Source organism: Vigna umbellata, chromosome 1, assembly GCF_029865625.1.
Source record: "Vigna umbellata cultivar VRB3 chromosome 1, Vumbellata_1.0, whole genome shotgun sequence".
In the NCBI taxonomy this organism is placed as follows: domain Eukaryota; kingdom Viridiplantae; phylum Streptophyta; class Magnoliopsida; order Fabales; family Fabaceae; genus Vigna; species Vigna umbellata.
Window position 1 is genome coordinate 63,873,650 of NC_142165.1, and position 72,089 is coordinate 63,945,738.

Genomic DNA, 72,089 nt, shown 5'->3' on the forward strand with positions numbered 1-72,089 from the left:
TACAGTGATGTTTCTGCTAGCATATTCCCTGGCAGCACTTTTTGTGAGGCCAATTACCCCTGCCTTTGCAGCACTATAGTTAGCTTGTCCAACATTGCCAACCTGACCAATAACGGATGTAATGTTGACTATCCTTCCCTGCAAAAGTAACAGAAACTATGATATCATATTATCTAGTATTTACATAGACATTGTTGTTAGCATATAAACATAATAAAACACAAACTGATGAATCGAGAAAAAAGAACCACTTAATGGCCAAAGGGTTCTATTACGGTAGCAGTCACCTTCTTTTTCATCGTCATAATCTTTGCTGCTGCCTGTAAAAAAGCAAACCATTGGCTCCAGTAATGAAAGATTGGCTCCAGTAATGAAAGAAAAGAAAACTAGCTATACTTGATTTAACAACATGAACTTAAAATTTTGAACATAATCACCTGAATGCAGAGAAAAACACCAGTAAGATTCAGATCAATAACGTCCTGCCACTGAGATTTCTTCATTCTCATCAACAACCCATCTCGTGTAATTCCTGAATCCATGATATTTTAAGAATGAAGTCTGAAATTGAAGTAAATAAATAAATAAGTGGCAGCATAATTTATCCAAGTTACCTGCATTATTCACTAATACATCAACAGTTCCCCATGCATCAACTGCCTGCAATTGCACGTACGAATTAATTACTTAACCAGGTGGAATAATTTCATCAATCTAATGAATAAAAGATAATTTTCTCACAGTTTTAATCATAGACTCCACATCAGCCTCATTTGAAACATCTCCCTCGAAGGTAAGAGCTTGTCCACCAAACGCCTCAATCTGAAAGTAATTATCAAATAAATTAATGCAGTTTAGTCAAAAAGCATAACTGATCGAGCTAGCTTGAACACATAAATAGCACCAAACTCATGATCAGGAAGTACATAAAAATCTAGCTTAGACAGTTGAACAGTGTGACTGAGCTGCTATAAACTACCTAATACCTATATTCAACTCCTATTAACAAGAAAATATATAATAATTTGCAAATCCAAAACCGTGGATCTATCAATATGACAGACATATAAGTACAACAATATGGCCTCTTAATGCAAGATCAGCAATATGGTTAGAATTATTCCAAATTCCAACTACTGAAAACATAATTAAGCCAAGACTATAAATCAATATAATCTACCTCTTTCACATTGGAATCACGCACCATTTACACCAATGTGTTTTCCATAGTCTTCTTTAATATGTTTAAGTCATAATATCTGATTTTCTATCATATTTGCCTCACTCGACGTTACTCAAATATTTCTTCACACACAGTCATTTTGCATCTCATAAATATGCATGCACTTGGTAACAAAGCATAAGAATTAAAAGCACCAAAAACATAGAAAGAGGAAAGAAGTTTTGAGATTGTACTTACCAAGTTGGAAACCTCCTTAGCTTGCGTGGATGACTTGGTATAGTTGACCAAAACCTGCAATAGAGTAGAAAACATGCGGCCCTATTAAGTAAAATGCAAGAGAGTGAGTAATATGTATCAAATATGCATAATGCACTAAATCTTCAAATTTGGATTCGTACTTAAATCTTACTTTGATTATATACACTAATTTTTTTTGGCTTTATACTATTCAAAAGAAGACTTTAAACCCAATGCAACATTATAAAACTAACTTTTAAGGTAAAATTTGTAGACATTATGCAAATTCATCTTATTTCTAAATTTTCTGAATTGGTAACAAGGAACTTTCCTTGCAAGCGGCTTTGCCCAAGGAAAGTGCAATTGCACGGCCAATGCCTCTGGAGGCTCCAGTGACTACAACAACAGGTGCTTCTTTGTTGTTGTTCTGTCTTGCTTCAACTTCGAGCTGCCCAGAGGGAAATGAACCATTCCATGTCAACTTCTGAAAAGACACAATCTTGTTGCTCCCTACTTTATGGGTAAGTCCTCTTCCACTGGTTCGGAAAAAGAGGGAGTTTGGTCGAGCCAGAGAACCCATAATCATCATCATCATCAAGTTCCCTATGCTTTCTCAGACACACACAAGTTCAATGAGATTGTAATCTCAAAACAACAAACACTCATTTCTGTCATGTGAGGCTACCATTTGGAGTTCACAAAGAGGCAATTGAAGAGGTGATGTTATTATTGGTATAATAGTTGTTTTGAACCAATTCTGATTCCAAATTCTAAAAAGGGTAAATATAAGATTATAACAACATTACAATAATCACACATTACATCAACAACTCTTTATTGATCAAACTTAACTTGATGAAATCTATAATACACAAGAAATGAATGCCACCTATCATTATAATAAAATACTATTACCATGAAAGATTTTGATAACAAAATTATGTTGGTACATTTAAGAAAAATCAAAATAGTGGAGATAAAATGAAAAAATCTATCGCGCTAGAAGGAATTTTTTTATATTAAACTGTTATTATTCTTTAGAATGTTATAATGGGGAAGCGGCATGTTTAGATTAATCCTTCATGGATTGGAAATATTTTGTAAAATAAAATATAGAAATTGTTAAATTTCTACACAAAATAAAAAGCTAAAATTACATAAAGAATAACACATAAAATTCGTAATAAAAATACTTATATAGAGACTTAAAATTAAATTAGAATTCCTAAATTTATTTGAAATTTGAATTAATTAACTAAAAGAAATCATAAAAAATAAAACTTATAAAATAATAAAATTATTTTCTAAAATTTATTTAAAATTCGAAGTATGACAAAATATCATAAATATAACCTTGCTTATTGAAATTGTTCCTCGAAATGGCAATCTTATTAGGTTTCACAAGAACGGATATAGAAAGTGTTTGCTCCAAATTTTAGCAATGTTTTCTTTTGGCTTAATCGTTATCATTTGTATATATTTAACTTAACTGTTCTTATCTTTGAAAACCATGGCTAAGATTTGTCATCTCAAATTCATTTTTGTATGAACTTAATGACTTTAAGTTAATGTTTATAACTTCCATATATTTTTTTTGGAAAGGAAAAATACACACTATATATTATCATATAAAAAAAGCAAAAACACAAGATGTACCAATCACTGTCAAGATACATAGATAGAAAACTATGATTTAAAATCCTATTGTTTCAAATTTTGACTTTTCTATTAACCTCACACCTATTTTACTCTTATGGGATTACCATGTTACTATGTTGTCTTTGGCTCATTGTTGCACTAAATAATTGTTAAGCTATTAATTTGATTTATTCCACATTATTATTCCATACATATTCCAACTACTTTTATCTTATTTTCTAGTTTCTTCTGTTCATAAATAAAATCTCATAAAACATACATATGACTCAAATTCAAATTCATCCATGACATCGAACTATTGAAAATCTATGTCAGTCTAAGTCTTTTACATTATATAAAATGAGAAAATTGAGTAACAAGACCCATAAATTCATTGTTAAGAATTTAGGTTTAAAGTGATGTTAATTATTTATGTGAATTAGACTCATATATCAATATTATTGTATCTCCTTAGTGATTTTCATGAAAATTCCATAGTGCATACTTATCCACTCTTTCCCCCATGTATTGGCATTCATCAATTATCAATTGTAGTAGTAGAATCATGATCCTTGTCTAAGTTCATGAAAAAAATTAAAGTTATTTTATAAGCATTTCAATTATTATAGTTTTAGTTTCACCTTCATGAATGAATAGTAAAGCAATAACTGATTTTAAAAGAAATTTCAAATCTATAAACACTATTCAAATCTACAAACACTACAAAGATTTTTATCCAATTCAAGAATGTAAAATAATTTTGTAAAGATTATCATAGGCTGATGTAATGAATTTTCCTTTTCTTTTAGCATACATAATTTTACATCATTTTCCAAATTAACTTTTTATTGAAATGATAAACTAATAAAGAAATAAATTAAACAACAGAGTGAATGAATGAAGTGTTAATTGATGTGTTATTAGTTGTTTTAATATTATGATAAATATTTATTATGAATATTACTTTCAAATAACTTTACTTAATGTTCAAAATACTTTTTCTTCAAACTCAAATATTTTTCATTTTGACCAAGTTCATTGTAAATAAATAATGCTAAATTTTTTATCTTTACATAATGTTTTGAACACGATTTTATATGTAATTTATTTCTCGAAAGCAACATAAATTAGAGGTGGCAATGCAAGCTAATCCAGCAAGTTTAGGCTTGGTTCACATTTGGCCTGCAATATGTAGGCTGAAAATACTGGTTCACCCGTTTGGAATTATAGTCCGTGAGTCAACCCGCATACTTGACTTGATATTTTTTTTCTTAAGTATAATGGAAAATTTCATACTTGATTTTTAACAGTTTTAGTAAAATAAAGTGGTTAAAACTCTATACTGTTACATTCTCATCAAACTTAATAGTCATGCATGAAGTGACTGAGACCCAGCTTTGTTTTTTTTTAACAATATATTTAGGGTTTTCATGTTTTGTACTTGAAAAACAACCCAGCTTAAGGTTTTTCATTTTTTCTGCACTCAATTCATGTTTTGGAGTTGGTCTTCTCTTTTGGTTCACGTTTGTCCCTTCTTTCTCTACACTTTATTTTGCATTTTCATTTTCCATTGTATTGTAAGTCCGTTTCTATGGCCATCTAAACTCTCTATATTGATTTCTTAGGGAGAATGATACGAAACTTTGAGGTTTTGTTCGGTTCATGTTTTGTTGTTGTTGCTCTTCATCTTTCAATCTCTTTGTTCTATGAATGAATACAAATTTGATGTATGCTTAATCTCAGTTTTGTGTTTTTGCATTCATGCTTAATGGGTGTGGGTTGTTCACACTATGCTTAAAATATGTAGGTGTGAAGTTGAATAATGTTTGCATTGCTTACTTGCATGATGAAATTTGTGTTAATCTTCACTTAATTGCTTAATCATGGGTGGATTAAGAGTAAAACAAGGTTCTAATTTCGTAACCTATGATAGTGGAATCGCATTTGAAATTAGGGAGTCAATACATTTTTATCATTATTTTATTCTTCATTGTTAGCTTGTTTTTTGAATTTTCCAAAACAAAACCCTGTGACTTGTGTTGGATTGGAACCTTTGATTAGAAATGATAGTAACTCAGAGACGATATAGGATCACTTCCTAGTACTACAATTAATTGTTTAATTTAGTTGAGTATGACATCGACTAATGATAAAAGCTACTCGTAAAAATTATTTGCTTCCTAAACCTTCTAAAAAATTAATAGCATATAAAAAAATGTAAAAGCTAAGAAAACACCACCTAGGGCATGTTCACAAGAAACGAATTTTTTGTATAAACTCTTGAGTTGAATTTCTGAAGTCCTTGCATGTTTATGCTCTAATTAATTGGTAAACTTTATTCAACTTTGTTGTTGATTTTGATCAATATTGTTTTATTGTGTGTTTGCAATAAGAGTGGATAAAACATATATCCTCTTAGTATTCATGATTAAATAGAGATTTGATATCCTATTAATTGTGATATCTTCTTGAGTTGGTCAAAAGTTAATTTATGTGTGGTGTTTGTAACTACTATTTCTTTTATACAAACATTTTTATTGATACTGGGGCAGAAAAAATGAGGACTACATATAGGGTTAGTTGAATCTAAACTGATACAAATTCTTATGTAATTTTTTCATCTTTTTTTTATCTCTCCCTTTACATTTGTTTTTTTTTTTCAATTCTTGTATCAATGTATCAATAAGATTCTCAAATATTTCATTTGGTTTATACATAAAACGATTTTAAAAAATGTTTTTAAAGAAATAAAGTCTTTTCACAAAAAGTTTTTAAAATCAATTCACCCCTTCTTAATTTAACAAAGTCATCCATTCTTTTTTAACAAAAAGGTTTTGTAAAGTCTTATGTAAAATATGTTTATGATAAAGATGATTATAGTTATGTAATAAATGCAAAAAAAGAATTGAGTTGATATGATAACAATATTGTTATAACAATGTTGTGATAACTGTATTGTAAAATTATTGTGATAATAATATATGTGAATGTGTTACCTCAAGAACCTCTTTCATATTTTTGACATTTTGATGTATGGATACTTTATAGAACCTCCCAGGATGGACGTTTAAGGGATTGAAGACAATTAATTCTCTAACCACCCTGTCAGCCCCCTAAACGTCCGTTGGAGAGGGGGCGGACGTCTATAATATTATAGACGTCCGAGCCCTCCAAGGACGGACGTTTAAGGACTGACATGGGGAGTTGAAGCGTTCAGTTTTTCAGTCTCGTAGACGTCCGTCCCCCTCCCACAGACGTCTATAATATTATAGATGTCTGGCCCCACTCAGGACGAACGTTTAGAGTTTCACTTATTTACGAATATGCCACCGGTCAATTATTTACGTTGGGGCTTTTGTGGACGGACGTCTATGAGGGGACGTTAAAAGTCAATTCTGCACTAGTGGATGTTCTTTGTTCTTACATCATATTTAGCATTTCGTTTTCTTCTATAATTCAAATTGAGAAGTTCTTCAAAAGTATGCATATTTTCCTTAAGTTGAAAAGGAATGAAAGGATCATTTTCAAAACCATGACAAACTCATTTATCACTTGATTTAAGAAGTATTTTCAAGTGAATTTTCTTAGCATAATATTTTTTCCCAACAAACAAAGGGGTTTGTTAATAAATTTTTTAAAATTGTGATAACAAAATGAAACTTTCGGTATGTTATGTGTTACATAAGTATTTGGGATAAATATGTTAAAAAAGATGAGTTTTGTGAAGATATATATATATATATATATATATATATATATATATATATATATATATATATATATATATATTTGTGAAAGCTTCTTAGTTTTTGTGATTGTGTTCCACTTTAGTCAAGGAGGTTGTTCGAAAGAGCGTTGTGTTCCACCATAGTTGGGGAGACTGCTCAAAAGAGCATTGTGTTCCATTATAGCTGGGGAGGCTGCTCGGAAGAGCTTTATATTTGCCCATAATAGGGGAGGTTTCTCGAAAGAGACATGTGTTCCATATGGCCATGGAGGTACTCAAAAGAGTGGTAATTGTGTGCAATATTTGTTCTATGTATTTGATTTATTATCTTTAGTTTTTAAATTCTAAAAGTCTTAATTGTGTTAAAAATTGAGTTTTTTTTAAATGAATTTTATTTTCCTAGTTAGAAATAAGATGTTTAAGTCTATTCATTATGACTCACCACTCTTTCTTCATAGAGTTTATTTGGTAAACTCTCATATGTTTTATCTTTAACAAGAAGAATAATTCCTGAGAAAAGATAATTTTAAATGTTTTAAAATTTAATGAATTTATTTATTTTCAAAATTAAAATTTTACATTATTTTGTTAGCTTATTATTGTATTAGTAATTTCTATTTATAATAATCGTATTTTATACTAAAACATATGATCATACAAAAGTACACACAAAATAAAGATCAAAACTAGTAAATATTTGGGACAAAGAGTTTTATTCTATTATTATCTCTCATTCCGGAATGATCCATACATAAAAAAAATCCCATTTTCCATCTCACTGCGTAAAGTTGAATCACTTACAAGAAGGGAAACCTAACCTAGAGAGAGAAACACGTGCTTGATAATAAATTGAGTCTTACTAACAAATATTCTAAATATATTAAAAATACATGTTTAATAAAAACAATTAGTTAAACGGAAAAACATGATAGAAATATATTAATAATAATAACAATCTATAATTTATATTTTAATTTTTAATAAATATTTTAAGAACATGTTTATCTTCCTGGAATGATTTTTGGATGCAATATCTCTTGGTCTTAATGGATCGTCATGCTATAACAGTTGAGCTAACCTGTGGGGTTATTTATTAAAAGGACTGCTATGATAAATGGTACCAAGTCTAAATCATCAATGCACTCATCACCGGCGATAGAGGTTTATTTAAATAAGAAAACAATATTTTTTAAGAATAAAGATAATAAATAATAATATTTTAAAAGGTGAAAAGTAATAAACAAAAAAACGAAAATCCAAATTCCTATTTTTTAATTAGAAATAGTCTTAAATTTCTCTTTAAATTAAAAGCTGTGATTTTTGTGTTGACAGAAAAAGTAGGAAATGGCGACGACCGTTGGCTAAGTTAAACTCTGCTTGGGAAAATGTGTTTAGGAGCAAAATGAAACCAAAGCAAAGCAAAGAGAAGATAAAGGCATAATAAAGCAATGAAAATGATTAGCATAGTAGCCTTTTAAGTTTCCTTCATCACCTACCAATTAAAGTGACATGATTCGATAATCTTCACATTAGTGAACACACCTATCTATTGCCTAATCATAACTCAGTTGTTAAGTTGACTTTATCCCACCCAGTCCCCACACAACTTTCTTTTATCCCTTCTTACTTTCTTCTCAAGTTTTTTCCAATACACCTTTTTTTTTATTGGATTTTTAGTCTTATTTTCATCTTGGTTTTTTCCTTTAAAATACTATTCTCTTCCTTCATGGATAGAAACCTTAGGCCACAAAAAAACTAATTAGGACATATCAACTATTTCAAAGTGCAAAACCTCACCAAAACGAAGCCCCTGACCGTGATGCTTCAGTCCTCCTGAGATGGACTTTCTTATACACACATTTGGGTCTCTCGTACACTGTCCCAACATTGTTCTAAACAATGCTAATTTCGTTCATTCTTGGAACTTCAAATTTAGAACATGTTTGGCTAAAATGTTACTGCTACTAGTAAATAGCTCTTGTTTTTCCTTTTCCTTTTGGAACTTTCAACGAGTCAAAACTTTTTAGTTGCTGTACGGATCAATGTAAGGTAACTGTACATTTAATATTACTGAATGTGATGAGAAATTTAATAGCTTAGTCCCAAAAATTGACCCCAGCCATTAAATATTGTTATCACTTATTATTATGGCTCGTTTATGCGATGAAGGGTCCAAAAGTTCAAACTTGTCTTCAATGTGGCATGTAACACCCTAGGCATTTACCTACACATGTAACCTTCGACCAGCTCAATTATAATATTAATGTCTCATTCAATCCAATTGATGTTAGCAATTAAAATGGTAGAAAATGGTTCATGAGCCATAATATCAAGTGGAACAAAAATCATAGACATCAAGATCGACTAATTAATGTATTTTAGTTCTTCTACACAAATTGAGAAAAATAGAAGACATAAAGAATTCTTAACAATATTGGAGTGGCATTTAAGATGGAAAAAAAAGGTATGTAAAAAAAACGAGGGAATCTACGAGGCACTTGTAACGGCAGAAAAAAAGAACTGAAAAGGAAGCTGAAAAAAATAAAAGAGAGGAAAGAATGCTTGCTGTTTAGGACAAAACAGCAAATCAAAGGACAACAAAGGTTATGGTTGAGTATTAATATTATTATTCTCAAATTGCAGTTCAATATTCTGTTTTTTTTTTCAGAACTGAAAAAAAAAGAATTGTGTGAGGAGAGAGAAAAATGGATTTTTTTTAGAGTTTGTTGGAACCGTTGGATCACACTGGTTCTGATCTGTACTTTTGGGTGCTCACAAGAAGCCATGAATGCTGTAGATCCGGGTGTCTGAGACAACATTCGTCGCATTGTAATTGGCATTTAAGCTCTATTTTTTTGTTTTTGTTTTTATTATTTTTTGTTTTTTAATCTTCGAATTCGCACTTTGTTTGAAGCTATTTGACTTGGGAATTTGGTGAGCCATGTTTCGCTGTAAGGTCTGAACTTGGCTTAATGGGTGCTCCAGCTTGAATTTTGCCGTTTAAATTGACTACCCTTTTGGTCGGTGGTGAAACGGCGTAATTAGGATCTATTCCTGGCCAATGTTCTAGGGTTTCAGGTTGAGGGGATATCTTCAGTATTAGCTTTGGATGCTTATTGCATATGAATGTTGAGGGGTTAAGCATTGCGTTTGGAATGGTACAGTTGTTTTAATATGCCAAATATAGTTTTGCTTGTTTTGGGATATGTGGGTTGGTTGACTCAGTCACATTGGGTATGGTGCTAGTGTTTGTTGAGTCTTTAGAAGGAGTAACGAAGCCTGAGGAGATATACTTGGAGAATGAAAGTGGGTTTTTTTTTGCTGATATTGTTGTATGGAGTTGTGCTATGTGTTAACAGTAATCATTGTTTGTTGGTTAGGGTGTTGAAGGTTTTTGACTTTGGATTGTATGGAGAACTTGAGGTGACACTTTTTGGACATTGCATTGGGTAGGGGAGATGCCACCTTCCCCAGCATTTAGATACTCTCCTGGTAGAGAGCCAAGATCAGACAGTCACAAGCGAGGGCGCAGTCTTGAAAGTGGATTGCACTTAAGAGAGAAAGATGATGATCTTGCTTTGTTCAGTGAAATGCAGTCCAGAGAAAAAGAGAGTTTTTTGCTTCAGCCATCAGATGACCTGGAAGACTCATTTTGTAATCTTCTTTTCTCACTTCTTGAGGACAGAATGTATATATTTATCAGTTGCTTTATATGGGTGATACTCATGCATTTCTCCCCCATTTTTTATATTAATTTGCAGCTCAGAAGTTGAGACATTTTTCTGATATCAAGCTTGGGATATCCATTCCCGGTCGAGGAGAAACCAGTGAATTGCTTAATGTAGATGGTGACAAGAATGACTATGATTGGTTTGTAGTCTTTTATGTTTTTTGAATCTTACTATGTTAAATGATGTGGTATGATCAAATTTTATGATTTCAATTCCAACTTTTTGTAAGTGTGTTTCTTTCACACCAATAGTTTGATCAATAATGCAAAACCCCTTTTTTCCGAAGGTTTAGAATTAGATGTGCGCATTACTTTACTGATGCTGCATTTCTGTTTTATACGTTTAAAGGTTGTTGACACCACCGGACACTCCACTGTTTCCTTCACTAGAAGATGAACCAGCAGAAATAAATGTTGTGAGCAGAGGAAGGCCTCGGAGTAAACCCATTTCCATATCAAGATCATCTACGGTGTGTTTTCAAATCTGTTTTGTGCACAATTACCTCTTGAATAAAAATCCTAATATTTTCTTCTCTGTATGAAAAGTGTGTTATGTTACTCACTATCCACCTTTTGTTGGACTCTTTCAGATGGAGAGAAGTTACAAAAGCAGTAGGGGTAGTGCAAGTCCTAATCGCTTAAGCTCATCTCCTCGATCTGTGAATAACACATTGCAACCGAGGGGAAGGTCTTCATTGACGCCAAATTCTAGTCCAACTCAAGTTATCAGACAGGCTACTCCAACAAGAAGACCATCTCCACCTCCAACAAAGCCTGCAACAAATGTTTCTAGGTCCTCTACTCCTACTCCTCGGCGAATCAGCACTGGCTCCGGTAGTCCTGCTGTCTCATCAGGGATTAGGGGAACTTCCCCTGTTAAAACAAGCCGTGGAAACTCTGCTTCACCAAAGATAAGAGCATGGCAAACTAATATTCCTGGTTTCTCTTCTGAAGCTCCTCCTAATCTCCGGACATCTTTGGCTGATCGACCGGCATCATATGTGAGGGGTTCCTCCCCAGCATCCAGAAATAGTAGGGACTCTACTTCTAAATTGGGTAGGCAATCAATGTCTCCCACACCTTCCAGGAGCAGCAGTTATATTAATAGTCATGATCGAGATCAATTTAGTTCACGCAGCAAAGGTTCTGTCATATCTTCAGGTGATGATGATCTGGACTCTCTTCAGTCCATCCCTGTGGGTAGTCTAGACCGATTTGGTTCAAGAAGGGGTGGTTCATTTTCAAACAGCAAATCTCCCTCATTTTCCAAGAAGCCAGCCAGGATGGTGTCCCCAAGTTCTGCTCCTAAAAGATCTTTTGATTCTGCTCTCCGGCAAATGGTATTTTTTTCTTAATCTCTTGACTTACTTTCTCAATCATTTTATAGTTCGTTGAGTAATTTCAACTAAATAGGCTGTTTTTAATATGATATTCCTAAATTTTCTATATTAAAATTCTCGTTTGACAAAAAGATACGTTCAGTCAACTCTGCATATGCATGCACACAATTTCCCTCTTTCACTCACTTTCCTTTTCTCATATGCTAATAAGTTAGAACATTCTTAAAAGGAACTTGGGTATATGAGGTACTCAAGTCTCACATAGAGTAGTATAAGATGCTCAGTAGAATATTTAGGTGGTTCTCTCCTTTAATAATTAGCTTTTGAAGGTGGGTTCTCCAAGTGCTTGGATACTTGTCACTTGGTACCAAAGCTGGTTGCAATGTAAAGTGAATAGGTTGCTTAAGTCCCAGATCTAGTGGTATGAGTTGCTCGGTGGAATATTTAAGTATTTGGTTATCCCTTTATAATAGCTAGCTTTTGAGTGTGGGTTGCTTGGGTACTTGTCAAAATCATAACAATTTAAATGGAATTTGGAGGGAGCCAACCATCTTCGATCTTTCTAGGCTACTAGTGACCAAAACTTTGATATAATTTCTAGTATGTGTGTATTTCCCCCAATACTCAGGGACTGTTGGCTAGAATCCCCTGTTGCTACGCAATTCCCTGGGTCTTCCAGGGTTGTTACTGTGGAATCAATCGGGTGTGGTTAGGTAGGATTGGATTGAGGTGAGCCCTGTCACCTGGATAGTACAATCATATTTGATTTATTTATATCTATAATCTCGGGTACAATGCTTTATTTGGTTCTTCTGGTTCATGTTTTCTTTCCTCTCGGTTTGTTTTTAAGCTACACATGATAAGACTATTATTCAAGTAAATTACTTCAGCAAAGTCACTAACAAGCTTGTTTATTGTGCTGCATATAAAAAGTGGCATACGTGGATTATCATAACCAAGTTACACAGTTGCTGTTCTTAGTCACGAATGAGTTTTTGTTGTAGAGTTGTTCATTCATTCATGCTCCCCTCACCTTTTGCCCTTATCTTTTCCCTTGTGTCTTTAAGAGTTGGTTGGGGAACTTGGGACCAAACTGCTTACTTTGTTTGTTAACCAACCTTGCTGTGCCAGGATAAAAAAAGTCCTCAGAACATGTTCAGGCCTCTCTTGTCAAGTGTGCCAAGTACAACCTTTTATGTTGGAAAAGCAAATTCTGCCCAACGATCCCTGGTATCTAGGAACTCCTCTGTCACAACAAGCAGCAATGCAAGCTCTGATCATGGTACAAGTTTTGCACCAGATACTGAAGGGAGTGACCACAATCAAGAAGATGTGGCCAGTGAAAGTGAAAAGATAGTATATGCTGACATTCATGAAGAAGTATTTTCCTTTGATAAAATTGATGTATTAAATGTAAACATTGATCATGAGATCAATGATGAATCAGTTGATGTCCTTCACAATAATAGTATAGGTCCTATGATTGGTTTAGGTCCCACTGAATCTGAAACTTTTGTTTATCATGGTCTTGACAAAGAATTCAGTAAAAGTTTAGAAACTTCCCAGGCCATAGCTGACATTTCTGAAACTGGTGCTTTTGAGAATACAGAAATCTGTTCTAATTGTGGTTGTCCTCTGGAGGCCACTGATCAAACTGAGAAGAATCTTAGACTATGTCAAGAATGCAGCAGGAAAACCACATTGTTGAGACATATCATCCCGGAGGCAACTTTGGCAGTTTCCAATGACAATTCAGTGAATTCCATAAGCATTTCTACAGAAGAAAAGCCATCACATGATACAGACCAACTAGCTGTTGAGTCTAGACTGTCTCAAGAGAATAATAATGTGGGTAACGTGAGGTTTCCCCTTGGAGAACCGGATGCAGAGGAAAATCAAACTTTTCCCAGTGAATATATTTTGGACCACACGCAACAAAATCCTCTCTCAAGTTCAGTGGAGAGAAATGAGCAGATGTCTACTAACCAGCTAGAGGTGGACCAGTCAGGGGTTGATTACAAGAAGCCTGATAATCATTCCGGGGATCAGCAGTTGTCTCTTTCCAAAGACCGCTCAATTTTGAAAGTTGACCTCTTGGAAGGAACTGGCATCTCTGTACTACTGAAAAGGTCAAGCAGCAGCAAAGGACCCGTAATTCAGGGCAGGACTTTTACTGCCACAACTCTATCTTATGATGACCTGTCCTTTGCAAGAAACAGCATTAACAGTATTAGAAGTTCAACTGGGCGTAGCAGCTATTCTACCTCATCATCTGTTGATTTCAGCTCAACAAGACATTCTGATTTTCGTGTCCAAAGGCAGTCAAGTGGCAGGAAATTGGATGTAGACTATGGATATGACGTTAGGATCAGGCCTCCAAGCCCTGGTTCATCTTTTTCTGGAACATCAACCCATTCTTACCATGGATTAGGTTTTACTAGGCAAGAAACTTCATCTGGCAATACTGAATGCAGCAACCTAGAGGAGATACCCCAATATCTTCGAGAAATGCAAGCTTCAGAAAATACAGTGACAGATGTGATTGATTCTTCTTCTATGAGTTCCATTGTTGTCAAGGAAGGTAATCTTGAATACCACGATAGTAGTAGAACAGCTGATGCTTGTATCTCAGTAGTAGTAAGCCCGGCTACTGGTGTTCCGCCTGATCACAATTCAGTGGCATCATTTCCAAATCATGAAATCTGTATTTTAAGTGATAGAATTGAAGACCATCCGAATAATGTGGGCAGTGTGCCAAATACCGAAACATCAGTTCAGGATGCAGAGTCATTTTTTGATGAGAAAAAGGATATGGAGAACTCTAATGTTGATGGACTGGATGCTCTGGTAACTACCAGCACTTCTACAATTGAAGAATCAGAAATAGATGGGGAAAAGTGTTCTCAGAATGATACCGGGGTGGTGGATGATGATCCATCACTTGTATTAAAGTTCCCTGTTGATGATTTTCAGGAACATTCTGTTTCAGTTTCTTCCAGTGATTGTCTTGCAGCTTCTGTTTCTGAGCTCAATGCCTCCGAGTACTCCCCTGGCATAGGTATGACGCTGTTTGAGATGAACATGAAAACATTTTGTGACAACCTTAAATTATTCTCGTATCTCAAATGCAGTGTTGTATGTACATAGCTCATAGTTTGTCATATGTAAACTTTAAAGAGATAAATAAATTTCATGGTCTTGTTTTCTAACAGATAGAGTTAGTAAGTATACTTTGGAAGGTTGTTTCTTGACATTTTTTTACTAATGATAATAATCTGAATTGATGTGCCTGGTATGTTAGGAGTGCTAGTCAGCAGCAATTTAATTGCGCAGTTTCCAATTTGCCTGAAGATTTGTGTTTTGGATTGACTTTTGTGTTTTTGAATCAGAAGTGAATTTTTTTTTTATTACAAAGTATAACAAATGCACTCCCCAAAATTTCCAATGCAACCCCGAGGTAATTTTTTAATAAAAAGTTTCTATTTTTTGCTTTCATAACCGCTGCTCTTGAGGAACTTGTTAGCAGGAATGTTTCAGGCAACTTATAGCGTGGGTGTATTCTGTAATATTTTTCTACGAGTTTTCTGAAATCTGAACTAATACTTCATTACTAGTCGGGGAGTACAAGAAATCTGTTTCTCAATGTACATGGTTTCTTTGGCGCTTGTAATCTATTTTATCTGCTGAACCTTTATTTGGAGAAAATATTAGAACTAGGAAAATTTCTGACAGATTTTTAATGCTATTTCCCAGAAGGATCCACAGTTACGGTGGAGTGTCAAGATGGTGTTAACACCAGAAGCTTGACACTTGAAGAGGCAACAGATACTATACTTTTCTGCAGCTCAATCATCCATGATCTTGCATATAAAGCTGCAACGATTTCAATGGAAAAGGAACACTCAGAACCATTGGAAGGTTCTGAGCCGACAGTGACTATATTGGGGAAACCCAATTCCAATATAAAGGACACGCGCAGCCAGATTGGCCGCAAGCGTGCTATGAAACCTCAGAAGGCCAGGCCCAAGAAGGTAGAAACTGATGTAAAATCAGAATCCCCTTCGAAGACTGAGAATGATGAAAATAGTGATGAGTCTTTGATACGCAATGTTGGGCTTCCTAACAAGGTAGACAGCATGAAGCCCCCTAATAAGCTTGAATCAAAGTGTAATTGCATCATAATGTGAGAGTTCATAGTTCAGATTGGCTTCTGATTTGTGCCAGCATTTCTTCTCTTTCTGTTGGCCTATATATATACACCAGAGAAGAGCTTAGCCAAATGCTTCCCCGTTTGTGTTTAGGTTTATGGCTGTTTCGGATAGTAGCCAATTGCTATGTGGTGGTTCCAATATATTGTAAGATATGCCACTTTGTGTTTGACATAATTGTAAAGTTATTTTTTCTCCCCTTCCTTTTTTCTTGGTAGGCCATTATTTTGAGGTGATTTGAGGATTGTGTTCCTCCAGATGCTTCATTCTTGTTATTTGATTTCCATCTCAAGTGATCCATGAAAGGAAGTGTGAATTAGAACTCATTCATATTCGTTAAGTTTGTCAAAAGCATACTGACTTTTTTTCGTGAATATATTCCAATCACACAGGGAAACATGTATCAACACCACCACTTACCTATTACTGCTACTCACTAATCACAAGTTTAAAAAGAGAAAGAAAATCAATTACACAAATATAATGCACAAGTACAAATTTCTCCTTTTTCTTACATTTTATTGATAATTTTTTATTGAATAACGATGAAAATTAAAATATTTTTATTGAAAATATAAAATTAATATTCTCAATAGTTTCCTGAATTATAAAAAAATTGCCAAGTCAAAATATTTATAAAAATTATTTTTTAAAAAATAACAAACAAAAAATCATTAGAAAGAGAAAATTAAAAGCAACTCATTATTAAAAAGTTTTGCATTGAGTCACGGATACATTTTTTTTTTATCGAGAAGAGTTACACAGTCTTATAATCAATGATATAACATCTTCGAAGTTAAAATGATTTATATATTATTTAAAATTATAATAGAAATTATCAACTAATTTTTTTTCAAAAAAATTTATTTAAAAAAATTAATAATTTATACACCTTTCAATCTTTCTATACATTTCAAACATCTAATAAAATACTAATATTTTAACTTTTGTAATTAATTCATCACAGTTTATTTTGTTTTTTTAAAATAAAAATATTCTTCTATAAAAGTACACATACATTTTTCTTGCTCTGGATATAGAAGTCATTATCTTTATATATATTTATTTTAATTTAAAAAAATATATATTTAAAGGATAAAATTAAAAACTTAATGACAATAAAATAAATTCACTTTATATATTTATATATATATATATATATAAGTATATATTTATAATATATATCTAATTAAAATAATCTAACATTGAGATATTTTAAATTTGAATCTCTATAATTATTTATTTGTGAAAACACATTTATTACTGTTCAAATTTCTTTTTATGATAATTAAAAATAATAAAATTATTATTATTAATAATATCAAATTAAATATAAATAATTTCTATAATTTTATTGTAAATAGTTGTTATTTATTTTATAAATAGTTTTGTAAATAAAAATGTTTAAATTAAAGAATGGTTAAATTAAAATAAAAATATCAAATTGAAAATTTTAAATAAACGATAATTAAAAAAATGTAATTAATAAAATAATTATTTTATTTAAAAAAATAAAATTAGAAAACAAATAAAATTGGCCAACCGAAATTTGATACAAGGTTTATTTTTAACAATTTTCATTAAATTTAACTAACAAAAAAGAGAGATAAAATTATTTATAATAATAAAATTTAAAATAACGCATACGTATTTTATTTAAAATTAAAAAAAAACATAACAGATAACTCATAAATAATTAAATACTGTAGCAGTTCATTAAAAATTATAAGTATGCCTTAGCATGCAGTCCATTTATCACTTATTTATACTGTTTTTATTGCTATAAATTACTATTTGAAAATTCTCATAAAAGTTTATAGTTTTTTAAATGAATTTAAAGAGAAAAAAAAGTAAGTAATGAAAAGGTCAATGTGTTTGTTACTTTTAGACGCATTGTAGGAGGAGCACAAGAGAGACAAAAAAAAAAACAGACTTATTTGTCACATAACCAAATATTTAACTTCGTTTCTGCCAATTTAACGAAATAGACCTAGATTGGTAAAATTATACAAAGTAGAACGAAATTAACACTTTTTTAAAAAGGGGACGAAGTTGAGACTTAGCGGTGAATTTAGAGACTAAATAACTTATTAAACCTATTTTTAATTATATAAATGATTTATTTGCACCAAATAAGTATTAAAATTTAATTTAGATATAGACATAAAGAAGAATATATTAGAAGAGGCAAATGAAACAGAGGAAAGAGGAAGGTTTGAGTAGTGTTTTTAAATTTTTTCATAAATCAATGCTTAATAACTATTGTAGAGGGTAGACGGTTTGCAATGATGGATAAACTTTTGTGTTTTCAATAAAGTGTTTTAGGAAAACCTTTCAAATAAGGGTTATATTGGTTTGCTCAATTTGAGTTACGTTCAGTCTCTCAAGAACTCTTAAGGGATTCCACTAATCTTATCCAAGATTACAAACAAGTATAAACCATTTCTAGTATACACTGAGTATTATCAATCACTCCTAGTTTTGAAGTATTATAGCCACTTTTAGTTCTCCAAGTATTATAAACCATTATTCGTTCCTTTAGTCAATCATTACTAGTCCAAGTTTAACGGCTCTTGGTATCCAAGTATTCTGACCACTCATGGTATACAAGTATTATCAATTACTTCTGGTTCCTCTAGTCAATCCTGACTAGAACGTTTAGCTTAATACAAGTGTTTTAATTCTCTTCATAATATAAAAACGCAATCAGTGTTTGATTATAAGTACAAATTTAAGTAACTCTCAAAGAGAGGATCAATGCAATATAATACAATTTGTGAACTTGTGTAGTTCTTTCTCTTAGGTTGAAGAACTTCATACGATATAAGCTTTGAGGTAGAATAGAGCTAATATTCAATAATCTTTCTTGTATATGTTCTCTCTCCTCTTCTCTCTTCTATTATCACCTTCTTCAACTTCAAGAACAACATTTTCTCATTTGTGAAACTTTTTCATATAGTCTTCTTGCGAGATGACAATTGGATGCAGAGTTGACTTCTAGACTTCATAGCCTTTTTGAGGTAGCTGGTCAAACTCAAGTCTATGTTGTAGGGTGGTAGTGCTTTAGTAGTGCTTTCATTCATGAGTAACTTGTACGGTTTGCCAAATCTAAAGGCTTTGAGGAAACATTCTAGGAATGCCTTCTTATCTCTCAACGTCCTTTTGTCCTTTATGTAGTGCTTATGAATAAAGCTTATTGTCGACATTACTTTCACAGAAAACGAGAGCAGAGCATGCAAGCAAGGAAACACTTTTTCGTACAGTCATTAAATATTTTAAACATTGATGATCATATAGCACATTGCGTGTTTAAAACACTTTGGCAAATGTCAACACTGTTTGATAATAAGCTTATTTAAAGGCAAAGCATTTGATATGTTGTACCTAGATAATATGATCATTTAAGCTCTTGTTTCATAATAAGGTCGTCTAAGCTCATGTATATCGTTTAGTAATGCTTAGCAAAGCTTGATGTTCAAACATTTTATCATTTTGTTCAACCACTATGTTGATTAGACACTATGTTAGGAGTTATATATTGTTTGATGCTTTTTATGTCTTATGCCTTGGACATGTTTGAGATATCAGATAATTATATATCTTTTGACGGGGCTTAGCACATTATACTAATACCTTTCGTTCTGTCAAACACTTAGTGGCTTACTGATACACTGTCATTGAAACTATCAAATTAATACTACTTTACAAGTCAACTTTGTAGATATCAGTGTCTCGCGCAAATAATCGATTATTCCTCAGGATAATCGATTATCATGTTTTGAAAACCCCATAACGGACATGAATAATCGATTATCACTTGTGATAATCGATTATCACTAGTAGTTGGGAGTTGTCTTTTTAGTTTCTGACCTCTAGGCTATATATACTCTTTACCAAACCTCTTAGAGGGTTATCTAAGCCACTTGAGAATACAGATACGTTCTGAGGAAGTTGTCAAGTGTTAAAGTTGCTCAAATCAAGTCTTGTGAATAGGAGAAGCTTGCGCTTAATGTGTCTAAGGTCGAAGCGGTTCTCTTGAAATTGATTGAGCAGAGTCTTCCATTCGTTTGTCGAAGGAAGGTGTTTTCTGTTCTTACTCTTTATTCCATCCTATTGCAATCATTGAACAATATTTTAGTGAAAAGTTAATTACTGTTTATAGTGATTAACGACTGGATGCAGAATCTTTTGAATCGAACCAGGATAAAAAATTTTGTGTTGATTTTCTTTAACTCTATCTCTTTAGCATTCAAACTGTTTGATAACAGTCTTTAAAGAAAATCAAGATTTTAAAAAGAACCATTTTATCTTGGCTATTGACCGTAACATGCTTTCTGCCTCTTAAAACATTCCGCTGCGCGAGACACTAGTATCTACAAACTTTAGTATTGTCAAGTTAGTAGTAAAAAAAGTAGATAGGATTAAAGTAACCTTGAATCGTTTCCCAAAGAATACATAATTGTTTTTCAATACTTGACTCTTATGAAAACCCTCAAAAGGTTAGTAAATGTTGGGCAATGCTTTAAAAATAAAAATGAAAATCTATCATAATGAATTTAATGTTGAAGAATGTTGAGTTTAATTGGAGAACAAATGAGAATCTTTGAAACAATTATAATTAAATAAGCTAATTTCATTTTTTTTTCAAGATAGATTCATCATCAGTTATCCACAAATCATTGTTCAATTGATTATTATTCGGGTTACAAATTAATTAAGGTACATTCTTAATTAATTTGATAGAGATCATACAATTAAACAAAGTAGATTCTCAATCAAATGCAAAACTTTTCTAGATTATTCACAATGAATTCAACCAAAGTACATTCTCATTCAAATCCTATTGTGTTTAATAATGTCTATTCTTAAATCTCTTAACCAAATTAAAAGTTAATTAATCAAGGTAAATTCTCAGTTAATTATAGATGAAATTCTTACCACCAATCGAAGTACATTTTCAATTAGTATCAAAAACATGTTTAATGATATGAAAGTTCCTAAATTCAATCAAAGTAAATTATCAATCAAACCTAGAAACCCTTGAACTCATATGATTAATATGCATGTAGATTCAAACACTGTATGATGCAAAAATCAATACTTTTAATATGATTGAGAGATGACAAACATAGAAGAAGAATAACTCAAATCAGTAATCAAAAGAAACAAATACATTAATTCAACATAACCTTAGAATTCATAATAAAATTACAGTCGAATAGTCCTAGAGGCTTAGCCATCCATGAATGGAGTGAAATACATGGTAAAATAAAAGTGGGAGGAGTGGTAGATGATTGCTTCCAGTAAAGGAGTCTGAGTGAATGAGTGAGTTATAATTTTTGTCTCCCTTGAGTATCTTTATATAGGTTTGATTGGGCTTGGACTCTGAATATTATGTTGATAAAATCTTTTATCTTATATATTTCAAATATTCAACAAATTTAATCAGTTTTTAAGAATATTTGATAGATATTTCCTATTGATATTTTCAAACTAAATTAATTTTCTTTAAATATCAATTGAGTTGTCTCTGAAATTTCATTTATGTACTTCTTAATTTTCCAAAATTGTAGAAAAGCCCTTGAAACTTTCTCTAATTGCACTTTAAATGAATAAAATTCTAATTTTAGCTGTACAAATAAACATTAGAATATCCAACATAATTTATTCAACTAAAAATCACATTTTAAGCATATTTAATTCTAAAACGCGATAAATCTAATTTTCACTAATTCACTTTAAATCAATAATTTAAGCACAAAAATCTCATCAAAATTTTGAATTTTAAAGCATAAATGTGGGCATAAATATACACGCATCACTTACCACATTTGTATATTGAATCTTAAGCATCAACGTTCAACTTAGCATTTACGTGAATTATGTTTCCATTGTATCAGATGTTTCTTTCATTTAGACAAAATTTACTTCAAGCATTGTATCCCATATTAATGTTTATCTTGTTTCAGACATTGGATATATTTATATCTGACAGACACTTATTTTATTTAGAATTGTCCTTTAGTACATGTCAACGTTAGACGTTATATCTTATTATCAATATTTCGTTGAGTATTGTTTGTTAAAGTTCAAAACATGAGTTGCTGGATAGTCTAGTCTCTCTAAATGATCATATCTCAACAATAAATGATTAAAAATATCAAATATATAATAGAGATAAAATGAGTTAAAATAAAAGAGAAAGATGTGTAGGATGAATCTTTAATGTGTGTTGACTACATAAGTTATGCCTTTATAAATAGAAATAGATGAGTTTAAGTCCATTATATTTAAAAGTAATATATTGTAACTAACAATATATAATAATAACTTAATCATTTCTAACACTCTCCATCAAGTTAATAAATATAAATCATATCTACCAAGTTTGTTACAAATATAATTAATTTAAGGTCTTGGTAAAGACTTTGTCAAAATAAATGATAATAGGTGACTTAAATTAATAAACTTAGTATTGATGTCTCTATATATGGTCTTTTCTCGAATAAAATGATAATCAACCTTAATGTGTTTGGTGATTTCTTGAAAGACAATATTAAAGCCTATATGAAAAACAACCTGATTGTCACATATAAGTGTCATTTGAGTGACATTTCCAAACTGTAACTCTTTATGTAATTATTTAAGTCAACCAAGTTGACAAGTGGGTATGACCAACTTTATACTCTACTTCTACACTAGATCTTGTCACAACATTTTGTTTCTTTCTCTTCCAAGAGATTAAGTTATCTCCAATCGAGACACAATATTCGAAAGTGAACTTTTAATAGAATGAGATCTTACCCAATCAACATCTGAATAACAAAAAACTTTAGTATGGTTGTTGTGACCATAAAACAATCCTTTTAGAGGAGATCCTTTAATGTACTTAAATATACAAATGACTGAATTTCAATGATGTACACATTGAGAATTGAAAAATGGACTAAACACATTGATTGCAAATGAAATGTTAAAATGAGTAATAGTAAGGTAGTTTAATTTCCAACTAATCTTTTGTACTTCTTAGGATATGAGAAAGGCTCTCGTTGATTAGGTAAGAGTTCGGTATTGGGATTCATGAGAGTGTCAATAGATTTTTAGCTCATCAATTCAGATTCCTTCAAAATTTCCAATGCATACTTCCTTTGTTATATAACAATACCAAACATTGTTAGATTGTTCTACCTCAAGATCTGAGTTTGCAAGATATTTGGTTTAAAAGTGGTCATAAAGGTGTTGTTCTATTTGGGAGATGCCATGGTGGTCAATAGTTGTAAGAACAATGTCATCAACATATACTATTAAGTAGATACACTCAACAATTGAGTGATGGTAAAAGCCTGAATGATCTGTATCATTGCGAGTCATGCCAAACTGTTGAACAACACTACTAAATTTTCCAAACAAAGCCCAGGAGATTGTTTCAAGCCTTATAAAGATTTGTAGAGATGACATACCAATCTAGATGACTTTCCCTAAGCAACAAACCCGAAGGTTGCTCCTTATAAGTTTCTTCTTGCAAATCCCTATTAACAAATGAATTTTTAATATCCAATTAGTAGATATGTCATTGTTGAAGAGCAATCATGCTTATAAATAAGTGAACAAAAATCATCTTACCACTAGAGAAAAAGTATCACTATAATTTAAACCAAAAATTTGTGTACGATCTTTAGTCACAAGGCGAGCTTTGACATGGTCAATAGTACTATCAGGACCAATTTTGATAGCAAAAATTCACCTACAACCAACAATAGATTTCCCAATGGTAATGGAACGAGATCTCAAGTTCCATTATTCTAAAGAGCATTTATTATTGCCTGATGCCAACCAGGATGGGCTAAGGAATCACCTATAGATTTTGGAATTGACACAAAAGAAATAGACGAAAAACATGTATAAAAAAAGTAGAGATAATCTATAATAACTCAAACCAGTGTCATGAAGAGAGGGATTATTGGTATAATGTGTAGGGAAAATTGGAAGTTCAAACTCATTTGTTGATATCAGAGGAGTTGGAGATGACGACAACATAAGAAGAGGATCATAGATAACATGGATAAGGACTGTAGTAGAATTGGACACACATGGAGAGGAAGGACACTTAAAGTAAAGGGGAGACTCAGTGAAGGTGAGATATGCTAAAAGGAAATAACAATTAAAAAAGTAGATAAACATTTATATCCTTTCTATCTATTGAGAAATGTCTAATTTATTTGATTTCTATATGTTTTTTTACACTTGAAATGAATGAAATTGACATAAATTAAGTGAATCAACCTTCTTTAGCTTAGAATTGCATAATGAGGTATTGATAATTACATAAATTGGAGTTTAATTAGTTTTCGATGAAAATGCAACACTTTTGCAAGAACTGGAGTAGGATGCAATGAAGCATAAAAAATGATGTTGAGCATTGTAAGGCGAATAAGTAAAAATACTATTTTAACCCTCATAGTTTAGTAGCGAAGAAAGGTGTTGAGCCACAAAAGAAACCTTTAGTAAGAAACCTTGAGAACCAAATAGAGAAGCTCAACCATGAAAAAAAGCTTTCCAAGGAAGAAAACCTCAAGTGTTTATCACTAAAGAAGGAGTTGAGTTATGATTTTAATGTCTACAAAAATAGTGACATTCTATTTTAGGAAGCTTCTTTTCTAAATATCATTAGACATTTTTCTTTGCACGTTTTATAAGATCCTTGTAAGATACATAAGAGAGGGACACAGGCTCCATATTCTTGTAACCAGAGATATCATTATGAGTAGCTGAACTCTCTTGTATTAAGCATAAATGTAACTTCTCTAGTGTATTTTTACTTATTTCATATATAGAAATGTTTTTATTTAGTTTTAATGTTTGGTTTATTATTTATTGTTTGGTTGAAGTGATAACTCATCTTATTTCACTTATTTAGATTGAGTTGAGAAACTAATCTTAAATATATGGTCCAATCAAGTCATATTATGCGTTTGAATGCTTGGAATAGATTTAAATGTTTTAGCTAAGATTAAGTCATGCACTTAAAGTAAGGATTCATTCATTAAGAGTTTAGGAGTAGTAATGTGTTTGAAGTCTTAGGATTCTAAACTGAAGGAACTGATTTAAAATCAATACTCTTAGGAACATTGGATAATGATATTAGTATATAATGAATTAGTATTAGTTTAATAGAAGAAGATCAATAAAGTTCAATCTCAACATGCTTATCTTTATTAGTTAATTCCATTTCAATCAAATATTGTTTTACTTTTTCATTATAAAATACAAAAAACACTATTTTATTACAAATTAACATATTTGAGTTATTGGATAACAAATTCTTGTGGATACGAAACTTGTTGTATGATACAATTGATTCGAAACTTGTTGTATGCTACAATTGATTCAGTGTCCTTGATGAAAACAACAAAAATCAATTAATAATTAGTAGTTATTTCATGTTGGATTTTCTTGTAAATTTATGTATATATTTAACAAATTTTATTTTTATTGTTAGTTACTCTTTTATGCTCACTTGCTTTTGACTTGCTTCTTGTATGCAAAGAAGGATATAGGTTAAAGGCTTGCTATTTGATCTTAAAATAGAAAGACAACAATAAGAAATAATAGCAAGACAAGAAAACAAAAGCAACAAGAAAAGTTAAGAAAGTACACTTCCATCTCGACTCAACAACATCAAACATAGTTAATGGAAAAAAGAAATCCTGAAGTAAATCAACAGAGAAGACTCTTGGTAGACTATGCTTACCAACAAGGTCTAAAACACTTTGCTATCATAGCTAGGCCAACCATGGGAGTATAAATGAAGCCATTTCTATTGGTATGATGATGGAGGAAGGTAATTATGATGGTTAAACCATGGTGACGAGGGTGATGGATGGATGAGTTACTCTATAAAATTGATTATATTCTATGATTTTTTTTTCTCTTCTGTATGAGTTCTCTGGTTGTGTGAGTGAGGATGAAGATGAAGTGTGGTCACTAAAGATATAAAAGGATAATGAAACAAAAAATGATGGAAAATGTGAGTGGAAAATGATGTCAATAGGTGCATGCAAGAAACCTAAAAAATGTGTCAGCATATAATTATTTTGAGTTTCGAATGGTACAAACTAAAATGGATTTTTAATTGTGTTCAAAATGTATATTTTGGAATATATTTTCAAATCCAAAAAGTATCTTTGGAAAAGTATACAAAAATACATTTCAAAATAAGTATTTTGGAAGATATTTCTAGATTCAAAATGTTTTATGAAATAATCATTCAGAATTATAAAAGCAATTTCTAAAATGAATATTCTAAAATTAAGAAATGTCTTTCAAAATACTTTCTATTTTTTTTATATTCCGAAGTGTTATGAAGTTTCTTTTTGTACTCCATGTTCAGAAATTATCCCAAAAAATATCCAATCCAAAAAATATTAAAAATAAGAAAGTTTAGAGACTTTTATTATGTTTTTAATGAGGGATAGTTTGGAAAGGACAATTTTTATGGTGTGCAGAAACAGAAACAAGGAGGTGCTGGAAGAAATACTCAACACCTGAAACCAAACACTAAAAGAAATTACAAAATACAAAACTGGCGGGAACATTGGCGGGAACTAGTTTTTTTATACACTAATCATCATAACCCATTTTCTGTTCTTTAAGCCATTCTCATTCATCTTCTGCTCCCGCTCAACAAATTTCGAATGGAGTCGGATTCTGACTCCGACGGGTCTCACATCTCTGCAACTCCTCCGAGAAATTTAAGTTTGTCGCCACCGCGGCCGCTACCACCACCTCTCGTGGTGTCAAACAAATCCCGAATCAGAATTAAACCCTCAAAATCAAAACCAGCTCCTTCTGGATCCTCCAAAGCCCCGTCAAAACCTGACCCGGTCCTGGAAACCCCTCTCTCCCTTCCCACCGATCTCCCCTTCCAAATTCGGCGACCTTCCGACGCGCCGTCAGTTTCCTCCTCCATCGAAACCCTCCCTGCTGGTTTCTTCTCCTCCTCCCACTCTGCTTCGTTCGCGAAGATTCGAAGACCGCTCATTAACCTAGAACCTTCTGGAATCGAACCAGTTCTTACTCCCACCGCGTCTGATTCACGCGCTGATAGCACCGATGCGAGGACACGCAGAAAGACGCGGCTTCCCAACCTGATAGGTGCTAGCGCACCTATGCCTACCGTGAAGCCTCGACCATGCAGCGGCGGCGATGGGAACTTCGTGAGGCTAAACTTGAGTGGCAAGCGAAGGAAGTTCTTGAACAAGAAGGGAAAATCCAGCGGGAAAAGATATAAGAGAGGGAAATTCATATCGAAGCACGAAAGAGAGGGGAAAGAGAAGGATATTGGAGAGATGAAGCAGAGAGGGGATTGTAAGATTCGTGAGATTGATTGCGCTGTAGTGGAAGAGGCTGTGGCTGCGACGCTTGATGAGCCTTCGGAGGAGAATTTGGTGAAGATTTTGAAATTAGTTTATGGTTATGATTGTTTCCGAGACGGGCAGGTTGAGGCAATTCAGATGGTTCTTGCTGGGAAGTCAGGAGCGGTTGTTTTGCCGACCGGTGCCGGGAAGTCGCTGTGTTATCAGTTGCCTGCTCTGATCTTGCCTGGGATTACATTGGTTGTTAGTCCATTGGTGGCTTTGATGATTGATCAGCTGAGGCAATTGCCTTATGTGATTAAGGGTGGTCTTCTATCTAGTTCTCAGGTGTGTTATACGTTCTACCTTGTGCAGTGTTGGTTGATTGGTTCTTTTTGTTTAAGCTTCTCAATAACCTTTATATGAGAAAAAAACTGAATGTAATAAGTTAGGTCATTAGGAACAAGTTGTTAGAGTGTAAGTGCGTTTTATTAGGATTTTGGATGAGTGTGGTATTAAATTTTTTTGGGTGGTCAGCATTTAGTTCATTGGTGAAGATCTCGCTAGTTTTTCTCCTTCTCTCAAATGTTCCGTTAATAATCTCTTAGTACTTACTGAAAAAGAAATATGCGGGTAAATGACCTCAGCTTCTCGCTTAAGTTAAAATTGACTCATGTCCTTAACTTTCGTAGAGGTCTTTTTTAGTTAACTTGTCCAAAAATTATGCCGCACAAGTTGATTTTAACTTGAGGTTTAATGAATTGTAGTTTCTTATTTTCTTCTTCTTTAAGTGTTATCCTTATGCATATTCTTCTCTTATAACATAAAATCAACTTATGGGCTTTAACTTCTAAATAATCTCTCTCACCGAACTTCTTTAAAAGCTAAGCATAATTTCTATATAAGTTAATTTTTATTTACGGGGAAAACTTAATTCTATTTTATCTTCTCCTAAAAATGCATACTGATATGTTCGATGTTATCATTTAATCTCCTCCTGTTTAATTAATCTTTTTTTGTTTACTAATATTAGACCCCTGAAGAAGCCTCTGAATCACTGATGCAGCTTCGACAAGGGGAGATAAAGGTAGGACTTTCAACAACTAGACGTATGAATGCAACTTTGGCTTAGATTGTGTAGCACTGACACGGATTGTTCACATAAAATGGTTTGATTGTTTGCAGTCCTTTTTTGTATGATGTGTTTGCATGTTCAGGTTTATTTATGGATGATGATACTCTTGCATACAACTGATGTTTTTAATTTTGATTTATATAGTTGCTTTTTGTTTCACCGGAGCGGTTTCTGAATGAAGGGTTTCTGTCTATCATTTCTTCTTTGCCAGCCATCTCACTTGTTGTTATTGACGAAGCACATTGTATATCTGAATGGTGAGAGAATTCCAATATCATTTTGTGGTATTAATCTGTTTTATGTTTGATCTTGAGATTTTGAAAACATTTTTACAGGTCTCACAATTTCCGACCGTCTTTTATGCGACTTAGAGCATCTTTGCTTCGTAAGACACTCAATGTTCGTGCTGTGCTTGCAATGACAGCAACTGCTACTACCACAACTTTAGATGGCATCATGTCTGCTCTAGATATCCCTCACTCAAATCTTATTAAGAAGGCGCATTTTAGGGACAATTTTCATTTATCGGTGTCTATGGTCAGAAACAGGCAAGATATATGCTTCTACATAGTGCTTGAGCTTGTATACTTTCATTGTGTGAACTTTGCTAAACTTATGTTTGAATTCTTTGAACATATTAGAATGAAAGATCTACTGATTTTGATAAAGTCTCCTCCTTTTGCGGAAGTTCAGAGCATCATCATATACTGCAAATTTCAGGTGTGTATATGGACTGGGTTTTGCCAATTTTTAAGTACGGGATGTTCTATGATTTCTTAAACTCAACTGTCACTGTATTGCAATATATTCTCGCTATGCTCAGAGAAATTTATATGTATATTATTGTTGGCAGAAAGACAGGAATTGAGATCCATATGACTCAGATTTAACATATCGTTTTCTATAGTAGATAATATAATATATATAGTAACGTTTCTATGCTGGTGGGAATTAATGACGAATCTTATTGTTCCAGTATGAAACTGATCAAGTTAGCAGATATTTGAATGATCACAGTATCTTGGCGAAGGTTAGTTTTGGATTTTTCTTTTGACATTGCATGTCTTTCTCTATAATCCTTGGCACTGAGATGATTGATTTATCATGTAGAGTTATCATAGTGGTATCACTGCAAAGGAACGTAGCTATGTACAGGACTTGTTTAATTCCAACAAGATCAGAGTGGTGAGACAAATTTTATGATTTAATCAAGATATTGTGAATTTATGACAAGTGCATATATATATATATATATATATATATATATATATATATATATATATATAATAAAAATCTGTTTAGTAATCTTGTCATATTAACTTTGACTTTGTTGTTTGGCCAGTCTTGTCATTATATAACATTTTCTCTTGGAAATTTCCTATCTTTTTCTTCTAAGTAAAATATGTGTACTGCAAATGTGAATTCTAAATTTTATTTAACATTCATTCATTGCTAATTATATTTATTTATTCATACAAAAGTAGTAAATTAAAGTCTAAAAGCTTAAAGACAATTTAAGAATTAGATAATATTTCTCTTAAATTAAAATAAATATTGATAAAGGAAAAATACTTAAATTTCTTTTTTCATTTTGTTTAAATATATAAATTAGATACCTTGGTTGGTTTTAATCTTTTTGGCAATACCTTTTCTGGTTAAATAATAAAACAAGCAAAAGTATATGCATGCAAGATACATGTTTAAAAATGAACATACAAAATCTAATTACTATACTTTTTTATTACAATATAAATATTTATTGTCTCTATTTTATTCTTGCAAACTATAATGATTAAATATCCATAGAGTTTGAGTTGCTTTACCAGTTAAAAATAATTTTTTTGACAAGAAAACTAAAAAATACTAAAATCTAAATCTAGAAGTAAACTATATATTCATAAATATTTATATTTATATAACTGTAAATATCTAGATATATATAAATATCAATTTTTAAGCAATTATTTGTAATATATATCACATTAAAGTATAATCATGTCCAATGGATGGTGAAATAAATTCATACTTGCTTAGTTCAAACTGAAAACCACGAGTGAGTATAAAAACTATACAAGTGAGTGTTAGATAAATCAATTTTATCTAATGGTAGAAAATATATTTTTTTCAACAGTTAAATGTTTTATTACTTCTGTATTAAAGATTAGTACTCTTAAAATTTAACAAACACTATTTATTTGCTAATAAATAATTCCTCATTGAAATCATGTTTATATCTTATGTTTCATTAGGTTTTTTTGTGATATATTTTGCTAAATTTTAAAATTTTATACTTTAACGCGCTGTTATTTTTTTAAGTAATTTTTAATTTATTTTTTGCATGCGACAAATGGGTAAAATAATTGTTATACTTGAACATTTTTTATAATTTTAGTAATTTTTCATTTAATGCAACACACGGCTGATATACCGGTTTTCTTTGTGTTTCCTCGTTTTAGTTTGTCACTGATAATTTGTATTTTTTATGAAGGTTGTGGCCACGGTGGCATTTGGCATGGGACTGGATAAAAGTGATGTTGGAGCTGTAAGGCTTATCACCTTGTTATTGTTTTCTGTATTCATTTGCATGAACTGGGGTACTAAAGAAGTCCTCTATGATGCTATTCTCATATAGTGATTCACTGATTCTCATTGTGCTCTTATTGCATGATAACCTGCTTTAACATGTCTTATGCTTCAAACCTTTGAAATCTGGCTGTATCATAAACAACTGGTTCTTCCTCAAGATTTTTATTTATGGTTAAAATCCAAATATGGGTGACAAAGTGAGCCAACCAGCTCATACGAATTGACTCATTATGGGTTGAGCTAAAAACGAATGAGCTTAACCTGGCTCACATTCAATGTGGTTCATTCAAACCCATTTAACTTATGGGTTAAGTGAGTCGGGTCTGTTTGATCCATATTTTAAAAAATTGAATTTTTCTAACTCAACCGGGGTTGACTCATGAGTTGAAACTCATTTTGGCATCTCTACTCTTCCTTGGTATCTATTTTTACTAATGTTCTTACTAATGCGTTTAGTTCTTCAGTTAATAGTTCTGTTTAAAAAATGATGTCTTCGAGCATCACTTTTAGTCTTGTATTTTACACACTACATATTTGCATTCGACATAAATGATCTTGGATATAACAGTGATTCATACTAGAACTTCGTTGTCATGTCTGTGTTTAGGTAATTCATTACAGTTTGCCTGAAAGTCTGGAAGAGTATGTACAGGTACATAATTTCTTCTAAACTTTATTAGTAGCAGGGCAAGATATTCTAGCACATGCTTTTCTAAAAGGAAATTGATATTTTAGGAGATAGGACGTGCCGGAAGGGATGGGAGGTTGTCCTACTGTCACCTATTTTATGATGATGAGACATTTTTCAAACTTCGTAGTCTTATGTACAGGTAACACAATTCTTTTTCATTTTTATTTTTCTTACCGTCTAATTGTTCTGTGATGCATTTTTTTTATCCTCAGTGAAGGAGTAGACGAATATGCTGTGAGCAAATTTCTGCGTGAAGTCTTTCCTTCTGATAAAAGCTCGTGTGGGAAAATATGCTCATTAATTAAAGAATCTGCTTCACGCAGGCTTGATATGAAGGAAGAGGTCCTCTACTCTATACTACAAATCATTTAAATTTATTGTTTGATTACTCAGAAATTATTTTCAATTAAAATTTCGGATATCTTGTTGAGAAGTCAATCATGTTGATATTTTAGTGATAACAAAGGGGGGTGAGATATTCAAATTTTGGTAGCTCCAATACATGATTTCATTAGGAGATCTTTAAGATATGCATGCTATGTCAAAACGCCATTTTTAGCATATTATGTGTAGGTCATCTCGTTATTCGTACAAAAAAATATTACTTTTAATCTCTTTGCTATTTACCTGAAGCCAATAAAATCAAGATTGACTTCAAACCAGATAATAAGGGGGGTTTGTGTCGTAATTAGAAATTTCTTTTTGGACAATCATATATAGTTGTAACTATCTTTCATCCATCCGTTTATACGATATTTAACATGCTAGTCATGATTTACATGCTAATAATGAAACCTTTTGTTCCTGTAAGGAAAATCTAGACAATATATGCTAACTATTTTCGTCTAAGTCTACGGTTTAAAACATTTTTCCTATATTTTTCTATACCAGGTGATGCTTACTCTTCTGACACGCTTGGAGTTGGGCAATGTGCAGTACTTGCAGTTACTTCCACCGATCAATGCAACTTGCACTTTGGCTTTCCATAAGGTGTTGCCAGACACATCCATGCACGTGTAATTTGTCACACAATATGAAGTAGTTTATGAATACTTGTCTCCCTAAATCTATATGTTTAAACTTGATGGTTTATATAGGACATTCTAATCTTATGTTTGCTAAATTTTATCTGAAGTATAGAAAACGAAATATGGTTTGACCGTTTCAATAATCATTTAGTTGCTTTTTTTTTAACTTTTGGCATATTGCAGACTACTCCGCCATTACTTGCCCAAAAAGTATCTGGTATAGCTGCAATTCTAAAAAGGTAATAATATCAAACCATATTAAACTTGGCGTCCTTTCACTTTTACAGACTTTTTTCCTTTTTTCCCCTGGATGGTACTGTTTTGCAAGTTATCTTAACGCTGTTAACCGCGATAAATATGGTTTATGATTCCAAACCTAATTTTTTGAAGGGAAGGTATATCTGGTGATGACACCTGGCTCCTGACTTTTATCTTTAGAGAAGCAGTTTAATTTACTTACACTCGTACTTTGGTTTAATGGAATAATCATTGTTGTGTGATTTTTCAGATCTGAAAATAAGCGTGGGCAATATATTTTTGACATCCCTACTGTGGCAAATGACATGGGGATTACAGCAGTTACATTAACAAATCAGTTGTACGACCTGAAGGTTTGGATTAGTGAATATAATTTTTTTCTTGAGTTCTAGTGTGCGCGCTTAACAAATATGTTTAAATAGTTACTATATTGTAGATTTATAATGTTTTATCCACAAACACGTATGGCATCTAAAAACCTCTGCTAGTTTTCCTCGTTTTGAAAATCTTTCACATAATACATCATAAGTTTATTAATTAATGTACTGAAGCTATATATTTTGTTATGATCTGGAGATATCGTTGTATGTGCTAGGCATAGCCATGTACTGCACTTTTTTCATTGAGAGTTTAGTCTTGCCCCATCATTGTTTTCAAAATAAAATGTTTATAATTTGATTCATATAGGCACCTAATCCATTTGGCGTAGTAGCTCTACCCTAGTATTGAAAGCAATGTAAATACAATCTGACCTCATTATTTGTGAAATATTCTCAGTTGATGGGAGAAATAACTTATGAAATGAAGGACATGGCCTACTGTTATAGGATCATTGAAGTCCCTACAGACTTGTTATCACTATCTGAAGATATTACCCAATGGTTATCAGAAGTTGAAAATTGTAAGGTGAATAAATTCTGACAAACTTGTACATTTACTCATTTTTGTATTTTTTTAAGGTATGTTCATCTGGGATGTTGTATCCTCTGCTCAAATGGTTTTCCTTTTTTATTTTCAAGTATTGGTATGCTATGTCATTATAATTGATTGGATAATTCGTTTATTGCATTTTCTTCATGTTTGTGTGGTCAATTAAGTTATCATTGATAGATTTAATTTCCCATGGTTCTTTCTTTGAGTAGGTACAAAAAATGGATGCAATGTTTAGTGCTGTATATTTTGCATTAAATCTATGTGATAAGATGCAAGGTTGCAGTGGGCCCAATCACACACCATGCTTGCAAAGGAAAATATTGGAGTATTTTTCTGGAGTTGAAAATGCTGATTTCTGCAAGAAAATTGATGGCCAAAGCAGGTTCTTTCTAATTTCCGAGCTAGGTTCTGTACTAGAGAACAAAATTAACTTATGAAATGACTTTAAGCATCGAGAACTTAAATTCTATTGGATATTGAAACGTCAGAAATAAAGTTCTCTGGCAAGTAGCAACATACTATGTTGATTATGCTATATGCTACATTATCTTGAACTAAAATAGTGGTATTTACATGTGCAGTCCTTTCCTGCGAGCGGATATAAAGGTAAGTTGTCACATGAACATTCTCATCTAAATAATTCACGTATTGAAGAATTCTTCTTAAAATTACTTGTTTCTTTGATTATCGACAGGTCTTTCTACAGAGCAATTCACAGGCCCGATTTACACCAAGAGCTGTTGCGAGAATAATGCATGGAATTGCAAGCCCGGCCTATCCTTCAACAACATGGAGTAAAACTCACTTCTGGTACATAGAAATTCTATTTTTTTTATTTTATGACCTTAATACTGTTTGTGCATATTGTTGAGTTAGAACATTGCACTGCACGCTTGCGTCAGTATCAATAGACAAACTCATGATTTGTGGTTCCAAAACTTGTAGTCTTTGTTTGAGAAACAAAGGGAGAAGGAAAATCTAGTGAGCTGTAACCGTTCTTTCCATATTTTCCAAACAAAAGCTAAATATTATAATTTGATTTTTTTTTATGGTTTGCTGATTTTATATCATTGATTAGAACATTGTGGTAAAACTGAACTTTTAATTATGGATTTCAGGGGAAGGTATACTCGAATAGACTTTAAGGTAGTGATGGAAGCAGCAAAGGAAGAACTTAAACATTTGGTCGGAAAATGTACGCTCTAACTATTTTTGACGGATTGATAATACCATCTGACAAATTTGGATAGGGGGAGCAGAATCCGTGCAAGACCTGCATTGATTCAAGGACCAGGAATAGAGCTGAATTTTGTTCCCTGTCAAGTCGTTGGAATTAAATTAAAGAGTTGTGTGGCATGTTGCTATTGTCGTAAATGGGGCGCCAGCGCACATCTGTCATCTCAAGTTGAGACAAGCTAAAGGAAAAATGAAGCTATGCCCCGTTTGTGCCTAACGATTTGCACTTGCCAATTGTTCTTTGGGAATTGGGATAGCATGCGACCTGTGGTTGGAGGAATCAAGAATTTACAATCCTTTGCTGTCTGATATTTGTTGTTATCACCTTGTCCTACAGAGCGATCCCTAGGATCTTATAAGGGAAAAGGTTAACTAGCTCCACCTAGAGGTTTCCCCCTATCTTAAATAGATCTGTGTCAATAATGTTATTATTTGCTTACCTTTAAATATCAACAGCAATTTATAATTATTTGTTCGCACGTACACACGTGTGTCTATATATATATATATATATATACTAATTCAGGTTAGAACAAAAAAAATGAAAATTTGTTTACCTTTGTTATGTATATCAAGTGATATTCGAATTGTTTATTTTACTCTGTTGAAGTATGTATGAAGGAATTCACGTTATTTTCCAGTTTTTAATTAGTTACCATGTAACAGATGGTTCAAATTGTTATAAAAAAATTAAACTCTCGGATGATCCTCTTATTTACATGAAAATCTCAACTGGGTCTTTATATTTGCAACTGTCTCAATTGGGTCATAAATAATAGCGGATGACGTGTTGCACGTTGATGTCAAAGTATTTGATTACGTAGAATTTTTATTTAATTTAAGACGTTATGACATGGGGTTTTACTTATCTTCAAATTATAGGGTCCATCATGACCGCCACCCGCCGCTGGTCACCATTTTCACCATCTCTTCAATCACAGTTTGCAATCAATCCTTGCATCATCCAAACACAACAACTGACCATCCAATATCATATCCCTAACCTGTAGAGAAGCTTACATGAACAATCCCAAAAATCCCTAATCGAAACTGAGAGCCTTGATACGTCGGAGGACAAAAACCCTCATTGCCGTAGAGACATTACTGTTGAGATGCAAACCATTTCACCTTCTAACACAATCAATTTTTCTTCAAAGACCCACAGAAAAAAAACTACCTGAAGAAGTTGATGAATTAATTAATCTTAAATACCACTTATTTCTCTCTCCAACCTCAATCCCTTCCCCTGCGTCACTTTTTCTTCAAAGCCTTTATCTCTGCCTCAACCCCCTTTCTTTTCTATTGTTTCCTTTATTTCGCTATTTTGTGGTAAGTTTTTTTCTTTTTTTTTGGTTTTGTTCTTGTGGGTTTTCGGATTTCAGTTGCCTTTATGTTCAATATGATCAATTTGATCCACTTCTTTCATCTTCTACCTTGCTCTCTTTTATTATTTTTTTTCCTTTTTCATTATTTTTCTTCTTCGGGGTTCCTGAATTAGATTAAATGTATTTTTTTTTTGTGTCATTCAATATGTGGATCGATTATTCACTGTCTTCGTGTTTTTCAGTTTGTGTAACAGACAAGTAAACATGAAACATGAGATGGTACTGGTGTAGCTTTGAAGGAGCTATGAGTATGAAATCGGAGTGCTAAAATGGATTTTTTGTAATACTTAACCCTGTTTGTTGAAGGCAAGTTATATGTGGAAACGTTTTGTTTTGAGGGGTTTGTTTTATCTGTAAGTTAAATGGTGTTACTGTGGACGACCCGGGTTATGCCGGGTTCATCGTTGGATTTTCGTTATTCCTAACGATTATAGTTTGCTGATGCCACTTTTGAAGAGCACAATATCACATATTTTTAAGTGACTGGTAGTCCTAACGACGTTGCTGGCGAGAGGGGAAAAGTTTTGAATATTTGGTGTTTTGTTCTGGGCACGTTTGTCATGGCCCCGACGGCGGCGTTTTTTAGTTTGAGAGGGAGAAAGGGTGTGTGTGTCTGGGGAGTGAGGGTTTGAGGGTGGGAGTGGGAAAGAAGCAGCTTGGACGGAGGAGCGGAAGAGGTGAAAGGTGATAAGTGGTTTGAGGAAAGAAGAAGCACCGTTGTCACGTGGATTTGATTAATTTAATGCACAATGCCATGCCATCAAAACAAAAAATACAGCTTAGCTCAATTTAACGCCGTTTGGAACAACTTAACGGTTATGATAAAATTGGCTCAATTTTACAAATATTTGGACCCAATTGAGATATTTTGCAAATAAATATATAGACCCAGTTGAGGCAGTTGCAAATATGAAGACCTACTTGAAATTCTCATATAAATAAGAAGAGCATCCGAATGTTTAAACCTTATAAATAAACAGAAATAATATATAAGGAGGCAGCGGAAATTAGTTTTAATATAAGCGAAGCCTTTGTCATTATAAAATTTTATATAAATGAGACCCTCATGTATTGTTTATGAACGAATTCAGTTCATATTTACAATATATTATTATTATTGTTATTACCGAGGACAGACAACCGACCGCAGAGAGTGTTCTACCGAGGGTAGCTAGCCGATCGCAGGGTTTGTTACTACCGAGGGTAGCCAGAAGAGTGTCATGTGCCGATATCGAAGGTTGATAACCGGTCGGATGTGCTATAACACAGCCGATCGGGCAGACGCAAGGCGAATAGACTGCAGACAACTGTTAAATGCTCATGAATGCATGGTTAATGAGATAACGGTCATCTTCGAGGGGTTAAAGTGAGCATTGAAAGCCATTAAAAGGTAAATTAATGAGTAATATTCCCTGACATTGTATAAATAGAGGTCAAAGGGGAAGGTAAAGGTTGGATTCATTTTAGATATAGATAGGCTTGCGATAGCATATTCTGACTTGATCGTCAGAGTGTTTGCTGCAGGTCAACCCATTCATACTGATACCAAGCGCAGAGGAGGCGAGAGGAGGAAGACTGATCGGAGGAAGAGGAGTGTTTCCGGACGGAGGTAGCGGGAGTTTCCCCCGGTCCTATTCAGCAGAAACATTTTGGCGCCCACCGTGGGGCCGAGGGAAGTAAGAGATAACATTTACAACCATAAGGATGGATCAAGACCCAGCAGCGTTCATACAGGAGATGAGGAGAAGAATGGAGGCTATGCAGGCGGAGATGGAGACCCTGAGAGCTGAGCGTGATGCAGCCCGAGGGGCGCAAACTAATCGACTAGCTTCGGCGCGAGCCCAATCACCAGTGGTGGAGATGCCTGAAACTGAGTCAGATTCAGAGGATGACACAGGACCTAGGCCGGAGAGTGATGGTATGGGGGAAGAGCATAGTGAGGCTGGTTCGCATCGGGCTGCTAACCGTCCGGCTCCAACTGGTCGGGTTAGAGCACTGCATCCGTTTACGGCTGCGATTATGGAGGAGCAGATCCCGGACCGAACGTTCCCAGCCTTGGAAAAATATGACGGCTCGGGTGATCCGGAGGAGCATTTGAGGTCCTTTGTGGACGCAATGACTATATATTCACCTAGGGAGAATGTGTGGTGCAGGGTATTTTCTTTATCAATAAAAGGAGAAGCCTTAGCTTGGTTCCACTCATTGAAACCACGAACCATCAATAGTTTCGTAACATTGAGGGACATGTTCGAACGGCAGTTTTCGGCGGGACGAGCGCGGAATCTGACGTATCTGGAATTAACAAATATAAAGCAGGAAAAGGGAGAAAGTCTTAGGGTTTTCATGGACAGGTTCAACCGAACCTCGCGGCAAGTAAGGGGGGTGGGCAAGAAGTTCACCATCAGTACTTTGGCGACCGCGTTGAGACCCTCCCCGTTTGCTGATAACCTGTTCGCTGAGCCCCCATTAACCCTGGACGAGTTACAAGAAATGGCCGCTCGTTTCATTAGAATTGAAGAGATGAGGGCGGTCCAGCGAAGGCAACAGGAGCAGGGGACGAGCGCGGGACAAGAGAAGAAGGACGTCAAGAAACCGTTCGTCCCAAACGAACGGCCAAAGGGCCAGAAGTTTAGAGATGGCCCCAGGGGAGGAAGGTACGACCAATACACCCCATTGAACGCACCAAGGACGAGGGTACTGGAAGAAGCTCTGAGTTCGGATCTTTTGAGGGTGAGACCGTCTAAGTCATCACCGAAGGCAGACGGAACTAAACACTGTACTTATCACTTGAACATTGGGCACAATACCGAGGAGTGCACGGTGTTGAAGGATAAGGTGGAGGAATTGATCCGAGCGGGTCATTTACGAAGGTTTGTGAAGGAAGAGAGGAAGACAAGGAGCCCGCCCAGGAGGGCGAGGGTGGAAAGAGGCGATAGAAGAGAAGACCGACGGCCCGAACGCAGGAGGAGTAAAAGCCGCAGCCATGACCGATCGCTGCGAGGGACCATAAACACTATCTCAGGTGGGTTTGCGGGAGGATCGTCGGCGTTTGCAAGGAAGAGGAACTTAAGGGAGCTTAAGAGCGTACACAGGGTAGATGTGAGGAAGCGGCACATGCCGCCAATCACGTTTACGGATGAAGATTTCCATGCTCCCGACCCGGATGAGGATGATCCGATGGTGATAACGGCAGTTATTGCTAGATATAGCGTGGGAAAGGTGTTGGTAGATCAAGGTAGTTCGGTCAATATCTTGTACTGGAAAACCTTCCAACAGATGGACATATCCGAGGACCTGATCGCCCCATATAACGAGCAGATAGTGGGATTCTCGGGGGAGCGCGTAGACACCAGGGGGTATGTGGACCTTAGAGCATGCTTGGGAACCGAACGGAGCAAGGAAGTGAAAACAAGGTTCTTGCTGGTGGATGTTAACACTTCTTACAATGTGTTATTAGGACGACCATGTCTCAACGCATTTGGGGCAATTGTCTCTACGCCTCACCTTACATTGAAATTTCCATTGGACAATGGAAACATATGTGCCGTCCGATCGGATCAGAGGATCGCGCGAGAATGCTATATGGCGGGATTGAAGGTTCAACCTTTATCGTCGGGTTCGTACAGTCGGAGTAGGAGAAGACGATCGGAGGTAGCCATGGCAGACTTAGACCCAAGGACAAATACTGACGATCGTATGGAGCCGATGGGAGAGACACAGTCCTTCTGCTTAGGGCCGAAGGAAGAACAAAATACAACCATCGGGAGTGAATTGGAGGAGGACCAGGCCAATCTAATTGGCACTCTGTTGAAAGACAACAAGGATTTGTTCGCCTGGACGGCAGCTGATATGCCAGGGATACATCGGAGGGTAATGTCGCATAAGCTGGCATTATTCAGGGAAGCCCGACCGGTCGCTCAGAAGAAGAGAAGAATGGGGGAGGAAAAACGGTCGGCAATAGCAGTTGAGGTGAAGAAGCTGTTGGAGGCTAATTTCATTCGGGAAATCAAGTACACAACGTGGTTGGCGAACGTTGTGATGGTGAAGAAGATGAATGGAAAGTGGAGGATGTGTACCGACTTCACCGACCTGAATAAAGCTTGTCCCAAGGACTCTTATCCATTACCAAGTATCGATGCGTTGGTGGATGGTGCGTCCGGATTTCAAGTATTAAGTTTCCTGGATGCCTATTCAGGGTATAACCAAATCCCCATGTTCCCACCGGACAGCGACAAAACGACATTCATCACCGAGCGGGCAAACTATTGCTATGATGTTATGCCGTTCGGGTTGAAGAATGCAGGGGCCACTTACCAACGCCTGATGGATAGGATATTCGCTGAACAGATTGGTAGATGTATGGAGGTATATGTGGACGACATGGTGGTGAGAAGCCGTTCGGTAGAAGATCATGTGCGAGATCTGGCAGAGGTTTTCCAACAAGTGCGTAAGTATGACATGCGCCTCAATCCGGATAAATGTACGTTCGGGGTACCGGCGGGAAAGTTTCTGGGATTCCTGCTAACAACTAGAGGCATTGAGGTGAACCCAGATAAATGCCGAACGGTTTTGGAAATGAGGAGTCCGAGCAAGCTGAAGGAGATTCAGAGGTTGGTGGGAAGACTCACCTCCTTATCTAGATTTATCCCCAAGTTGGCAGAGCGAATAAAACCGATTGTAAAAATTATGAAGAAGAGTTCAGGTAAGGATTGGGACGACCAGTGCGAGCAAGCCTTTAACGAGGTAAAACGCATATTGGTCAGCCCACCGGTCATGGGGCGACCCGATGAAGGACACCCGTTACAGCTATTCTTGGCGGTTTCAGAGGACACGGTCAGCTCGGCATTAGTGCAGGAGCAACCTGAATTTAAACTTGTGTACTTTTTCAGTCGAACATTGCAGCCGACGGAGACTAGGTACAAAAGGGTGGAAAAGATTGCTTTGGCTTTGGTGGTGGCAGCAAGACGTTTGAGGCCGTACTTTCAGAGCCATCAAGTGATAGTACGAACGGATCACCCGATCGCAAGAATCTTGCGCAAACCTGACTTGGCGGGGAGAATAGTAGGTTGGTCTGTGGAATTGTCAGAGTTCAGACTGCAATTTGAACCGAGGGGATCAGTCCGAGGGCAGCACCTGGCTGATTTTGCGGCTGAGTTACAAGAGGAAGAAGGACCTTACGAATGGGTCCTTTATGTGGATGGCTCTTCGGAGAAATCCGGAGGAGGAGCAGGTATTGTTTTGGAAGGACCGAATGGCTTTATTGTCGAACAGGCAATTGTCTTTCGGTTCAAGATAAGCAATAATCAAGCCGAGTACGAAGCAGTATTGGCCGGGCTAGAATTGGCCAAAGATTTGGGAGCGGTCTTGGTCAAATGCCGAACGGATTCCCAATTGGTGGTAGGCCAATTGACCGAGAGTTTCCAGACCAAAGACGATCAGCTGCTTCGGTATTTTCACAAAGTAAAAGAGTTGGTAAAGCAGTTCCGGGCGGTGGAGTTCAAACATGTGCCTAGGGAGCAAAATGCGAGGGCGGACATCTTGTCTAAGCTCGCCAACAGCAAAGGAAAAGATCACTTGTCTTCGGTCATAAGGCAAGTTATGATGAACCCATCGGTAGAGAGCTTGGCCGTTCATGAGATAACTGCTCAGCCTGACTGGAGGAAAGAAATAAGGGAGATTATTCAGAGGCAGGAGAACGGACTGCATGTTCGGGTACAGGAAGCAAAGAAGGCCGCTCGTTATCTGATAATAGGAGAAGACCTTTATAAAAGGGGATTTTCTTGCCCTTTGTTGAAATGCGTAATCTCGGAGGAAGCCGAGTATGTGATGAGGGAGTTGCATCTTGGAGCGTGCGGCATGCATACAGGCCAACGAGCGTTGCGGGCCAGGGTGATACGAGCGGGATATTTTTGGCCGACGGTGGAGAAGGACTGCAAAGCGTTCGTGCAGAAATGTTTGAAGTGTCAAGAACATGGCCGAAACTTCAATCGGCCACCGGAAGAGCTACATAGCTTGATGTCGCCATGGCCGTTCGCGCAATGGGGAATGGATATTATCGGACCCTTTCCGGTGGGAAGGGCACAGAAGAAATTCCTGCTAGTAGCCATTGATTACTTCACTAAGTGGGTGGACGCAGAGCCGCTCGCGACTATTACTGCCGCGCAAGTTCAGAAGTTCGTGTGGACGCTCAAATGTAGATACGGGATTCCTAAAGTAATAGTCACTGATAACGGGCGGCAATTTATCGACAAGCGTTTGGGAGAATTTTACGAACGTTTGGGAATAAAACATGTGACGAGCTCGGTAGAACATCCTCAAACGAACGGTCAAGTAGAAGCAGCCAACAAGGTCATAGTGGGCGAATTAAAGAAAAGATTGGGGGAAGCCAAGGGCCTTTGGGTAGACGAGTTGCAGGAGGTCTTATGGGGTTACTGTTGCACGCCGCACGGAACCACGGGTGAAACCCCCTTCAGCCTAACATATGGAGTGGATGCTATGCTGTCGGTCGAAGTAGGGGAACCTTCATTACGAAGGAAGATAAGACTGCAGGATAACAATGAGGAGATGCGGGTAGAGTTAGATACTCTAGAGGAACGAAGAGAAGTGGCCATGATCCGAGCGGAGGCTACCAAGCGACTTGTGGCAAGACGCTATAACACCAAGGTTAAACCAAGACAATTTGTGGAAGGAGACCTTGTGTGGCGGAAAACAGCAGAAGCCCGACGGGACCGGTCGGCAGGAAAGCTGGCGGCTAATTGGGAAGGTCCCTTCAGGGTGGTTCAGAACTTGCAAAATGGAGCATACCGGTTGGCGCACCCGACGGGAAAGGCTGTACCCAATACGTGGAACGCATCTCATTTAAAATTCTATTTCAGTTAAGAGCTTTGTATATCTCGCAAATTATCAATAATACATGACATTACACAGAATTTTGGTGTTATATACAGAAGTTGTATCACGGGAACTACCGATGGAGCGGGTGAGGCAGTCTCTTCGTGAGCTCTCACCTTGGTCTTAGAGCATGCTCCTCGAGAGCTTCTAAGACCTAAACCGAGCGGGTGAGGCAGCCTCTTCGTGAGCTCTCACCTTGGTCTTAGAGCACGCTCCTCGAGAGCTTCTAAGACCTAAACCGAGCGGGTGAGGCAGTCTCTTCGTGAGCTCTCACCTTGGTCTTAGAGCACGCTCCTCGAGAGCTTCTAAGACTTAAACCGAGCGGGTGAGGCAGCCTCTTCGTGAGCTCTCACCTTGGTCTTAGAGCACGCTCCTCGATAGCTTCTAAGACTTAAACCGAGCGGGTGAGGCAGCCTCTTCGTGAGCTCTCACCTTGGTCTTAGAGCACGTTCCTCGAGAGCTTCTAAGACCTAAACCGAGCGGGTGAGGCAGCCTCTTCGTGAGCTCTCACCTTGGTCTTAGAGCACGCTCCTCGATAGCTTCTAAGACCTAAACCGAGCGGGTGAGGCAGCGTCTTCGTGAGCTCTCACCTTGGTCTTAGAGCATGTTCCTCGAGAGCTTCTAAGACCTAAACCGAGCGGGTGAGGCAGCCTCTTCGTGAGCTCTCACCTTGGTCTTAGAGCACGCTCCTCGAGAGCTTCTAAGACCTAAACCGAGCGAGTGAGGCAGCCTCTTCGTGAGCTCTCACCTTGGTCTTAGAGCACGCTCCTCGAGAGCTTCTAAGACCTAAACCGAGCGGGTGAGGCAGTCTCTTCGTGAGCTCTCACCTTGGTCTTAGAGCACGCTCCTCGAGAGCTTCTAAGACCTAAACCGAGCGGGTGAGGCAGCCTCTTCGTGAGCTCTCACCTTGGTCTTAGAGCACGCTCCTCGAGAGCTTCTAAGACCTAAATCGAGCGGGTGAGGCAGTCTCTTCGTGAGCTCTCACCTTGGTCTTAGAGCACGCTCCTCGAGAGCTTCTAAGACCTAAACCGAGCGGGTGAGGCAATCTCTTTGTGAGCTCTCACCTTGGTCTTAGAGCACGCTCCTCGAGAGCTTCTAAGACCTAAACCGAGCGGGTGAGGCAGTCTCTTCGTGAGCTCTCACCTCGGTCTTAGAGCACGCTCCTCGAGAGCTTCTAAGACCTAAACCGAGCGGGTGAGGCAATCTCTTTGTGAGCTCTCACCTTGGTCTTAGAGCACGCTCCTCGAGAGCTTCTAAGACCTAAACCGAGCGGGTGAGGCAGCCTCTTCGTGAGCTCTCACCTTGGTCTTAGAGCACGCTCCTCGAGAGCTTTTAGGACCTAAACCGAGCGGAACTCGCGGCACTCTTACAAGGCGAACAAAGCGAGAAACGAAAGATATATATGGAGACAAGAGCAAACGCAAAGGAAAGGCGAGAAATTAATTTGGAATTCTATTAATAAACGAGAAAAGTACAACGGGAGAATCAAAAGCAATAAAATCCTAAGTATACATTTAGGAGGGCCTTGCTGCTTCACCCGTCTCCCCGATGGCTTCAGCATCAGCATTGGCATTTTGAACGGTTGGCGTAGAGGGTGGGGGATCCATGATGGGTACTAATTTGCCGTCCACCACCATCATACTCACGTTCAGCCGAGAGTCGTCGATGGGCACTTGAAAGAGAAGGTGACATTGGGCGAGGGCCTTGTCGAAGCCGAACAGATGCTCATTCACCACTTCATCACCCAGCAATTTGTTTTCTGCTTCCACCTCAGCTACCCGAGCAAGGAGGGAATCCCGCTTGGCGGTCAAAGTGGAGATGGAGGCCAGAAGGGAATCCCGCTCGGTGGTCAAAGTGGAGATGGAGGCCATAGACTTTTGAAGGTCAAGCTGGACATCGTCCAATGACCTTTGCATGCGCCGTTGGGCAGCTCGGGCTTCGGTCAACAGTGTGTTGGCCTTCTTCTTATCTTCCTCGGCCATCCGCTCGGCCTCAGCCAAGCGTAAGGTAAGGTCCTAGTTGGCTTTAAAGGAAGCTTCAAACTTTTCTTTCAAGGCTTGAAGCTCGGTAGCAGTAGACGCCGTATCCTCCGCAGCATAGGATAAACACATGGCCGATCGGGCAGCCAGCTCTAGGGCCATGTTGGAAGCTTCCTCTTTGGTCAGCCCACTGACCAAGGTTTTTTCCTCGGGGAGAAGGTTAAACTGGAGGCGTTTGGCCACCTAGACATTAGAGCTCAACAGCCCGGTGAGGGGAGGCCCGTCGGGAAGATGCCTCTTTGACCTCTTGGATTCAACTGAGGTCTCCTTGGCGGCCTTGCGCTTGCCTTTCTTCTTGTGCTCGGCTTCGGGAGGAGGGGCAGGAGAAGATTGTTGAGGGTGGACCTCGACCACGGCAGGAGGGGTCAAGGTCTTTTGGATGTTGTGGGAGTTGGCCGGCGGAGTAGTAGCCGACGGGGCGGGGGAGGCACCCCCGCTTGGTTTCCTAACACCCCCTCGTTGAGCGAAAAGGCGGGCGAAGGTGTTGTTACGGGAAGGATCCATCTTCGATAAGTAATCTGCAGAAAGACAAGAAATTCAGTTAAGTCCTAACAGGCTGCTCAATAAAAGATGATCAAAAATAGTTTACCAAACACATTGAACGGAAGGTTCTTGTTGCCAAGGAACCCGATCAAAACACGGCACGAGGATTTGGGGGGTAGCTGACAGAGCTGATTGATCAAGTCCAGATCCTCGGTGCTCATCTGCGGTTTTGGCCAGGAGAGGACCTTCCGAGGATCTCGGGTCCAGTAAAGCGGAAACTTGGCATCCCGGGCGGGACCGGCGTTACAAAAACTCTCGTATCCAGCCTCCGTCGGCACGACTTTAAAAAAGTGATTTTTAAAGTCCTTGTAGGAGCTGTGACGGCGAGAGGAGTAGGGCCAGAGTAAAAAATTAGGGTGAAAGTAAGGATATTTATACTTAAGTTAAAACCGATTCAATGGTCAAGTCTGGAATGTCAAAGGACGTGAGATCTGACGGTTCAGGAGATGTGACGTTTCAGTGATGGGAAGATCTGACGGTTGGGGGGGAGAAAAACGCTTCGTTTTTCACACTTCCCGCCTGAATATTACAGTTTAAACTTTTCTGTTCTCATTGAAACGCGAGGAAGAAATTTTGTTGAACCAGGAAGGAAGGCCGAGCGGGGATTACTTCAAACCCTACGCAAAGGTACTTTGCTAGGGCTTGGGGGGCTGGTGTTACTACCGAGGGCAGGCAACCGACCGCAGAGAGTGTTCTACCGAGGGTAGCTAGCCGATCGCAGGGTTTGTTACTACCGAGGGTAGCCAGAAGAGTGTCATGTGCCGATATCGAAGGTTGATAACCGGTCGGATGTGCTATAACACAGCCGATCGGGCAGACGCAAGGCGAATAGACTGCAGACAGCTGTTAAATGCTCATGAATGCATGGTTAATGAGGTAACGGTCATCTTCGAGAGGTTAAAGTGAGCATTGAAAGCCATTAAAAGGTAAATTAATGAGTAATATTCCCTGAGATTGTATAAATAGAGGTCAAAGGGGAAGGTAAAGGTTGGATTCATTTTAGATATAGATAGGCTTGCGATAGCATATTCTGACTTGATCGTCGGAGTGTTTGCTGCAGGTCAACCCATTCATACTGATACCGAGCGCAGAGGAGGCGAGAGGAGGAAGACTGATCGGAGGAAGAGGAGTGTTTCCGGACGGAGGTAGCGGGAGTTTCCCCCGGTCCTATTCAGCAGAAACAATTATCTAAGAAAATAAAATATAAATCAAAATATCATGATTGAATAAGAATTGGATTTAAGATCAGTGTTTAAAGCTATTACAACTATTTAATAATAATAATAATTTAAATACATATTATTATTTATTTTATGTAATGTAAATAATTTTTGTAGATTTTATAAGTATTTAACTATGGATTTACTTGAAAAATTCCGAGTATTATAGAAATGTTTCGTCGTAAACTTATTTGAATTGATTATGGATTTGGAAAATTTTGAGTACCTTACAAGTGTTTAATTATGGATTTGAAAACTCAAGTATCTTATAAGTATTTAATTATGAACGTGAAAAATTCGAGTAAGCGTACGAAGATAGACTTGTAAAAAAATATCTTATCGAGTGTTTGATCATGGACTTATTTGAAAAATTTAATACATTCAGACTTGATAAATTTGAGTCTAAATATTCGTTAATGTAACTACTCGAGGTAGATTTGAGTATGTATGAGTGTTCAAAACCGTATCAACTTAGGAAAATTCGAGTATAAATTAAGCATCCAAAAAATGTGACTAAATCCGAAAACGTGACCACTTGAAAAAAATCCAAGTATAAGTTAAGCATCCAAAAGTGTGACGATATAAGTGACTAAGTATAACCCAACAATGAGCTAAAAACAACACATAAACTCATTCATTTAATAACTTGGTCCATTTATAAAAGTTATTAACTTTTCAGTTCGAGGTTTATGCACTTATTTGAGTCATATTTACAATATTATTAATGTTGCTGACAGACCTAAAACAACTCAATAAACATAAGATTCGAGTGCGAAATCTATATGATATTAACCTCCTTAAAATTAGGAAAAGATAATGTTTATGAGATATATGTTATTGGTAGGCCTAAAAAAAGACTATAAATACATCTTGTCATAGGAATTACAAGAATATCATTATTACTTATAATCATAACTACTCATTCAAAAATCTCTTATAGACTTAAACGTCAGAGTCTTTGTAGGTGGATTTCTCCTCTATTCAGAGCTCGTTTACATATGAACAATCTCATTAATCCACCTTAGAAACTATTCGACCAAATTTGATAAGACCATTTTTACTATCTCCTTATTTTAAATCTGGTATATGATTTATATTTGAGTGGCTCAAATATTCTTAGGTTTTTGGCACAGAGGTTTAATATGCATGAGGTGAATAATTTGTATCAAAGTTTACTAAAACTACAAGAGTGTTAATAATGTATTAAGTTAGTTTTTTATGTTTATGGACAATGTATTAAACATTTTTTTATTAATTTAAAGTTTTGATGATGCAATATGAACTTGCAAGTTAATATTGTGCTTTTGAAGTAAAATTAGCCTATACACTATAGTTTGTAAAGGATATTTTGTAACATAAAATAGCTAAATACTAAACAGTTTTATCTTAATTTGAAAAATCTTATTTTTCTGTACTTAAAATAAAGTCGTCATAATTCTAACCGAAGATTCTAAACAAGAGAAGTATATTCAGGTGTTAGAGCCAAGTATGACCGTTAGTTAGCGTTTGGAAGAAAAAAGAAGCAACCCAACCAACCATTGAGAAGACACCATGCCATTCACCTTTCTTCTCAAATGACTCTTTGATCCCTTGACTTCACAAATTCCAATTTTACATGCTTTCAGTGGATGAAGTTGCAGCCATGCATTCTTCAACCGCATCAATCTCTTCCAATTACCCTCTCATTTCTGCTTTCGTTGCTTTTGCCCTTGCCCAATCCATCAAGTTCTTCACCACCTGGTTCGTATTCCCTTTTCTTTTCTTCTTTTTGTGTTTCCTTAACACGCAAATGCAATTTCACGTGGCTCTTATGGTTCTAACACATCCTTTGATATTCATGGACATGTAATTTTTTTTAAGAACCTAAATCAACCACACATATGCATATATGAAAATTCATAACTGAAGTGTAAGGGTATGTTGTGTGGTTCAAAAAGAAAGGGTTAATTTTCATTTTGAAATATAGAGAATAACGGAATACTTTTCAAGATAAAGTAACTGATGATAAGATGGTTTAAAAGTCTTAATGTTTCTTAGGTATGCAGGTTTAAGGAAAGAAGATGGGATCTTAAGCAATTAGTTGGGTCTGGTGGAATGCCATCATCTCATTCAGCTACTGTCACTGCTCTTGCATTTGCCATTGGGTTGCAAGAAGGCTTTGAAGGATCACTTTTTGCTATTTCCTTCGTTTTCGCTTGTACTGTATGACTTCATTTAATTCTTCACATAAATCAACACTGAATATCTCTTTGCTTAATATTTTGTTTAGTAATTACTATGACCTGAGATTCTTGCTCCATATCTGCACCTGTAGGAACAGAAATTAAGTTTTTGTTAAGAAAGCATTTGATGTCCCAAAAAGAATTACGAAAGTTATACTGTAATGTTTCAAACAATTAAGGGTTTAATGCTATTTATAAGAGGTGTTCGTATATATTTTTCAAATAACGAAGGGATTGATGTATGATATGAATAGATAAAAGAAAGACATGGGAAGAAATCTGACCAAACATGTCAATATAATTTGCTGAAACAATAAACATGCATCTGTGTTAAACAATGGTTTTGTAAAATAAATTTCTGAAAAGAGATTGGTGGCAGGTGATGTATGATGCTACTGGTGTAAGATTGCAAGCAGGACGCCAAGCAGAGGTTTGATGCCTTTTGCAGCTATGCCATTTTTTTCTTCTATGCAATATTCTGTTATTTATGGAAGTCTTTTTCTGTTTGTTGTCTTTGCTTGCTGTGCATAGAAGCTTTGCTCCTTTAGTTTAGTTGGTTTCAGTGAATTTTATTGAATTAGAATCAATGGTTTTTTTCAGGTTTTAAACCAAATTGTGTATGAACTTCCTGCTGAGCATCCTCTAGCTGAAAGGAGACCACTTCATGAACTTCTTGGGCACACACCCCCTCAGGTTACCATTTTTCATTGCATTGTTTCTATAGTTATATAAATTCAGTGCACCATAAAAGGCCACTGCTTCAAGATTCTTGTTTGAAAGTGTTTATTGCCATAGACTGAGATATCTACAACTTTTGAGGTATGTTTTGTTGATACAAGAGACTTGGAGTGCTGTCACCTCTTTTATATGAACAATTCATATTTTTAAGGTTTATGTGGAAATATTTTTTGATTGAATTTTAGTATTTTAATCAAGAAAGGAAAAATAAAAAAATGAAAATATTTTTTTATAAATTTTTTTTTATACAAAATTTTCAAAATTTGTTTTTATCCTTGGATAAACTAACTATAGTTTAAGGAAAATTCTAGTTTCATTTTTTATATTTATTTTCTTTAAAAACTTTCTTGCGTGCCGCACTATATGGTTTTTTTCTTTTCAAATTTGGATTGAGTTTATCTATGGCCATTTTAAATTTAAAAATATTTTTTTTAATTTCTCTGAGAAAGAAATGTTTACTTAAACGTTATCAATGCAAGTACATTGAAAGGAAAACAATAAACTAGTTAATTATAAAAATAACATCAGAATAGGTTGTCATGTGAACTAATAATAATAGTAATCAAATAACCAAAATCTAAAATGATATTTAACAGAGAGAGAGAGAGAGAGAGAGTAAATGAAACATTCTTCAAATCATAAGCTTAAAAGTACTGATTTTAAGTTTTAAAAGAATATCTTTAATTTAAGAAAATTAAAAATATTTATGATTTCTAGCTGAAAGAAACTAACTGGAGAGAAAGTCTGTGTTTCTTTCATACATACAAGCTGCAAAAGATACTTATTGAGAATGGTAAATTCTTTTATCATATGTTTTGTTTAGTCAATTAAACTGAAACCTTTGTTATTGTTTCCTTCACTTTCACAAATATTAATTACAATTGCAAACTCATATGAAAAGCCTAAACTACCCTTTACTATAGCATCACACCATTCTTACTGTGACTCTCGTTATTGTCATCACATCCATGGAAGAAGAGAGAAAAGATGAAAATTTTAGAAACTGTAGAAGTGCAGGAAAGTAAAAGCAAAGTTTTTGGATGCTAAGAGCCCAATATTATTTTGTATTTGTTTATGCATGTACTGTTTCAAATTTTAGAAAAACAGAGAATAAAAAAGCAATTTGAGATAAGATGAAGAAATGATTGTAAATTAGTGTTTTGTTTTGTGTGATGGTTGTGCAGGTAATTGTGGGTGGAATACTTGGACTCTTAACGGCAGTTGGCCTTCTAAGACCCCTCGCAACAAATTGAGGCCTTTCTTTCACTTCAGTTTCTGCTCTCAAATTCTTCTCTCAAAAAATAACTTTGCATTTCAAGAACTTAACATTTTTCTGTTCTCATGTCAAGAACAGAGATAAAAAAATTGAATGCAATAGACTGTTAAAATCTACTACTGTTTGTGGCTGTTAGGTATCTAAAAGGGAATCATATATTTCATAGGAATTTAAGTCTAGGTTGATCTTCTTCCTCTTCGTCTCCTTCATCAATATCATGAAAGTTGTTATGGTATTTTTTGTTTCATGAAATTAGTTAAAATGGATTTATCACAAAATCCTTCTAACCCATATTACTTGTATCCTATAAATAATCCTGAGATGATTCTTGTTACACCACAATCAGTTGGAGAAAGCATTTCTGAAATGGTTTCTCTAGAAAATAATGTACATGAAAATAAGTTTTATATTACTTAGTTCATTATTTTTCAAAAATATCTATATGTTTTTTAAATGTTTAAAGTGGAAAGTAAAAATTGTAGGTATTGTGCACGTAAAATTGAGGTATGAGTTTACATTTTCTAAAAAGAAAATTAGGCAGGTTTTAGTATCACTCCCTCGGCCTTATTTTACTTTAAAATGAAAATAGAGATTTCCTCTTCGCAATTAATTCCATTGTCACAGCTTTTGTCTCGAATAAACTTAACCAAGTGGATGTTTGCCCATAGAATGATCTAATTGGGTTTTAAAACAGGTTGAACCATGATGTCTGAAAGATATTTAGTTACTAAAAATTAAGGATTTAATTTAGTGGTCTCACAAAATCGGTTTTCTTTTCGCAATTTTTAATTTATTGGTTGATAACTTCCCAATTTTTTATATTTTTTTGTAATAAAACTCTTTTTTTAGGCTGCTTTAGCTTCTAATTCTCTATAAATAAGATAAAGCAGTGTAAATAGGGTAAAAATAGGTATTTAATAGAAATGAAGTTAATTTTTTTTTAGTTAAATAAAATTGGTTTTTAAAGAAATAAATTAACCCTTTAGAAAAATATTCAGAAAATAAAAATAAAATTCCCTTTATGCTGTTGTAGGCTTTCATTTTGTCTTTTTACTGTTTAACTCTTGGTAATTTCTTTCTAATTGCAGAATTAACCCTGGTCAAAGGGGCTCTTTTGTTGGTTAATCAAAGAGGATTTGCTGCCCTATTTTGAAAAGCAGCGGTTTGGCATCTGTAGAGTAAGTGAAGTGCACCGTTTTGTGCACGGATGCTAATGGAAGCTGAGACTTTGGGGGGGTAAGGCTCTAGGATTCGAGAGAGGAGAGAGGAGTTCCTTGGTGTCCGAGGATGATTCCGAACCAGAGGTTAAAAGCCGGACCAGAGATTGAGTGAATCAGATCACATGACCGGAGATGACTGACTGAAAGAAGATGTTAGCATTATTTTTAAATATAAAATAAATATTATAGCTTTTTCAGTTTCTATTTTTAAGAAAATAAAGTGGTCCATTAAGTTATTATGAGGTTTATGGAGCAGTTACTAATTTTTAAATGTAAAACCCATTTATTTTGAACCTATGGCCACACTTTATATAAGGGAATGAGTTACTCTCAGTTTTGATCACTAAGCCTATTCCTCTATTCAGAAAACACACTATCGAATTTGAATGAGTTAAAGTTTAGAAAAACAAAATTGTCTGTGTTTGAATTACAAAAGTTGCAATGGCAGGAGGTATGCACATTATTTTTCATTTTGCTACCGTTGATTTTGATCTGAATGTGTTATGAATGAAGATTCTTCTGTTTTATGGCATCATAGATTGGGACATATCTTCATTGAAAGAATTAAGCGATTAGTAAATGAAGGAGTACTTAATACTTTGGATTTTACTGATTTTGAGACTTGCGTGGATTGCATAAAGGGTAAGCAAACTAACAAGTCCAAAAGAGGTGCTAAGAGGAGTTCAAGTTTACTAGAAATTATTCATGCAGATATTTGTTGTCCGGATATGGACGCAAGTAGTCCGAAACACTTCATCACCTTTATAGATGACTACTCACGTTATATGTATCTCTACTTACTTCGTTCTAAGGATGAAGCTTTGGATGCCTTTAAATTTTTAAGGCTGAAGTTGAGCTACAATGCGGAAAGCAAATCAAGATTGTGAGATCAGATAGAGGTGGAGAGTATTATGGTAGATACACAGAGAATGGACAAGCACCTGGTCTGTTTACGAAGTTTCTTCAAGACCATGGAATTGTTGCCCAATACACTATGTCTGGTTCTCCAGATCAGAATGGTGTGGCAGAAAGAAGGAACAGAACTTTAATGGACATGGTGAGAAGTATGAGGAGTAATTCAAAACTTCCTCAATTCTTGTGGACTGAAGCACTGAAGATGGTTGTGTATATATTAAACCGAGTCCTAACCAAGGCCGTCTTAAAGACACCGTTTGAGTTATTCAAAGGTTGGAAACCAAGTTTGCGACATATACGTGTTTGGGGATGTCCGTCTGAAGTGAGAATTTATAATCCACAAGAGAAGAAACTAGACCCAAGGACTATTAGTGGGTATTTCATTGGATATACTGAAAAGTCTAAGGGATATAGATTCTATTGTCCATCGCATAACACTAGGATTGTGGAGTCAAGAAATGTAAAATTTCTTGAGAATGACTTCGTTAGTGGGAGTGATCAGTTTCCAAACATTGGGAATGAAAGGGATCAGTATGAAGCTCAACCCTCTAGCTCAAGTGATAGATTGGTTGTCATTCACACCCCTCAAACACAAATGGGTGTTAGACAAACAATAATTAAAGCTTCACAACCTGCTCAAAATGACCTTACAGATCAAGTTGCTAATGAGGAACAACAAGATGATGTTGAAAAACCTACTGAATAGTTGCTTGAGCAACAATTTCCTCAAGAAAATGATGAGGCAACATTAAGAAGATCTACTAAGGTTAAAAGGCCAGCAATTCCTAGTGATTATGTAGTGTATTTGCAAGAAGTTGACTACAATATTGGAGCTGCAAATGATCCTGAAACGTTTTCACAAGCCATGAGTTCTAAAGAATCAGACCTATGGTATAATGCCATGAAAGACGAGATGGATTCTATGGCATCCAACAAAGTCTGGGATCTCGTTCAGTCGCCTAATGGTGTAAAATCCATTGGATGTAGATGGGTCTTTAAAACCAAGAAAGACTCAAAAGGCAACATTGAGAGACATAAGGCAAGACTTGTTGCCAAAGGGTTCACTCAAAGAGACGGAATTGACTACATAGAGACCTTTTCTCCTATATCTAAGAAAGATTCCTTTCGAGTAATTATGGCATTAGTAGCTCATTTTGATTTTGAGTTACATCAAATGGATGTGAAACCAACATTCTTTAATGGTCATCTGGAAGAAGAGGTTTACATGAAACAACCTGAAGGATTCTCTTCTAAAGACAATGTGCACTTAGTTTGCAAGCTTAATAAATCCATCTATGGATTAAAACAAGCCTCCCGCTAATGGTATCTAAAATTTCATGATGTTATCACTTCATTCGGTTTTGAAGAAAACGTCATGGATCAATGTATAAACCAAAAGGTCAGTGGGAGTAAGATTTGTTTCCTTGTATTATATGTGGATGATATTTTGCTTGCAACCAACGATAAGGGTTTGCTATATGAAGTGAAACAATTTCTCTCAAAGAACTTTGACATGAAGGATATGGGAGAGGCATCTTATGTCATTGGCATTAAGATCCATAGGGAAAGATCTCGAGGCATTTTGGGTTTGTCTCAAGAGACCTATATCAACAAAGTTTTTAAAGAGGTTTAACATGAAGAATTTTTCACCAAGTGTAGCTCCAATCGTGAAGGGTGATAAACTCAATTTGAATCAATGTCCGAAAAATGATTTTGAGCGGGAACACATGAAGAATATTCCATATGCTTCAGCTATTGTAAGCCTTATGTATGCTCAGGTTTGCACTAGACCTGACATTGCATATGTTGTTGGAGTTTTGAGAAGATATCAGAGTAATCCAGGTGTTGACCACTAGAAAGCTGCAAAGAAGGTAATGAGATATCTTCAAGGGACAAAAGATTACATGCTTATATATAAACGAACTGAATGTTTGGAAGTGATTGGCTACTCCGATTCAGACTATGCTGGTTGCATTGATTCACGAAAATCAACATCTGGTTATATTTTTATGTTAGCTGGTGGAGCTGTATCTTGGAGAAGTGCCAAACAGACATTAACTGCTCCTTCTACTATGGAAGCTGAGTTCATTTCTTGTTTTGAGGCTACCTCGCATGGTGTATGGTTAAAGAGTTTCATTTATGAGCTTAGAGTTGTGGACTCTATTTCTAGGCCATTAAAGTTGTACTGTGACAACTCTGCTGTGGTGTTTATGGCTAAGAACAATAAAAGTGGATGTCGAAGTAAGTACATTGACATCAAATACTTAGCCATCAGAGAACGTGTTAAGGAAAATAAAGTAGTCATTGAACACATAAGCACTGAGTTGATGATTGCTGATCCTTTAACTAAAGGAATGCCACCAAAGAATTTTAAGGATCATGTAGTGCAAATGGGACTTGGTTCCACGATGTAATTTCATTATCAGTACATTTATTATTTTCAATGAAACTCTTATTCAGTTTGATGTTTTTCTCATATGTTTTTGTGCACATTTATTTTGAGAAGATATCATTTAGTTTTGATCTAGCATAAACATATGGTTTATGCATTAAGTTGAGAGCTAATGTTGAGAGAAATATATATTGTGGTACATGGAAGATAACACTTACTATCAGAGGACCTATCGCCATGACTTGTATATATTCTGTCTTAGTAATTGAATAAATGGACCAAGTGGGAGAATGTTAGCATTATTTTTAAATATAAAATAAATATTATAGCATTTTCAGTTCCTATTTTTAAGGAACATAAAGTGGTCCATTAAGCCATTATTTTTATCTTTTTAACTGCATAGAGGTTATGGAGTAGTTACTAATTTTTAAACGTAAAGCCTATTTATTTTGAATCTGTGATGACCAGCCTTTATATAAAGGAATGAGTTACTCTTGTTGATTGGTACCAGACAGAGTGTAACGCAGCGGAATAAAGCTTAGAGTAGCAGAAAGCGTGTTCGGTCACCATTTTAAAATAAATTGGTCTGTTTTTAGAAAATCAATTTTCTTTAAGAAAATTTATCGAACAGTTGATATGCGTAAAAGATAAAAAATGTAGGGAATAGAAAATCACACGAGTAATTTTTATACTGGTTCGATTCAACAGAATCTACATCCAGTCGTTAATCATTATAAAAAGTGATTAACAGTTCAACTAAAAAGATGTTTCACATATTACAACAAATAGTGAATAAAACAGATAAATAAACCTTCCTTCAACGAACGAACCGGAAAAAGAACACTCTGCCAACTCGAAGAGAACCGCTCCGACTATCGACAAACGAAACACGAGCTTCTCCTATTCACGAGACCAGGCAGAGCACATTGCTAACTCGAAGAGAGCTTGCTCCGACTATCAACACACGAAACGCGAGCCCCTCCTGTTCACAAGACCAAGCAAGGGAACTTGAACTATAGCTTCTGAGAACTTCCTCTGACAAACAGTATTCTGCAAGAGCTTCTGTTCAACAACTTTCTCTTTTTGAACTTCACAGAAACCCAATATATAGCCAGCTGTTCTGAATATCTAAGGTTAAGTCCCAACTGCCACGAATAATCGGTTATTGTAAGTGATAATCGATTATTCAAGTCTGTTACAGGTTTTTCAAAAAATGTGATAATCGATTATATGAGGTGATAATCGATTATTCCTGGATGACTTTGTGATAATCGATTATTGCCATTCCATAATCAATTATTGTAGTTAAAAATGCAAGTTTTACAGAGTTTACTAGATTTTCTTACTATATTTAATTTCTACAAATTGCTTTTAAATAATTCTAATATCTTCTTCAACTAAAACTTCTTGCAGCATCATCAAAACAATTTTCTTCAAGATTTACCAATACTCCTTATTGGTAACAACTCTCACTTTTGATCACTAAGCATACTCCTCTATTCAGAAAACACACCATCGAGTTTGAGTGAGTTAAGGTTTAGAAAAACAAAGTTGTTTGTGTTTGGATTACAAAAGTTGCAATGGCAGGAGATAGACACATTATTCTTCATTTTGCTTCTGTTGTTTTTGATCTGAATGTGTTACTGTGATGTTAATATAACATGTTTAGATCAATTTTATACTCTGCTATTTTATCAGAAGATGGAGATGATCGAAGGGCTGTAAAGACTCGAAGTGGTTCGTGATCGAAGCAAGGAGATGAACGTTAGAGAAGACGATTCACGAAGCTTTCAGAGTTTGTTTTAGGTTATTTCCCTTTTTTCCTTTTCGGTTTCTCCTATAAAAAAGGGTTTTGTAATGTAGTTAGAGGTAGAGTGGAGTGGGTGACAGACACTGCACATAGGAATTAGATTTTCGATTCAGTTCTTCGCCTTTAGTTTTAGGTTTCTCAGTTTTCATAGATTAGAAAAATTGTTCTCTACACTGAAAGTCCTTGGACAATCACCTTAGGTGACAAACATTAGGGTTCTCTGGATTTCTGGTATCATGTACTTTCATTCTTAGTTGTTAATAACAATTTCTTGTTTCAATTCAGTTTTATAGATTCAATTCATGTTTCTTCTTGCCCTTTTTAAATTTCCAACACTGCTACTTTTAGATTTTGCACTGATACATGAATTCTGATATGGCTTTTGGATTTGTTTCCTTTCCTTTATGATTTCAGCACCTGTTATTGATATTGAATGATCTGGAATACCATTTGAGGATTCTGTTACGCATAGTTTTAGTTTTTTTTTTGTTATATTTTTGAGCAAATATGTTTTTGCTTTATTTTCCTTACATTTCCATTTACGATTTCAGTCTAGGATTAGTGTTAATGAGAATTCTGAATTCATGTTGCTGTTTTTACTTTTTGTATTGCATGAATTGTCCTTTTCCATTAGGAATCATCATTACCCATTACCTTTTGAATTGCACGTTGTAGTCTAGGTTTCGATTTTGGGTTATTGTTTAATGCAATTCAGATGTTATAATGTGAGGGAGAGTGCAGTTTTAGGCATTTGGAATTGATTTGGCACTTAAAGGGAACTATGCACATAATTGGTATTTGAATCATATGCCTTAGGACCCTAAAGAGGGCCCAACGTCTTCTTGAAGACATTGTATGCTTTAAGGGTTCAAATTAAACCTAATGCCAAATCTGTACTTGATCTTTAGTCTATTTTCTGATTTGTTCCAGTTAAAGGTTTAGGCTTTTAATTTTTGTTTTCAAATGCTATATGGTTTTGCATATTCTTTTCACCTTCACAGTTGCAGTTCTAGTTGCACGATTTACATTCCATTCTCTATGTTATTCCTAATTGTTATTTGCATTGTGTAATTAGAATACTGATTTTAAGTTCTCTTATTGATTCGTAAAAGCATTAATGCCCATTAGCCTAGGTTCTTATATTTGCATTAGTACATCATTTTAGGGTAGGTTTCATACATTGATTTCTCATTTCGGTTCATTTATTCATTAATTAGATCAAGTTAGATGCATTACTAATTAGTTTTCTTTCCTTTGTAAGTTTCATTTCGTATTCCCCACCTTGTTTTAGTAAATAATAGATAGGACCTAATTCTACATTCTAAGCTTAATAGGGACCAAAGTCTTTGGATTGATACACTGGTTAGCCCCTTTACTTTATTACCGAGACTAGGTTTTGTTCTATTTTTAGGTGACAAAAAACATTTTAACAGTTGTCTCACAAATTAGTTTTCTTTTCACAATTACTTTCTACCACTTATATAATGTTTGGGTAAGGTAATTTAGAAGTGTAATTTATTTATTTGAAGAATTTAGAATGTTCTACTAAAATGACTTATTTGCATAAAGTAATTATAAAGAAATTGAAATTTAAGAAATTTTGTAAGATAATTTTAAATGAATAAAATATAAAAATTTCAAATACTTTAAAAGATATAAGAAATTTGAAATTTCATTCATTTTTCTTCATTCACGAATATTGAGTTGAGTTGATTCAAGTTGAATGTTTACTTGAGTCGGCTTAGGATGAAGACTCAACCGAGGTTGACTAGGTAGAAAGTTGAGTAGGGTGGAAGATTAAGACGAGTCCAAAAAGTCATGACAACTTGGTCCAAATCGAAGATCGAGATGAGTCGGTCGATCTCAAAGTTGAGTTAGTCGTGTTAAGAAAAAATTGTCTATGTGTCTAAACGCTCTCATGTTTTGAAGTTTAATCAAATAACATTAAAATCGGATAATAATTTGAAAACAACTTGGTGAAAACACAAGACCTAGAACTTGACTCCCCAAACATAGAAAACCTACACAAAAACTTAGAACTAGAATCCACAACATAGAAAAGCTTAAGAAAACACTTAAGATCTTTTTAGGTAATAGAAAAATATCTAGGCTAAAACACCCAAACGCACGGCCAAATGCTATTGTGCCTAAAGCGTCTAAGAGAGTTGATGTTAAACTCTTGATGCTTATCATACCTAAAAGAGGTATTGATATGATCATAGATGGGGCAAGCATGAAGAGTTTTAAGAGTGCCAAGAAGCATAAAAAGAGTAGAGTAGGTTTCTTGACTTGTATTTTGGTCTCTTTTAGTTCTTTTCGTTTACTTTGGTTGTAGAGAAGCTTATATACTCTTATTTTCTTATCATAAAAGTTGACCTCATGCATAGTTTGTAGTTTTGATTTCTAGACTTGTTAGGAAGCTTATAAACCCTTACGAAGCGAAAGAATTAAGAGATGTGGGACTTAATCAGCCTTGGGACGTTGGTGTCCAGACTTGGAAGCTTTCCAAGTCCCACATCCTTTAATTCTCTTCACTTACTCCATGGTTAAGGCTATATAGCAACCTAATGGTCTCCTTTTGTACACACTTATGAATTGAATGAATTTTAAGAGTGATTTGCATTATTGTTTATCTTCTTTGAGATATAAATCTGTCTCTAAGTCATATTTTGGATTTTATCTTGGGAGAAGCAAGTGGCGATCTTGTAGACACGCCACTTGAAATGATCCAAGATGAGTGCCAAGGTTGGATCGCCACTTGCTTTTCAAAAGAGAAGATCCAAAATATGACTTAGAGACATATTTTTATCTCAAAGAAGATAAATAATGCAAATCACTCTTAAAATTCATTCAATTCAAAGGTGTGTACAAAAGGAGACCATTAGCCTTAAGCATGGAGTAATTGAAGAGAATTAAAGGATGTGGGACTTGGAAAGCTTCCAAGTCTAGACAACAGCGTCCCAAGGGTGATTAAGTCCCACATCTCTTATTTCTTTCACTTCTTAAGGGTTTATAAGCTTACTAACAAGTCTAGAAATCAAAACTACAAACTATGCATGAGCTAACTTGCATTACAAGCAACTTTTATGATAAGAAGACTTATTTATTCTTCTTACTTTTAAGTCTAAAATATGTGAAGTGCCACGTTGCACATTAAAGAAAAGAAGACTATGTAAGTTTCTCTACAACCAAAGTAAACGAAAAGAACTAAACGAAGCCAAGAAACCTACTATACTCTTGTTATGCTTCTTGTTAGTCTTAGAACTCTTAATGCTTGCCCCATCTATGATCATATCATCTCCCCCAAGTTGGAGAGGATTTGACCTCGAATCTTGAAAAAGCTGCAAAAAAGAGATATTAATGACTTATTTCTTTTATAATCCAAAGGAACTCCTCCTGGATCAAATGTGAACCTGCAAAAAACATCAAACATTTTATGAATGAATTTATGCTTTCCAAACAATGTATATAGACAAGGAATATTAAAAGAAGGCTTCTTTGGAATTGGATGGATTCTCTTAGTGAAAACTAGAAATCCTTCTTTAGAAAAACTTTTATTTTTGTCTTGAGTTAAGTGTAAAAAAGAAAACATTAACTCAAGATGTGGTTTGGAAATGACTTTTGACGAAGTGGAGAAAGGTGGGATATTTTCACAAAAGAGTTTGGAGAAGGAAGAAAGTTTAATAATTGGAGAAAAGTGGAAGGATTGAAAACTCTTCTAAAATTTCTTGAATCCTGTAGAATGATGGGAGGGGAAGGGGCCTTCAGTAGAACTTCCTTTGTAACTAGGACTTTTGCCTTCTCCTTTTCTCTCACAAGTTCTTTTTCTTTCTTTGCTCTCTCCTCTTTTTCTTTCCTTTCATTTTCTTCTTTTGCTCTCTCCTCTCTTTCTTTTATCTCTTCTTTTATTCTCTCCTTTTTTCTATCTTGAAGGATCTCATTTAAAAAATTAAGCATGACCTTCTCTTTTACTTCACTCGATGAGGAATAAGAACTATAAGTGTGTGAAGGTGAGGAAGAGACAAACTCATTGGTGACAATTGCTTCACCCCTAATGCACATTGCCTTTTTGTTGCGGCAGGCAGAAGCTATATGATCATTTCCTAAGCATTTAAAACATTTAATATGACTTGGTCTAGAAAGAAATTTAGGTGGGGAGGAGGAATGGTTAGAAGAAGAATGAGGACAAGATTTGTTAGTGGACTCCTTAGAAACATCCTTGGATTTATCCTTTGATGATGAAGATTTGTAGAAAGCATCTCTTGAAGAGTTTGAAAATTTTATTGTGATATGCTTCTTTTTGCAAGAGTTGCTTCTCTACTTTCATAGCTCTATGAATCACAACATCTAAAGTCTCATCGTCATGGAATTCAATTATATCTTGGATGTTTCTATTAAGTCCACTAATAAATCTAACTATTTTTGCATGATCATTTTCTTTAGTGTTAGTATGATGTATGAGCACTTGGAGCTCGCGTGCATACTCCTCCACACTTCGTCTACCTTGCTTAAGCCGTTGAAACTTAAGCAAGAGTTCCCTAAAGTAGTGAGGAGGTACGAAGCGCTGGATTATAATGTTCTTAAAATGTTCCCATGTACTCGCAGGTGAGGCCATGGTTAAGTATCTCCTATCTAGCCATTGTTTGGCATCTCCCTCTAAAGCTAATGTAGCTAATTTTATACGCCAAAAATTATCTACACTATTCAAATAAAAAATTTGTTCTACTTTAGCTAGCCAATCTAAAAAAATAAAAGGATCTTCTTCTCCTTCGAAAGGCGACAAATTCAACTTTGGCAAATGAAGGCATTGGTCCATGGCTTTATCTTGTTGATGCTTTTAGTATGGACCATGACCATGAGTAGTGGATTTGCATTCTCGGTGTCCATAGGTTTGCTTTCCTTTTGATTTATCCTCTTTGTCCATCCTTCTACTAAGAGAATCAAGTTGGTGTTGAAGTTGTTGAAGTGCTTTTGCCATGTCCAATTTGCTAGAAGCACTTCCATGATAGTTCTCTCAATTGGAGGATTATTGCCTTGAACTTGCAAACATTTTTTCTAACACCGAACAACAACAAAACTCACAAGAAAAAAGTTTAGGACAACAACAAAAATTCACTCAAAAACAGCCACAAGGTAACGCAAAACATCAACACTTTTTCCTTAGTGTTTGCTCTCGGTTTAGGCTAGAAAAAGGGAAGGAACAATCCACTCACTTGCACTCTTCATTCAAGATAACAAGGTGTCTCAAGGTCAAACTTTAGAGCACTTAACCATGGAGAAAACAAGTGGAAGGATGTATAATCCACCTCAACAAATACATGGAATCAAACCAAGAAACATACACTTCAAGAGGCCAAAAATCCAAAGGAAAACTACTAGACAAGTGATGGACAAAGAACCTATGAAAGCAAGAAAATGGAAACAAAAAATTGACAGCAAGCTAGAGACTAATAATAAACAAAACAACACGGAAACAAGGAGTCAAAACAAAGGCACATGTGAAAAAAAAATACTGCAAGAAAAATTGACACAAACAAGAGGCAATTCACACCAAAACTCTATGCATACATGAAGAGAAAGATCTAAAATTGAGTGAAATTAATTTGGAAAGCTTCAAACCTATAAGTTTTGTACATTGATGATAAAAGAGGCTTAAAATGCAGCTGTCAAACACACAAAACAGTAAAGGATGTCTCGGCTAGACTAGCAAAGGCAAAGCAAACAGATTGGAATTTTAATGGTGCATGCAGTTTGGTGTTTAAATAGTCTCGGTCAAGCTTATTTAAATTGATTATGTGTGTTTGACAAAGCTGGAAATTGGTTTGTTTAATACCTCTACTGTTGCAGAAAATACAAGCAAAGCCTACACACTTAAATCCTAAGTTGATCCAACTCAATTCAGCATACAAGAGCAATGATGCAAAAAGATTCTTAACAAGTGCAATTTCAAGAAAATTTTTCTAGAAAACTCTTAAGGAGGAAACACATATGACTCAAATCAAAGGCTAAGCACACAAGAAAACTCTAAACAATCCAAGACAAGAATTAGAAGTTGGAAAAGTAAACAAAAGGAAAGAAGAAGCCTACTTGTTGAAGACTTCCAATAAGATGCTAGGTGCTTGTGTTGAAAAGTGTTGCTTGTAGCCTCTGGACAACAGCAAATAAACTACTTTAGACACTTGATTTGATTCTTTGGATCATCTTTAAGAGTTGCTTGATGATGTACAATGTGTAGGGGAGCAGAAATAGCCACCAAAACACCAAAACATCAAACACATATAGCAACAAGATTAGAATGAAGCCAAACAACAAGCACAAGAATGAGTATTGAATGAAAACAATTAAATGCGCATAGTAAACGATGGAAATAGAGCAAAAGAATGACTGGACATTATTCCTAACATGTAAACGAAACTAGGAAAAAACATTTCACTCAATTTGGATTTGAAATGTGCATTTTATGACCAAAACAGGTTGAACATGGAATCTGCATTTTGCCTGGGCGCGGAAAAAAACGCAAGGCGTTGGCGGAAATGAAAAAAAAAGGCTTTTTTTAATCAAACATGCATTCCTAAAATTGATCAAACCAATGGCTCTAGATACCACATGATATGGAATAACAAGCAACTTTTATGATAAGAAGGCTTATTTATTCTTCTTTCTTTTAAGTCTAAACTGTGTGAAGTCTCAAATTGCTTGCACTTTAAAGAAAAGAAGAGTATATAAGCTTCTCTACAACTAAAGTAAACGAAAAGAACTAAAAAAGGCCAAAATACAAGCCAAGAAACCTATTATACTTTTTTTATGCTTGTTGTCACTCTTAAAACTCTACATGCTTGCCCCATCTATGATCATATCAGGTATTCAACATAACTCGAAAAAAAAACAGTCGAGATGATGTTTCTAACAAAACACACTAAATGACACTAAATATTAAAATATAAAAAGAAAGCTTAAACAAGCTAAACACTATCTGTCTAAGAAGAGATAAAAGCAAAAGAAGCGTTTACTGGGCTAAACGATACCTTGAGTTTAAAAAATACTTCGTCCAACGATGAAGACTCTATATAACACTTGGTATCTTTAGAAAAGAGCTTAGTTGTAAAAAGGTACCTAACGGTAGAAAATAAAAAAGTACTTTGTTGTTTTGAGCAAGCACTAAATGACATTCAATGCTCAACGTTCAAAAACAACAAAAGTGATAAGAAAAGATGTATCTGCTGCATGCACAATTTACTCTACTCTTTGATAAGTTATTCTACATGTATCCACGGAGCTACAAATCAAATATAAAAGGTGGACGTTAGAGACAAAGGAGATATTCACAAAATGTTCTTCACTTGAAGTCATACTTAAAAAGAACGTACAAACTACTTAAAGCAAAGTGTCGCAACCGGGATCGCGACGGGACGACGATCCGAAAAATAAAATACAGTTTTGAAAAAGAGATTTTGGAGTCGCCACCATAGTTTATTATGGAAAACTACGGAAAAACCATAAAATGATAAAGCATGGTCTGCGAAAATGAGATTCTATGTTCGGGAGTCGGTTACGTGTAGGGAAGGTATTAGCACCCTACAACGCCTGCCCTAAAGCAGTACCTTTAATTAAATATGCGAATATGATGTGGTTTTCAAAATGTTTAACTTTCCCCTAAAATAAAATTCTAAAGAAACAAAATGTATTTTTTTAGTTTTTTGGGCCCGACAAGGATTGACCTTGCTCCTACGTATTCTCATTAAGAATGAGAAATCAGGGTTCCGTAGTTCTTTTAGAAACTGCTTGAAAATATTGTTTGAGAAATTGTTTAGAAAATTTGTTTGGAAAAAGATTATGGATAAATTTGGATTTTTGGGAAAATGAACCTGACAAGGACTGGCCTTGCTCCTACGTATCTCCACTTTTGATGGAGAATCAAGGATCACGTAGTTCTAGGCAGAAAAATTGTTTGTTGTTTGAAAATGTGGATGTTTTTGGTTTTTGATGATTTTATGTTTTTTTGTATTTTTATGAATCAAACAGGAAATGTTTTCAGCACAAGGACGATGCGTGCGATCACACATGTGCTTAATATTTTTAGTATTTTTTATAATTTTATTTGAGAGAAAAGGAAAAAGGTTTTAGCACAAGGACGATGCGAGCGATCACACATGTGCTTAACCCTTTAAGACATATTTTTAGTTTTTTTGTTATTTTTTATGAAAGAAAGAAAAGGTTTCTAGCACAAGGACGATGCGTGCGATCACACATGTGCTTAACCCTTTAAAACATATTTTTGTAATTTTTAATTTTGTATTTTTCTTTTTGTCTTTAATTTTTATATTTTTATATTTTTTTTTTATTAAGAAGAAAGATGAGTTGAAATATCTATGACATAAAATTGTGAAAAAAACATAGGACAAAATTGTGGTAGAAAATAAGATAAATTTATAAACTAAAAAAAAAATCAAAATGCATATAAATAGAAGGAAAAGAAAATATGTACCTTGCTGAAAATTTGAATGATGAAAACCTTGCTTGTAATAAGTTGTGAGAAAAGATAGATTGATGGTGAAGAAGATGAATTTATAGTAGAAATGTGGTATGAAATTTTATATGTATAGAGAGATAGTAAAATGTGAGAGAAAAATGAAGTAGAGTTTTAGGATGAAGAGGTTTGGTGTGTGAGAGAAAGAAGATAATTATAAACAATTAACAATAATAAAACATTACAATAAATGATCATAGAAGAATACAATATTTGACAATCATAAAAATAATCTTAATATAAAATCATGGGGAAACAAGAAGTTGAATCTGGCAGAGCCGGTTAGACAACTTCTAATCCATCCAAAAATACAATATAATTAAATAACAAGAACAATAACATGTATGGGGAAATAAGAAGTTGAATCTGGCAGAGCCGGTTAGACAACTTCTATTCCTTCCAAAAATGCAATAAAATAAATAAGTAAAGCAATAAAGTTTGGGGAAACAAGAAGTTGAATCTGGCAGAGCCGGTTAGACAACTTCTAATCCTTCCAAAATGCAATAAAATAAATAAGTAAAGAAATAAAACGTATGGGGAAACAAGAAGTTGAATCTGGCAGAGCCGGTTAGACAACTTCTAATCCTTCCAAAATGCAATAAAATAAATAAGTAAAGAAATAAAACGTTTGGGGAAACAAGAAGTTGAATCTGGCAGAGCCGGTTAGACAACTTCTAATCCTTCAAAAATACAAAAATAAACAACTAATAACATACAAATGGCATAACATAATCAATATCACGTTTTACAACTATCACACTTGGATATCAACACAAAAGCATACTCTCATTTAAATTCAAAATCATACAGAAACAAAATACTCCATAATCAAGATTTAAGATCAGACAAAAGCAAAATATAGCATATTCCAGACTCAAGATAATACAAAAGGAGATACTCAAGGTTAGCTTCCCTTACCTCTATTACAGACTTGATCTCTGAAAACTTCCAGAATATCCCCTTTGAAATTAGAAATTCTTCCAACTCTCTTCTCTCAAAATTTTTTTAAGTTCTTTTTGTGTAAATTTTCAGCCTCCCCCCTTGGCTATTTATAGTAAAAAAAATTTACTATTCATTTGCACTATTCATTTTTACTATTCATTTTTTTATTCATTTTACTATTACAAAAATAATTTTTTATTTGCAAATTGGTGAATTCTGATCTCAAAGCTACGTGGAACACTTATCCTTTCCAAAAATAAATTTTTTTATTATTTTTTTTATTTTTTACTATTCACTTTTTACTATTCACAATTTACTATTCACTATTTACCTTTTTTTTTTTTTTTTTTTTGTGATTAATTTTATTTACCCGGACGAAATTTGGTATTGACACAAAGTACTTAAAAAGCATGTATGCTTTGACAAGTTGACTTACCTAACAACTGTTGTACAAAGAAGAAAGAGAAAGCACAAATATCAAGGCTAAAAGCTCAGTCTAATGGAAAAATATTCATGAAGCCTTTAAATAGAAGAACTTTCAAAAAGAAAATCAAGAGGATAACTTAAGAGGACAGTCAAGTGAAAAGCTTACAACGAAACATCCATCCTACAAGCATTTAAGAGAGAAGAAAAGAAAGAGCTCATGAAAAAAAATACATAAGAGTCAAAGAAAAGAGAAAGAAAAGAGCAACAGAAAAAAGAAATACTCTCAAGTTTCATTATTGTATTGCTTACTATTGTAAGAGAAAAGAGAGATGCAGTTTGAACATCTTGTAAGTAATCATTGATTGCAAATCTGAAGAGAATTTAAATACTTATAACTGAACTCAATTTGAGTTTAGGAATCTTAGCAGGGTTGCTAAGTACCAGGAGTGGTTCGAATACTCAAGGAAATCTTGGCTAGGGTTGTTGAGTACCAGGAGTGGTGCGAATACTCATTTGTAATCGTATGAAGATTATAGTGGAATCTTCTGCGGAGGAGAGTAGATGTAGTTCAATTGGAGCGAACCAGTATAAAAATACTTGTGCAATTATTTCTTTTCTTATCTAAATGATTATCTTACAAAAACCTGCAGTTGCACTTTACTTCCAAACACAAGAATCTTCCAAGTTAAACGAACATTTTTCATAATGGAAGTTCTTACAAAACGCTGCAAGATAAATTCTGAATATCATAACAAACACTACTATCATTTATTCATATTTATCAAGTCGAGCGTCTAAGCTTTTAAAAGAAAATTTCAGAGCTCCATAACGTGTTATATCGGTTGGGTTGCAAAAAGTTTTCCATTAACACTATTCAACCCCCCTTCTAGAGTTTTTTAGGTACTTCAAGTCGACATAGGCCAAAGGTCTAGTTGATTCAACATAAGTTGAAGGTTGAATCGATTTGACTAGAGTCAAAGGTCAAACTGATTAGGCCTAGAAAAAGGATGAACTGATTCAATTTGAGACAAAGGATGGGCCAAGTCAATCGTGGTCGAAGGTCGAATCGATTCAGCACAAGTCGAAGGTTGAGTCGATTCGATCCAAGTTAAAGGTCAAAGGTTAATTGTGGTTGAAGGTTAAGACAAGTCGATTAGGTCGAGTATCAACAACAGGCATAAACTTTGATGAAACTTTCAGTCTTATGGTCAAGTCCATCTCTGTTAGAATCATATTAGCCTTTGCAGTACATTTCTATTGCGATGTTAGGCAACATGACATAAACAATGCCTTCCTAAATGGAAATATGAAGGAAACAAGTTTTATGCATCAACCTAACGGTTACATAGACTTAACCAAACTGAATTATATATGTAGATTGTCCAAAGCCATATGTGGTTTGAAACAAGCACAAAGGGCATGGTTTGATAAACTAAGAGACATGCTTCTGAATTGGGGTTTTCAAAACACCAAAAATGATTCTTCTCTATTCATTCTTAGAGGTACAATGACCAATAGTTAGAAAAATTCTCATTTATGTTGATGACATTATTGTAACAGGAAGCAAACACCAATATTTAAAAACATTCATCAATCAACTGAACGTTGTTTTCTCATTGAAAGACTTAGGACATATACATTACTTTGTTGGCATTGAAGTACAAAGGAATGACAATGGAATGTACCTAAGGCAAACTAAGTACATAAAAGATATTCTGAAGAAGTTTAATATGGAAATAGTTTTTGCCTGTCTAACACCAATGATGGTTGGTAGACAATTCAATGCAGAAGGGAAACCAATGACCAATGCTACTTTGTACATTCAAGCCATAGAAGTGCATTGCAATATTTGACCAACACAAGGTCGAACATTGCTTTTGTGGTCAACAAACTCAGTCAATACATGAGCACACCTACCATGGATCACTAGTAAGGAATAAAAAAAGAATACTAAGATATCTTCAAGGCACAATGAACTCATGTTTGCACATAAAACCTTCAAATGATCTTGACATAATGGGTATTCTAATGTAGATTGGGCAACTATCCATGGCAGGACAATGTGTATTTATTGGAGAAACTCTTGTTTCCTGGTATTTAAGAAAATAAAGGTAATGTCATGATCAAGTACAAAATTAGAATACAAAGCCTTGGCTGATATTGCTACTAAAGTAGCTTGGATTAGATCTTTGCTAACAAAACTAAAACTACAAATGCTTAGAAAACCAATTATGTGGTGTGATAACCTAAGTGCCAAGTCAATTGCTTCTAATCCAGTCATGCAGACACAATCTAAACACATTGATATAGATGTACACTACATACGTGATCAAGTCCTATAAAATGAATTAATTGTGGCCTATGTTTCTACTATTGATCAAATTGCAGACTGTTTGAATAAGTCTCTCACTCATACGGGATTCAACTTGTTAAGAGACAAACTTGACATGACCATGTCACCACTAGTTTGAGAGAGGGAGTAAGACATAATCAAATATTCTATCATTTATAACTCTTGATTTTAATAATTCACAATATTAATTTTCTTTTCTGATCTAATATTACAACAATTGCTATATTTATTCATCAACATTGTAATGCCCAAAATTTAGGATGTCACGAGTGGCTACAAAAATCGATAAAATTTCAAACTTTTATCACAGTGCGGAAACATACTTTCAAAAACCTCAATAAGTAACGTGCATAATTATTTCGAAACATAATAGTTTCAAAATTCTTATTCAATTACACTTATTCATAAATAACGAAAATAACGAAAGAAATAAAGAACTCCAATTACATTGTCTCAAATTTCAAACACAATAACTTTAAAAGAAAATCCCAAGTTTTTTTCCCGTTATCTCTCGAATCTCTCATGTCTCAACAACATCTGTAACATAATTTGCTCATGTATAACACAGTATACAATCATCGTCAACAATTTCATTCACAAACACAACACAAAACACAAACACATATGGGGTAAACTACCATTAAAACAATCATAATAGCAAGATATAAACACACTTATTATATCAAGCATGAACAACCACCCCATACATAGTAGTAATAAAAATAGGATTCTTAGTCCTCTAACATAAACAATTCAATCATATTGAATTACTCTATCCTTGATCCCCACCTTGATCCTTGATCCTTGAACTTTAACCATTGATGTCGTCACTAACATCTCACACCTAAACCCTTGGTCTATTCACTCATTAGCACCTATGCTAATTACCTATTATAACCATTATAGTAACACCACTATCAACATAACATAACCAAGAGCATCTTCTACACCATGATCATCATAATAGACATATCATCATCATGACTATCCCAATCATGACCAACACCATAAGCATCACCAAACCATGAACTCCATCATGACAAGACTCAATCACACTCCTGTACCCTACCTCACCCACCTGTAGCCTCCCCTACAGGCATACTCGAGTCATCCTTCTTATGGCTTTGGATTTGTTCCTCTATCACACAAGGCAAAATTCTATCCCCCACCAAAGAAGACTTTGCACTCGATTACCATTCTCTTTCCTACAACTATTGGCCAAAGAGAACACCACTGTCCTTTCAACAATCAATGCCAAACAAAAGTCACTCCCTTTTCAACAACCAATGCCAATGGAAGTCATTATTCATAGACGGTCTTAGGATTTACTAGGTACAACAAGTAGACTAATCTCCCATGCCTCATGCTCATTAACAACACACACCCTTGTGCATTCCATCATCCATACATGCTTCATCACCAATTTAAAATTCAAATTCGATTCTAAACGTAGCCACTAATTTCATCACGTTCTACAACTCCTTAAGCTTGGTTCACATCAATTCTTCATCAAATTCACCATTTTAAAAAAAATGCAGTGGGATAATCGATTATCAAAAGTGATAATCGATTATTCCCGAGAGGTTCACATTTACACAAAAATACACAATGATAATCGATTATTTAAATGGCCCTAGCTCATCAAATTTCCAGATTCATCACACATGAAAGAATAATCGATTATCATCCCAGATATTCGATTATTCCCCAAACAAGAGTCAAACCAATGCGTAAATAATCGATTATGACCAGTGATAATCGAAACACATCTGAAGTACATGCAAATCACTAGAAGGGGGGTTGAATAGTGTATTTGGAAAACATTTTTCACAACTCTTCTGATATATATTCTTTTTGAAAGCTTAAATGCTCGACTTGAAATATATTGATATACTTTGATGAGGTT

General features: G+C 35.0%; 4 protein-coding genes across 10 annotated transcripts in view; 3 read left to right on the plus strand and 1 right to left on the minus strand.

The window, feature by feature from the left end:
- The window catches only part of LOC124827911 (3-oxoacyl-[acyl-carrier-protein] reductase 4-like), a 2,925-nt gene extending 910 nt beyond the window's left edge, over positions 1–2,015 (minus strand). The window contains exons 1-7 of the mRNA XM_088112690.1: positions 1,754–2,015; positions 1,421–1,476; positions 742–822; positions 615–660; positions 438–532; positions 288–320; positions 4–138 (exon numbers count right to left, since the gene is read on the minus strand). Coding sequence (XP_087968816.1) covers positions 4–138; positions 288–320; positions 438–532; positions 615–660; positions 742–822; positions 1,421–1,476; positions 1,754–2,015 — 708 coding nt within the window. The remainder of the gene's footprint in view (positions 1–3; positions 139–287; positions 321–437; positions 533–614; positions 661–741; positions 823–1,420; positions 1,477–1,753) is intronic.
- A 7,178-nt stretch (positions 2,016–9,193) lies between these two features.
- On the plus strand, positions 9,194–16,262 carry LOC124827916 (uncharacterized). 5 transcript variants are annotated; one of them, XM_088104044.1, is made up of 8 exons: positions 9,407–9,614; positions 9,700–9,943; positions 10,166–10,439; positions 10,547–10,655; positions 10,865–10,985; positions 11,106–11,855; positions 12,987–14,913; positions 15,609–16,262. In XM_088104044.1, exons 3-8 carry the CDS (start codon positions 10,244–10,246, stop codon positions 16,040–16,042), a joined length of 3,537 nt encoding a protein of 1,178 aa, XP_087960170.1. In that variant the 5' UTR covers positions 9,407–9,614; positions 9,700–9,943; positions 10,166–10,243; the 3' UTR covers positions 16,043–16,262. The 5 variants fall into 5 exon arrangements, with proteins under 5 accessions (XP_047157052.1, XP_047157055.1, XP_087960170.1 ...); XM_047301096.2 differs by lacking the exons at positions 9,407–9,614; positions 9,700–9,943 and adding an exon at positions 9,194–9,388; XM_047301099.2 differs by lacking the exons at positions 9,407–9,614; positions 9,700–9,943 and adding an exon at positions 9,194–9,388 and having other exon boundaries at positions 10,176–10,439.
- Positions 16,263–26,727: 10,465 nt separating this feature from the next.
- LOC124827917 (DEAD/DEAH box RNA helicase family protein) lies at positions 26,728–35,878 on the plus strand. 2 transcript variants are annotated; one of them, XM_047301101.2, is made up of 19 exons: positions 26,728–27,765; positions 28,451–28,504; positions 28,697–28,809; positions 28,888–29,100; positions 29,194–29,272; positions 29,529–29,582; positions 29,663–29,737; positions 31,041–31,094; positions 31,746–31,790; positions 31,874–31,968; positions 32,042–32,171; positions 32,721–32,819; positions 33,041–33,096; positions 33,366–33,468; positions 33,893–34,021; positions 34,258–34,430; positions 34,630–34,654; positions 34,743–34,858; positions 35,167–35,878. In XM_047301101.2, the coding sequence occupies exons 1-19, from the start codon at positions 26,758–26,760 to the stop codon at positions 35,252–35,254; spliced, it is 2,709 nt and encodes a 902-aa protein (XP_047157057.1). In that variant the 5' UTR covers positions 26,728–26,757; the 3' UTR covers positions 35,255–35,878. The 2 variants fall into 2 exon arrangements, with proteins under 2 accessions (XP_047157057.1, XP_047157056.1); XM_047301100.2 differs by having other exon boundaries at positions 28,888–29,272.
- A 12,968-nt stretch (positions 35,879–48,846) lies between these two features.
- On the plus strand, positions 48,847–51,876 carry LOC124827912 (uncharacterized). 2 transcript variants are annotated; one of them, XM_047301088.2, is made up of 5 exons: positions 48,847–49,102; positions 49,408–49,564; positions 49,964–50,014; positions 50,185–50,277; positions 51,507–51,876. In XM_047301088.2, the coding sequence occupies exons 1-5, from the start codon at positions 48,978–48,980 to the stop codon at positions 51,573–51,575; spliced, it is 495 nt and encodes a 164-aa protein (XP_047157044.1). In that variant the 5' UTR covers positions 48,847–48,977; the 3' UTR covers positions 51,576–51,876. The 2 variants fall into 2 exon arrangements, with proteins under 2 accessions (XP_047157044.1, XP_087968828.1); XM_088112702.1 differs by having other exon boundaries at positions 48,862–49,102; positions 49,400–49,564.
- The last annotated feature ends 20,213 nt before the right edge of the window (positions 51,877–72,089 follow it).

Coding starts and splice junctions, on each gene's coding strand:
- LOC124827917 (XM_047301100.2), top strand. CDS start 26,758: ATGGAGTCGGATTCTGACTCCGACGGGTCTCACATCTCTGCAACTCCT. Junction 33,469..33,892: donor ATCAGTTGTACGACCTGAAG/GTTTGGATTAGT, acceptor AAATATTCTCAG/TTGATGGGAGAAATAACTTA. Junction 34,859..35,166: donor TGGAGTAAAACTCACTTCTG/GTACATAGAAAT, acceptor TATGGATTTCAG/GGGAAGGTATACTCGAATAG.
- LOC124827912 (XM_047301088.2), top strand. CDS start 48,978: ATGCTTTCAGTGGATGAAGTTGCAGCCATGCATTCTTCAACCGCATCA. Junction 49,103..49,407: donor ATCAAGTTCTTCACCACCTG/GTTCGTATTCCC, acceptor TTAGGTATGCAG/GTTTAAGGAAAGAAGATGGG. Junction 50,015..50,184: donor AAGCAGGACGCCAAGCAGAG/GTTTGATGCCTT, acceptor GGTTTTTTTCAG/GTTTTAAACCAAATTGTGTA.
- LOC124827916 (XM_047301096.2), top strand. CDS start 10,244: ATGCCACCTTCCCCAGCATTTAGATACTCTCCTGGTAGAGAGCCAAGA. Junction 10,656..10,864: donor GACAAGAATGACTATGATTG/GTTTGTAGTCTT, acceptor ATACGTTTAAAG/GTTGTTGACACCACCGGACA. Junction 10,986..11,105: donor CCATATCAAGATCATCTACG/GTGTGTTTTCAA, acceptor GGACTCTTTCAG/ATGGAGAGAAGTTACAAAAG.